Raw genomic sequence first — 59,840 nt, 5'->3', positions numbered from 1 at the left:
ACTGCAGTTTTTATGTACATGAAAAAGTACCCCATTGGCTCTGCTTTAAAATTTATCACTACATTTATGCCTACTTTCCAAAGGCTGTTTTTAGCCAATGACTGAAAGTTCCAGGGATACAAAAGCAGGCCCATTTTGGGAGACAGAGAACTCCTCTGACAGATGACTTTGGCTCAAGGGAGACTCCATGCTAGCCTTGATAAACTTGATAAACTTCCTTAGAAATACTGTGCGGTCTAAGATCTTCTTCCCTACTTCCTTCTCTCCCTCTGTATTAGTCCGTTTATGAAGAAAAAATGTTTAATTGGCTGACAGTTCAACATGGCTGGGGAGGCCTCAGGAAACTTAGAATTATGATGGAAGGTGAAGGGGAAGCAAGACACATCTTACATGGTGGCAGGAGAGAGAGACATTGAAGAAAGCCACACACTTTTAGCTATCAGTTCTCATGAGAATTCACTCACTGTCACGAGAATAGCATGGGGGAAACCACCCCTATGATCCAATCACTTCTCACCAAGTCCCTCCCTTGACATGTGGCATGAGGATTACAATTCCAGATGAGATTTGGGTGGGGACATACAGCCAGTCCCTCCCTCCCTCCCTCCCTCCCCCCTCCCTCCCTTCCTTCCTTCCTTCCTTCCTTCCTTCCTTCCTTCCTTCCTTCCTTCCTTTCCAGGGGTCAGCCCTGCATTGCAGTTTGATGTTTTTGGTGTTCTCCCTGCCTTCCCCTTTCTCAGTTTCCCTTTCTGACATTGCCCCAATAAATCTCTTTTATTTTCAATCTGTCTTGTGGCCTGCTTCTCAGAGGATCTGGAAAAATTCATGTAGCAAAGTTATAAGCTATCTACCAACACCAAATATAGATACATATGAAATAATGTGGAGAAGTGCAACACTTGATGAGTTTGCCATATGAAAAGCTATTCCTCAAGACAAAACTGGATCTTCTAGAGTGGAACTTTTCAAATTAACAATGGCAAAGGACACTTTCTTTTTAACTTTGCAATTCCTTGTAGACTCATACTTTTGTAAAATACGAGAAAAAAATGCATGACAAAAATGCCATAAAAGACATCAAATAAAGTCACGTTTTTTAGAATAAACAGACATAATGCTTACTATCTGTAGTTATCTCATGGTAGACTGGCAACAGTTCTCAGCCTGGCACTAGTCCACGGACCACACTTTGAGTTACCCAGTACTAAAGGATATGAAATGGAATTATGTCTAACTGGCACTGACTCAAATGGTAGAAAAGTTGAAAATTCAAACAATCAACTTTCTGCTTCTTGAGGCCCTGAAGTTTCTATATAATAGAGAGCTGGTTTGAGAAAGTCAGTGAATTTACTGGTTGCACTGGGGGAAACTGTGTCTACAATGCTGTGGACTTGAGTAAGGGGTTAGGCTTTGGTCACAAAGAAACAGCTGGCTTGTGGTTGACCACAAGTATATTTCTTAGTCTTTTAAGTTGCATTTGGGACAGAAACATCAGATTTCCCTCCACTTCTAGCAATTTCAGAACCTGGGGTGGAGAACCCTGACCCTGGATTCTCCCCTCTTTATTTCAGTTCTTCCTTACCCTGGTCCCTTCCTCGGAGTTGAAAACATTGTAAATTTTCTGTTGAGAGGATCCTAGAGTTGGGAGAACCCTAAGTGGCTATGTGGCAGCTTAGGAAAACACACTCTTGCCCTCCTTCTGCTTTCGCATTGGTTTTTGAATTTTAGTTAAGTGCTATATACAAGTTATACAAACATGCAATTTTGATTTTCTACCTTGTGGTTAACAAAGCTGTAAGCAGAGACATATGAAAGCTTATTCATAATTTTAAAGCATTAGAATGCTCTTGTTGGGGCCTTGTCCCTGCAATGACAGAAGCTTCTTTTGCTTCCTTTATGATTATATCATTATTTTGAGTGGACTCAGCATTTGGAACATGTTATATTTTTATAGTGCTTTGCAGTTACTTTTATTGGTGTTTATCCTTTGTCTAAGAGTAAACTGATGTGTCAACTGTCATCTCCTGCTGTATCAGTTGACTAGCCCAAGTACTCCAAACCCATCATATCTAAATAGGCAAAATAAACAAAATAAATAGAGGGATGGGGGAGGGAGTGGAAAAAGGGTGGGTTATGGTGGGGGAGTATTTGATTAGAAAGAAAGAAAAACTGGTATCAAATTGTTTCCCTGCTGTGGAAAGGGGCACAGACACAAGAGTAGTCAATGACTGCAATTTTCTTTTGACCTCTAATGTCTGTAGGAGTGCACTTCTTCCTCAGCACCCTGAAGAGTTCATGGCAGCCTGGAGCTTGTAACTTGCAGTGCAGGATCCTGGATTCAGAGAGCTGATCTCCATTAAAAAGCCATTTAGCCATGTGAGGTCAATAGGCAATTTACAACCTAGACAGTCAGTTTGTTTTGAAGCCCCTGAACTTTGGTAGATTTTGCCCTCTGTATGCTTCTTCCATAAAGATCACACAGCTGGATAATAATAACTTTTTCATCATATACAAATAGCCAATGCCATTAAGCTGCCTGTCTCTTTCTTTTATCATTTTGGTGGATAGCCCTATAAAAATAAATTAAACCAAATAAAAAGTAATGCATCTAGATCAGTAGTACATCCTGAACATCTGGGTGAATATATTTCATTTGTGGATTCTTTATCATCAGCAATGATAACAGGAGCCTGGTTATTACCCTTATAGTCCTTTCACTGAGGGTCTCAAGAAGAGTTATCTGAATTCAAAAAGAAACGGGAAGAGGAGACCTGAATAATTTCCTGGCTTGCTAGCTCAGAGCATCTGTTTCATATTTAACAGAAGTTAATCTGTACACTGTAGCAACCTGGAGATATCCATTTCCAAACAAAACTAGGGTTAATGCAATAACAGGTTATAAATAGGTCATAACCCAAAACAAATTTGATGTGAGTCATCCTTAGTGGAGTATAAGCCATTGTGTTTTACCTTCTTTAAAATTCAGTGTTTAAAAGACTACACTGTGTCTATTAAGTGTATATATTCTGCTTAAGCTTTGGTTTTCTCTATTGCCCTATAGGTAATGGGCTGGGTGGGTTGGATATAAAGACTGAACAGCATTTTTCAGTGACCTTATAGGAAACAATGGTAAGAACAATGCACAGAGACACTGCATTTAAGAGTTTTATTTCTAAACAGTCTCCTCAAATTTCTGGTATTGGGAGATCAGATGTACCAAAGGAATTGTAGTATGTTGCTGTAACCTGAGTATAAACTGCATATGGTCAAAGAGTCTGCTTTGAAATTATTGTTTTAAACCTTACAGAGGAACCACAGATGAAGTCTTTGAACAATGACAAAAAGCACCCTGCCCACAAATATCTACCTGCTTCCATGAAGGCTTCTGCTTGCTCCTCTTGACATCTCTGACCCCATGTTTTCATCCCACCAAAGTGACTTGGGGGTTCTTAGTTGCTTTGGTTTTCTGCCTTCAAGTCACTGCTTCATGCCAATGGGGTGTGATTTGAAAAACAATCAAAGCTTTGGGAACTGGTTAAGCACTCATGAAAATCTCAATACCAACTCAATGAATAGTAAAATTAAATAGGACAAGTGAGGCCGGGCGTGGTGGCTCACACCTGTAATACTAGCACTTTGGGAGGCCGAGGTGGGTGGATTACCTGAGGTTGGGACTTCAAGACCAGCCTGGCTAACATGATGAAACCCTGTCTCTACTAAAAATTACAAAAAATTAGCTAGGTGCAGTGGCACGTGATTGTAATTCCAGCTATTCAAGAGGCTGAGGCAGGAGAATCGCTTGAACCTGGGAGGTGGAGGTTGCAGTGAGCCAAGATCATGCCACTGCACTCTAGCCTGGGCTACACAACAAGACTTCATCGCAAACAAAACAAAACAAAACAAAACAAACAAACAAAAAAACACAGGACAAGTGACAAGTGAGCAGCTGGTAAATCAATAAAGACTAATGTGAAAAGTGATGTTTACATAAATAGCAGCCTAATTAATCCCTTGAAATAAGAATGTAAATACTTCAAGATATTTACAACCTTGGATGTGTCAAGTCCCAGGTATTTCAAGGGCTTCCAGCATCTTTTTCATGTTTTACCCCCAACATCTTTTAAAGCAGGAAATAAGAGAATAATTTTCTTTCTCAAGGTGAGATTTAAAACTGCGCTTAGCTCTTGCTTAGAATTGGAATACGTGTTCTTCTTGACCCAGCAAAACAACTATAACTCTCCAAAAATAACAAGTTGTTTTCTGGCAGCTCCTAGAACAAAACTCAATCACATCAGAAAGTCTCTGAAGAAAAGGCTTCAGAAGGCATTCTTGGAAATAAGCAGAAATGTACTTGATAATAAGAAAAGGAATGGATCTGGCTTAACGACATACAACGTGTGTGTGTATATGTGTATTCCCCTTCTTCTTACACCACACCTTCTTTTAAAATTCTCAGATTCATTACACATTAATTGCCAATCTTCTACTTGTGATGAGAATAAAGTTTGTGTGCTTTGATGTAAAAGTTTGATACTTGAACCCTAAAATTATTTAAAGAATAACATCAGCTTCAGCAGACAGATATCTTGGCACTGTCATAATTTTAAGTTCTGTGTTTGCAACTGAAAAATTCAGAAACTGACCCATTTTGAGGTGGGAGGATAGGGTTTGCATCAAAGAAAGGTAATTATCTGCCCTCTCTCAAGTTCAGGGAGCATGCTAGACCCTACCAGAAGCATAGGTAGATAGTCAGAGAGGGAACTTGACTTCACCAAGCATTTTTGTGTTCTTATTGGTACAACTGTGCATTTCCCAGACTTTCTTAGATTTGTGACAACCACTTGACAAGTTCTGGTCAATGGGGTGTGGGCGGGAGTCAGGAAGGTCACCTGCGGGCCTGGCACATAAGTTCCCTCAAAATCGTTCATGCTGTCTCTTCTCTCATCTGCCAGCAGAATACAAAAGATTAAATGGAAGGCTCTGGAGCCCTGAGGAATAGCAGTTACTAGACTGAAGGAACCTGAGTTTCTAGATTGTGATGTTGAGCAGAGTCCCTGCTAACCCAGGAAAACTCTGATGTGAGAAAGAAGAAAACCCGGATTGCACTAACTCACCGAGATTTCGAAGTTGTTCGGCAATGAACTTGTCCTGAACAACATAGAGGAACAGTGGGAAATATATGGAGTGTGCTTATGAGAAGCTATGGTAGGCAGGATTTCAAGATGTCCTTGTGATCTCTGCCTCCTTGTGTTTCTCCCATGACTATGTCATGTTCCACAGCAAAAGGGATTTTGCAATGTGTTAAGGGTACTGAACGGTTGACCTTAAGATCATGGGATTATCTGGGTGGGCCTAATTTCATCACATGAGTCCTGTAAAAGAAGTGAGTTTTCTCTATTTGGTAGCAGAAGAGGCAGTCAGAGACATCTGAAGTGTGAGAGGGATTCAGTGCTGAAATGGAGAAGGTCACATGGTAAGAACCTGAGAGTGACTTCTGGTAGCTGAGAGTGGTCCTTGGTAAGATAATGGAACCTTAGTCCTAGAGCCTCAAGGAAATTAATTCTGCTGACAATCTGAGGGAACTTTGAAGCAGATCTTTTCCTAGTTGAGCCTCCAAGTAAGGATTCAGCTAGCTAGCTGATACTTTAATTTGAGCCTTATGAGTCTCTGAGCAGAGGACCCAGGGAAATAAAGTCAGGCTCCTAATGCATGGTGATGATGACGTGATAAGTGTGTTTTGTTAAGCTACTAAGTTTGTGGTAATTTTTAATGTAGCAATAAAAAACTAATGCAGAGGTGAAAAGTGCTGTGTCTAAGATATGTGGCAAAATCAGGGTTAGTCCATGCTGGTGTCACCATCCAAGGAATTGGATCTGGTGAGCAGAATGTGGCAGCAGGAGGCAGTGTGATGGTGACAGTCACAAGGAGATGGGTTCTGGGGCTGCAGTTTGAGGGTTGAAGCAGCTGCTGTGGATTTAAGGATCTGAGAACTCAGGCACAGGAGAGGAGGTCTGGCAAAATCTGGGCAGAGGGGTCTGGCCCCAAGAAATGGCCTGGGGTCAGAGATTGAGTCTAAATCTCAGTGTCAAGAACTGAAGTTCACTTAATTTTTTTTTTTTAAAGAAACTTCTCGTTTAATGAACTAGGCTGCTGATTTTGAGATATTTACTTATTATTTTTTCATGGTTCTTCAGAATTATCTCAGAGGGGTCTGAGAGGCTGAGCAGACATAGCCTTGGTGTCCCATTTCTGTTTTAGCCAGGGCAGCCCTGCATGTAGGTATTATATTTAGGGTTCCATATGACACTGCTCTTGGAAAAAGACCTTCATTACTAAGACTGTTAGAAAATGCCTAATTTAGGGAAAAGCCAAGTATCTTTGGGAAAATGTGGGGGCTTCTCCTACATGAGCAAGCAAGGCTAACTCTAGACCCCAAAAGAGAGGGCTTGGTTCTCATTGGCTCAGGTTCTGGCTGGAATGAGACTGAAGGATGAAATACCCCAGGCAAGGCTGGGCAATCAAGGACTGGACAAGATCTTTATGTCAGGTATGGCTGGAGCCATCTGAAGGCTTGACTGGGCCAGATGTCCAGATGGTTTCTACATTCACAGGTCTGGTACTCGGGTGAGTATAACTGAACAATTGAGCTTAGCTGAAACTGTTGACTTGAGTGTCTACACATGCCCTTCTCAGCTTATGGTCTCAGTGTGCTCAGGCTTCTCACGCAGCAACTCAAGGCTCCAGGCAGGAGTTGCCAAGTCTCTTTTAATCAAATGTCAGAAGTCAGGCAGTGTTATTCCCTGCACATTCTATTAAGTGAGTCACAGAAGTAGCCCTGGTTCAGGAGGACAGAACTACAAAAGGGCATGAACGTGGGAGACATGATTCATTGAAAGGAGACACCTTTGCAAAGTAGCTATCATATTAGCATCTTTAGCATTTTATATGAACTCAGGTAAAAACCTGAGGGATTGTAAAATCCCCAAACCTTATTGCAACTAAGCTGATTATGAGGGTCATTTAGTATAAAGTGCCCATGCTAGCTGAAACCTCTCTTAATGAAACTGACTAAACTTTGTCTGTCAAGCTTATGAACTTTACTATTTCTGGTTGAGCCCCTACCTTCTAGGAAAGTAGACAATTTATTCTGAATTGGAAAAATTTTATCTGTATTTTACTTGAGCAACTTTTTCAACAATAAAATCCCAATGATAATTTTTAAAAATAAAGAGCCAAGAGAATCACAATTTCCTATGGCTACAGGAGTGACTTCAGATTTGACTTTGCCAGTTTGTCAAACTACGAATGTTAAGGAGGTCCTCGTGTATGGTAAGCAGCCCCTCTGTGAGGTGCTTGGGAGGAAGAAAGGACACTTAAGCATGGTTCCCGTCCTGGATGAGCAGGCAAGTCCTGAACCCAAAACTTAGGAGTAAGGATTTCTCTGGCAGCCTAAAATTTAGTTGAAAAAGCAAAACATTGCGTATACAGAAGAATAGAGTAAAAATTGCTACATAGTGGAGTACATGTAGATTTTATGGCTTCCCAATTATTTTTCAACTTTCAGTTTTATATGGGAAATAAGCTTATTGGATTTTTTTTCTAGTTGTTGCTGTTTCTGTCTCTCAAGATAACTTTTAGGATAAAACATTTGTCCTTGACATCTTCATTTATAATCCAGTTGAGTTCTGGTGTGTAGCCAAGTTTATATGTAAAATTGATACCTAGAAGAAAAATAACTATTTAATGTCAGAATGACTTGTTCTAGGCTGATGGTTGTTGACAGAACACAAAACATTCTCTGCCTACAATTTGGACAATGCCCAGAATTATTAGGCAATAACTGAATCAAAAAGAGAATTAAGCTCCTCCAAGTGATGAGTACTGTTAGCTCCTTGGGTCACAAAAATAAGTAAGAATCAGTTCCTGCCCTCAAGAGAGTCAGCATGGAGAAAAACACAGGTAACAGTACTAAAGTTCATGATATAAAGAGATATAAACAAAGTGCTGGAGGGAAGAATGACTTAACTAGAAGGGTCACTGATGACCTCGGAGCATAGTAACATTTAAGCAGTTTCTTAAAGGCTCAGTAGGATATTGTCAGGCAATAAAAGAAGATTATGCCAGGCAGAGTAGATAGCATGTTTAGGAAAGGGGTGATAAAAGGACCCAGAACGTGTAAAGAAGAGTTAGAATCATGGGAGCTAAGTGTGAGGTGCATTTAGAACTGATGATAGAAGAGGCCAGAGAATAGGCAGGAGTCAGATGGGATATATGGTGTGTTTGCTTGATAAAAGTAGGGTTTGGGTAGTTATGGATTGACTAGAACATAGAGGCCTGAAGAGGTAGAATAAGTCCAGCTGCCAGAAAATATAACTTAGGCCAAAATTCTTCAGCTGATCTCATATTGTTCCACATCTGACAGATCAGTCTAGGAGAACAAAGGACAAGCAGGATGCAAGCACCTCTAGACAAAGGTTGAAAATAAGCACAAGATCAGGGTAAAAAACAGAAGCTCAAGAGGCAGGAAAATAAGTCTCTCAGCTGCCTGCAGTCACATGGGACTAGACCTTAAGAGGGGGAATTGGCTCGGCGTGGTGGCTCATGCCTGTAATTCCAGCACTTTGGGAGGCTGAGGCAGGCGGATCACCTGAGGTCAAGAGTTCGAGACCAGTCTGGCCAACGTGGTGAAACCCCATCTCTACTAAAAATGCAAAAGTTAGCTGGGCATGGTGGTGGGCACCTGTAATCCCAGCTACTCCGGAGACTGAGGTAGAGAATTGCTTGAACCCAGGAGGTGGAGATTGCAATGAGCGGAGATCGTGCCACTGCACTCTACCCTGGGCGACAGAGCGAGACTCTGTCTCAAAAAAAAAAAAAAAAAAAGAAGAGGGGGAATTATGTCCCTCTAAGAGGGTGGGGCTACTTGGCAGGGACTTGATCAGCCAGGAACAATCCAAGAGTCTAGGACCTAGGCATCTGATTTGGTTTGGCTCTGTGTCCCCACCCACATCTTATCTTGAAATGTAATCCCCACCTGTCAAGGGAGAGACCTGGTGGGAGGTGATTGGATCATGGGGGCAATTTCTCCCATGCTGTTCTTGTGATAGTGAGGGATTTCTCATGAGATCTGATGGTTTTTAAAGTGTGGCACTTCCCTGTTTGCTGACTCTCTCTCTTGCCATCTTCCACGTAAGATGTGCCTTGCTTCCCTTTCACCTTCTGCCAGGATTGTACATTTCCTGAGGCCTCCCCAGCCATGTGGAACTGTGAGTCAATTAGATTTCCTTTATTTATAAATTACCCAATCTCAGGCAGTACCTTTACAGCAGCGTGAGAATGGACCGATACAGCATTCAAGAGCCAATCAAGTTGATTATGTGGTGATCCAGTGAGCCCTGATTTAAAGCTCATTCATAATCCCTACATTGAAAGACTGGCTCCGAGCTATGTTCAAAGGCTTAACCTAATAAGAAAAATTAAAAACCCCAAACTTCAATGGCTAGAAGTATAAAAAGACCTATAATAAAGCCTAGTTTTTCATAGGCAGCTATGGTTCTCCAAGGAAATAGAGCCAATAGGATGTGTGTATATATAGAAATTTTGTTTTAAAGAATTAGCTTATACTATTATGAAATTCAAAATCTTCAGGTAGGCTGTCAGGCTGGAGACCAGGGAACTGACCGACATCACAGTTCAAGTACAAAAACTGTCTGCTGGCAGAATTCCTTCTTACTTGGGAGAGATCTGTCTTTTGTTCTATTCAGGCCGTAAGTTGATTGGACAAGGCCCATCCACATTAGCTAGGCAATTTTGTTTACTTAAAGTCCACCAACATAAATGTTAATCTCACCCAAACACGTGCTTGTGGAAACATCCAGAATAGTGTTTGACCTAATATCTGGGGACTATGGTCCAGTCAAGTTGACAAGTAAAAGTAACCAATCATGACAGGTAGAGGCTGATGGATGTAAGTAAATACTAGAGAGTTAATATTTTATAAATAAAGTTTACACATGGGTAAAGAAACAGAATTTTAAAAATTTAAATTTATTTGCTGGACTGTTCTTCATTCATCCTAAGGTCATATTTAGTAGAATATGAATTTACGTCTGTATGTATGTGGTGTGTGTGTGTGTGTGTGCATGTGCATAGGGGTGTGTGTGTGTGAGAGAGAGAGGGAGAGAGAGTACATATTTTTGTGTGGTGTTCATAAAACTATCCTGGAGATTTATCTCTTTACTTAATTGTATCTGTTGAACCAAGATGATCAAAGTGTGGTCAGTTGATTTATTTTAGCTATCTTTAATGAGTAGTGCTAGATTTTTCTTCTGGTTGACTTGTTGAGCGATATTCTAGTGAGAATGTCAGTGCTATGTCAGCCAGTCTCATTGTGTGAAGGCATAGGCTAGAATTACACTAAGTATAATCCATGGATCAGTAGCTCAAATCACTTATAGACCTAATCACTTCAGCTAAATCACTTGTAAGTTCATAAGAAAACAGAATCTTATGTCCCTCCTGACCTGTGAATTAGAACCTGCACTTCAACAAAGCCACAGGTAATTCATATCTATGCTGAAATTTGAAAAACGTAGGTTCAGAATAGCAGCCATTGAGTATATTGCTCATGTGACTGGCTCTCCAAAGCATCTTCTTTACTCACAGAAAATGAGAGAAAATACTGTGTTGCAACACCATTTAAAAAATCAATGTAGAGCCCTACCAACCTGAGGCCTCTATTAACAAATCCATCCCATGGTGGAGAGGAGAGATCTTGAATCTGAATTGCTCTAGTATTTACATCATGTAATTCACCATTTTGCTATAAACTGTATTCTGTTCTTTAACTGCTTTATATAGATATTTTGAAACCACTGATTTACACGTTATATGCTAGTTCAAGCTGTTCTGTTGCTCTGATCTAGCCTACAATAAAGGTCTCAAATTTTTTAACCTGGTGTACAAGGCCTTGCATAACTTATGCTGCCTTCAGATTTTCTACCATATCTTTTTTACTATGCTTTTAAAGGTTCTTTCATTATTGTTCATCCTACACAAACACCCTGGTACCCTCTGCCCCACACCACTTACCCTTCTGTAGTTCACGTATCCTTCAGTTTTCTAGACATTCTTTCTCACTTCTCTGTCTAACTACTGTCTATTCTTATTGTGTCTGTTGTTTCTCTGACACTCAGGTAAAACTCCCTTTATTTTTATTTATTTTATTTTATTTTTTTTGAGACTGAGTCTTGCTCTGTCACCTAGGCTGGAGTGATGGCATAATCTCGGCTCACTGCAACCTCTGCCTCCCAGGTTCAAGCAATTCTCCTGACTCAGCTTCTGGAGTATCTGGGACTACAGGCGCATGCCACCACGCCTGGCTAATTTTTGTATTTTTAGTAGAGACACGGTTTCACCATGTTGGTCAGGCTGATCTCGAACTCCTGACCTTGTGATCCACCCACCTCAGCCTCCCGAAGTGCTGGGATTACAGGCGTGAGCCACCGCACCCGGCCTCTTTATTTTTATTTGTCCTTTGATGAATAGATGCTATCTCCTCCTATGGAATTTAAGACCTGTGAAAACAAGGGCCGAGTCTCACATTTCTCCATTCCCATCGCCTAGTACTCTGCCCACAACAGGGGCTTAATTACCTTTTGTTTATAGTGTAGTATGGCTGTGAAGAATAGATGATTGCTTCGCCAGATACAGGCATATTATAAGGAGACCCTGAATAAAATGTAATTGTTTTAGTTGAAAAACTTTGCATGGCATAAACATTATCCAACTCATTGCCAATGACCAACTAAACAAACTCTTCTTATTAAAATAAAAAACGTCATTCTGTATTTTCTGTTACACTTTAATTCACTTCTCATTTTTATTTTGTTGAAAGGAAAGACACATGTAGTTTAAAGACATACAGTAAAATATAAAACTCTTCTTTATAAAGTTTCCTCTCAAATATATACTTTACATTTTTCATTTGATGACTTCTAATTTCCCTTTTCCTTTTCAGTTCAATATCTCTGAGTATTTTACTTCTCAATGACACAAAACATTCACTTTCTATGAAGATCAAATTATTACATGTTTTTCTAATGGGTCAAAGCGTAAAGTTTTCAAAATATGATTCTGTGATAGTTTCTTAAGGGGAAATGCTCTCTATCTAAACAGACTTAATAAAAGAAATCCTGAGATCACTTACAGACACAATACCTTTAATTTCAATGACCAAAACCAGATTATATGATATATTGGAATTCCAGAAAACCCTCTAAAAATGTGAATTCCATTGTAATTATAAAATACTTGGAGATCACCACATGTACTGCAAACATATTCTTTTGCTTTCTCCTGTGCCAGTAGATTTAAGAAATTCATAAGGAATCTCTTCAAGGACATAATATCCTAGCATTAATTTATTGAGCACACCATATTGAAACCAAATGCTGGTGTAGTGCATGCCTTTAAACATGACCTTGAAATAACCTTGCCTGAAAATGTTCTTCTGGGTTGTACGTGTAATGTTGTCTTTACTACACCGCCAGCTTTCTATCTCTAAACCTTGATTCCCTTGCCCCCCTCTTACCAGAATTCACTCTGAATCTAAAAACAGAGGAATGCAAGTCTGATCATGCCCTTCCCTTAGGATACTGTCCACCTTTAGCAGAGTTTCTAGAAGCTAGACCATTTAAAGTCTATCTTTTTTCAGTCCTTTAGCTAGATCTCTCACCATTTCCTCTGTTATAATCAATGATCAGCCATAGTATGAGGAACATGTTGCTATTTTGTGGACATATCATGTCGTCTTTTTTCTCCATGCCTTGGCAAAGTCCATTCTCAAACACTCCGATTCTCTCTTTACCCAATCTTTATCAAACTTGATGGTTCTCAATCCTGACATTATCACTGGAGGTGCTCAAAAACAACAAAACAAAACAAAACAGAAACAGATGCCTGGGTCCCACCCTCACCAATTAAATGTTATTTCCTGGGCTCGAAGTTTATTGAAATATTCCCAGATCAGCTCATGTATAATCAGGGTTAAGAACTCCTGAAGCTAAGTTTTTATTTTCCTTTAGAACTTCTCCTGTCTGTCTTTTTTTCCAGATTGTTTTCCTGGTTCCCCAAGGCCGGGTTGGGTGCTATTTATTTATGTATTATATTACTTCATTTGTTTTATTTTTATTTTATTTTATTTTTGAGACGGAGTCTCGCTCTGTTGCCCAGGCTGGAGTGCAGTGGTGCCATCTTGGCTCACTTCAAGCTTCACCTCCTGGGTTCACACCATTCTCCTGCCTCAGCCTCCTGATTAGCTGGGACTAAAGGTGCCCACCACCACACCCGGCTAATTTTTTTGTATTTTTAGTAGAGATGGAGTTTCACCGTATTAGCCAGGATGGTCTCGATCTCCTGATCTCATGATCCACCTGCCTCGGTCTCCCAAAGTGCTGGGATTACAGGTGTGAGCCACCGTGCCAGGCCTTATTTTAATTTTTTATGGTTCTCTTAATGTTATCATTCAAAAAATATCTGTTGATGACAACTATGTGCAGACACAGCGCTAAGTGCTTGGGTAATTGTGATGAAAAAAATTTATCTGTTTTCATGAAGCTTAGTGTTTAGTGAGGTGGTAAAAATAATCAACTATTCACACAAATTGTACATTGTGACAAGGGCTGGGAAGCAAAAAGACAGGATGCTCTGTAGGAGCAGGTGGATGGAAGGTTAAGGAAGGCATCTCTGATATTTGTACTGATACATAAAGAATGAATGGGTATTACTACAGCCAGTCAGAGAGCAGTGGATAGGGAGAACATTCTAGACCTAAGAAAGAGTATGTATACAAAAGGGTTCTGGAATGGTGCACTAGAGGAACTAAATCAGAAGCCTGAAGCATGGGTATTGGATGAGAAATGGTATGAGATGGGGCTCTAAAGAAGGCAAATTCACATGGGACTTCTATTTTATCTTAAGTGCAATGTAAACGAGTACAAGATATTTTAAGGAAAAGAGAGAAATAAATTAACATAGATAAATTAAAAATAAAAAATTTATTAATGCACAAAAACACATAAAAATAGTTCTGACTTTATTGAAACTGGATTAGAGTGCTGAGATAATGCCTAGCACAATGCAAGTGCTTAATAAAGACTGCCCATTATTATTACTGTGATTAGTCATTAATTTATTCACCAACAAGGACATTACCTTTGATGCTGAGAATGTGTTGTCTGGGGAGGAGAGAACATGAGAAGATAGGTAAATAGGCAATTACTATTCAGAATAATAATTCCTCAGCAGATAGGAGGAATACCCAGTTAGAGGATTATGGCAGTAATCTCAGAGAAAGATACTGCTGACTCCTTGGTCAAGCAGTATCTTGACCCTGGTGGGCCAAGGATTCAGTAGTATAAATGGAAAGAAGTGGAAGCATTTGAGGCATATTTTGTAGAAAGACTAAGCAGAGCTTAGGATGGATCATGTGTTTGGGCTAAAGAGGAAGGAGTGGTCGTGGGGGGCTCTGAGGTTTCTTCTGGGTAAAGAACTGGGTGAGTAGAGATATGTTTCCTGAGAAATAGAGAAGGAGTAAATGCATTGAATAACTAAACGCAAGAATGCATTGTTGAACGTTTCACATCCGAGTTGCATATGAAAAATTCACTTGGACATTTCAAGTAGGTGGTTGTCTGTCTTAGAGCTGTCTGCATGTACTTTATTAGAAACTACAATGGACACTTCGTAGGTGCCAATTGAATGGAAATTGTTATAAAGTGCTGCTTTCTGAAATGCTCTTCTTTATAAGATTATTATTGGGGTTATTATTATTGGCCCCTGAAATCTTGACAAAGAGTTATTTGCAGGGCATATATTGCATTTTCTATTTTCCGGTCCTTCCTCCCTTCTGAGGTTTTCTTTGATCCCCCAGGTAGTGCCCTGCCTCTTCTAAATGACTGAAATGACTGCATAAAGAACATGGCTTCTATCTTTATTTGCTTGGTTTTTACTTGGGTATTTTTTCCACCACGTAGCAGTCAGCGGAAGAGAATACTTTTTTGTTTATAAATGTATTGTTTATAAGTATTTATTGTTTATAAATTTTGTTACTAAAAATTCTAATAATTTTATGATGGTAAATAATTGATACTTTAGGCTCAATTTTCGAGATTTAAACTAGGAAAAGTAAATCCATGTTGGGGTTATTTTTCACATATCTTTTTCCTCATCAGAAAAAATACAAGCAAGTTAACACAATTTTAATCCATCTGCTTGCTCAGTAGACAGTACTTGAAGAAAGCTTCTGTCGCAGGTAGCGGCTATCTGGAGCCAGTGGTGTCAGTGGTAAGTAGGATTTACTAAGACAGTTATAGGTAAAGAAAGGCAGGTTTATTAGGAAAAGTATGAAAATACATTACAAGGGTGCAATGGGCCAATCAGCAAGAGAAAAGCTGACTGCACGGAGACGAAGGCTTGCTGGGGATTTTATAAAATGGTGCTTATGCTGTGTGCTGAAGAGGGCTTTGTGCAGTACTGATAATGCCAAGGCTGCAGTGAGCAGACATACATATATATATATTTTTTTTATCAGCCTAAGGTATGGTGATAGCTCGGAGCAGGAAGATTGTGAGTTATTTGCATGGGAGGGCTATGTGTCCTGGACCATGGAGAAAGGCAGACTTGTAGCTTATCTACTTTCTCTCTGCTTTTTCCTGCTCCCACCCACTTGATTCCTTTTTCCTAATTAGGACTCCACATTTCCTATGTGTCTTAAGTTAAAGACAGCTGGGAAAGTAAAATTACTTTGCTCTTAAATGAATATAAATGTAATGGCCAACTTTTGACAACTGGATTTTCAGCTAAGAGTCTGAATGTGCTGAATATCTTAGCTTCTTCAGATCCACTCTCTTTTCTGTCCTGCTCTGTGTTCCAGGGGGCTGTAATCTGAAGGCTGGCCTCTTTGTCCCTGGCTTTCTTTTGTAATTGGCCAATGGGGAACTCCGGCAGGGAACTGGAGGGTGAGAAGAGAGAGTTGTGGTATTTGTTGCCTCCATTTCCTCCCTGCCTGGGCACTGGCTGGTAGTGGCTGTGCTCCTCCACCAAATATCGGCTGCAGTGGAGTGGCCCTCTTCCACCAACCACAGACATCATCACATTTCAGCTCCACCCCTCACCTCTTCAGGCTTCAAGGTGGCCATGGATCATTGCTGCTGACTCTGAGAAGCTGCCCCATCTTGCCTGTGAGGATGGTGTGGTGTGTCAGAACCCACTCCAGCACGGAGGCTCTTTCTTATTCCTCCAGCTGTGAAGAAAGTTGCCCTCAGTGAAGAGCCACTTCGGCCCATGTTTCCAGGGTCAGCAAGCATCCAGTGACTGGCCTATCTGGGGATGAATACAAAGGCTTGGCCTTTTGTCTAAAAAGGAATAATTTTCAAGGGCCATGCCAGCTTCACAGCTCCCTGTGGGATAGCCTCACATCTTTGTTGTGATTGCAACAAGGTTCAGCTTCTACTTCTGCTCAATTTTGTTTCCCCCACCTTCACAAGTGTTAATACCATGGGCACTCCCCAAGAGACTTTCTACAAGAAAATTTCATCTCAGACTCTCTTTCCCCCAAGACACTACCCACATCTTTAATACATCTTTTCACTAAAACCTCTTTAATCACCCTCTTTGAGTATGCTATTTGCTTCTTGATGAGACACTGACAGATATACTAATTGTTTTCAAATCAGGGCATCTGATAAAATCTTGCTTTGTTCCACCTAAACTTTCTTCCAACAATTTTTTTGGAAGCAGTGGGAGAGAATTGTTACTCAGGGTTAATGTAGACCATCGAGGAAGAACTACCTAGTAAAGTAGGAGAGACAGAAACCTGAAGATAATGACCTGACCACCTTAAAATTTATACCATCATATATCATCATGATTCAACTATTTGGGCTACATAACAATAAATATAATTATAACAATAACAATAATAAATTCTACATGTTTACTTAAAAGTAAGCAAAATTTATGCTTTGTCTTAATGGTCTTGACTGAGTCAATGTTGAATACATTATAAGCACAGTCTCAAATAAGAAAACAAATCAGGAAAAAAATTATTAAATAATTGTGTGGGATTACTGGATTCACAAAATAATAAGTTGATTGATCTTGTTTACACTTGAATTGGTTATGATACCAATTCAGCAATTATTTTTGTCCTATATAATAGCCAGCTATGTTCCATTATCTCCTGGGAAAACAGAAGAATGAGATTCAACTGCACTAGCCAACTCTCCAGCCAATACAGGCAACGTTCTGTGATCTAGAAACATTGCTAAGAGTGTCCGCAAACTCTTTCCCTGGAAACCTCAGAAAACAGACAAATGTCTGTCTGTCTTGGATGGCATAATTGCAGTGCTGTGCTGCTTGCAATGGATCTGCGCTCAGTGACCTCACAGTCCCCATAGCCAGGACATGGTAACTTCAGTATTTTGAAAGATTGAGAATCAGCATTCCTGTTTCTTAAGGGGAAAAAAGGGGCCAATCAGAGCCAAGGGTGGCTTGCTTAAACTGAATCTAGTGTGGAAATGAGTTTCTGACTTTCCCCAAATGGAATTGGTAGGATATTAAGCTTCCTTTTTAGAAATCTAATAATCAGCATGTGAGCTTAGTGTCTTCACTCCTCATCTATGTCTGTTACCAGACAGTTCATCTTTTAAGGTAAATGAAGTTGTTCTTTTTTTAATAAGTCATTAGAGTGACCTTAATCCTTCTAGACAGACATTCCCAGGATATTTTTAAGAGGTGGCCAGGGAAGGAGCGTGTGATTTTTGGCAGTCTGCTGACCTCAGCATGACCTACATTAGAACGCCCCATGGAAATGCTGTGGCCTCCCTGGACCTGGAGTTCAGCTGATGACTCACCAGGGGCCAGGCAAGCATGAGTCATTCCACATTGCAAATGGCACTGAATGAATGCCAGTCTCTGTTTTCTCTCTAGCCTTGTTCTAGTCAGTCTTTACAGAAACAGAACAGCAACCATTTGCTGGTCACACTTACATCTCAAATGAATCCCAGCAAATGATGTGTTATTGAGGATAATACATGTTGCAGCTACATATATACCCTGAAAAATAACATTTAACTAAGCAAGAAGGAAAATATTTAGAATGGAATTCAAATATACTAATTTGATTCTCTGTGTCCCATTTCTGATTTGAACAGAGCCGCCCATTGTTACCTGGTATGCAATTTTAGATCCCTGCATTCCTGTTGTTCCTAACAACGGCTTGAAATTCCTTGCACCTTAAATGGTTTTCCTCCCTCCTTATCAGCAGTGAGAGTTGATAGTCTTCTACTTGTGTTCTGAAACCTTCTCTGCAAATTGATTAGAAATAAGACATACCCAATTAACAAGATTATGTACATTGAAAGAAAAGCTATCCTTTTGATGATTTATGGGAAATGAGTGTGTGTGTGTGTATGGGGAGTACAACAAAAACAAGAAGAAACTAATCTCCGCATGAGATTTTGGATGTGCAGAAATCCATGTTGGAACTTGCTTGAGCCAGCCAAGTAAGGAACAAAGAGAAAAATATCTTATTTAATAGCTATCTTCCTGGTTTTCTCCCTTGCTTTTAACAAGGTATATCGTTATTTGAATTATAGGATAATACATGCTTATTGTAACAATTTCAGTCATGAGCAAGTAAAACTGGTCATTTCTTTTCCTCTGATGAATGTTCAGTTTGCTTTCGGTTTTCCCAATTACACACAGTGTTGCAATCAATATTCTTTCACATGTATCTCTGTGTATTGGTGCTTTTATTTCTCTTGGCTAGCATCAGGACAGAATTCAAAAGGTTGCATATTTCTGACAGACTAGGTTCTCAAAAGGTTGTGGAAATTTATAATCCCATCTACAGTATTTAAGAATCCCAAATTCCTAACCTCACCAACTTTGAAAGCTATTAACCTTTCAAAATTGTTGTCCATTTGAATGGAAAAAATGCTATTTTGGGGGTATTTAATTTGCAACTTCATTTATACTTACCATATCTACTGCTTTTTTTTTAATTTAAAAAAGGAATGTGACACACTGAAACAAACTCAAATATTATGGATGTCACAAGAATAAAGGAATGGCATTTTTCTATTCACAGATTAGATGTGAAGGAGAAAAACAGTAATATTAAACAAAGCAAAAGATAAGTAAAAACAGTATTTAGTTGGAGATAAATTAAGAAACTTCTTATCATATCACAGTTGACATTGTTGTTAATTATTCTATGTGAATTGTGAACTTAATTTGGAAAATATATACTGATATATTACATATTAAAAGCTTTGTTTTTGTTTAAAAATATGCTGAATTAATTTTGTTAGTGAAATATATTAAGATGAATACAGAAGAGCTTGTGCGTTCTTCCTTTTGTTTTAAAGTCGTATTTCTTGGGTTCAGAGTGACACACAAAACAGAGGATTTCAGGTGCCTGAGGCAGTGGTTCTCCATCTTGGCTACATGTTGGACTTGCCAGGAGTCACCTGGCAAGCTTTATTGGCTACTGATGCCTCCATCCCACACTCCAGAGCTTCGGATTTAATTAATCTGGGATGTAGCCTGATTCGGGGATTTTTAAAGCTTCCAGGTGATTCTGATGTGCAGCCAAGGTTGAGATCCACTGATCTACAGGATATCTTTATTTCACCCTATTTCTTATCCTGCAAGAAATTAAGAAAATTGAACGAAGGAGATTTGCATTATTAATGAAGCATAATAAAATACAGCTTATGACAGAAAAAGCTACACAGCTTTTGCTACTTTCAGGGGACCAGTTTACCGATGCAAAAAACAAAAATCCTTCTCCCATAATGATGTCAACTCTCTTTCGCTCTCTCTTACACACACACAAACACTGTTTTCATTCTGATAGATCATAATGGCTTGTTTGTCTTGCCTTTGAGTTGCATAAGTTGATCTATGTACCCAGGGAAAAGGTACTGACTTTCTATCTAAAGAGATACTGGGAAAATGTCTCAGCTAAAGGAAAAAAAAAAATAGCCACAGCAACACATCACTTTCTGCTATGGAACAATGTTACCCAGGCAGGCCAACCCTGATTTTCCTGCTTTCTGAAGTCCAGCCAACAGGGAAGTGCCCCACCTTCTTTTTGCCAGAAATCGTAGGGGCGATTTGATTCCAGTACGTGCTTTGAGCAGTGAAATGGGGTGCTGGGTGTCCTCTAGAGCGGCAGCCTTCCAGTGTTTCATAAGCCATGAAAGTGCCTCCCCAAACTCAGAAACCTGTGTAGTTCCTGGGTCCTGGCCTATAGTTTTGTCTGTGTCCTCATTATCACAATACCAGCCCCTGTAAATCCCAGGGTGAGGAATGGGGCAAGAATAGGCGGTCGGCGACTGTGTGCCAATGGCAAGAAGTCGGAGGAAGGGAGGCTCCATCTACCTGTCAAGACCACTACCCCTGGGGCCTGTCACAGCTAACACCCATTCCTATGTGTCTATTCAGTTAAAAGTAATAAATTTTATCTTGTTTAGGAGACAGGTGGTGGAGATTTTTACTTTTGTTTTTGGCAGTGAAGGCCCGTACTCTGGAGACTAGGGATTAGGTCATATACAAAATCTAGAACCAGATTGCTTTGGAGCCTTTCACTTCTCTGTCCTTCTGAGGGCCATGCATCTGATAGGTAGGATCTTCTGGACTCCTCATCAGACAGCCTTCCCACCTCCTTGTCCCTGGTATCTCAGCCAAAGGCACACTTTAAAGATGGACCATTCCCTCTGGAGTCCTAAGGTGAAATAAATATAAACCAGGAACCTTACTCTGCAGACTGCCCTCTGTCTTTGCTAATTGGGATAATATTACTCACAGTCCCTTTGTCTTGCACTCTCTGGAGAGGTAGGAGGTGAAAGCACTGTTATGTCTGTCACTACTGGGCAACTGAAAGTGAACCTCTTTAGCTACTCCAGTGCCTCAAACTGTTGGGAGAAAGATGATATAACAAATTTATTTGGAAAAACATATTCTTCCTATAATTTAGAAAGTCAAGTAAATGCATTTTCTTCATCATTTTGTTACAGAAAGCTGTAGGATAGTTTTAAAGGATATCATTTTCTCGAGCTGTAGTTTCTGTCTGTTCTGTTGTGTTTTTGTGAATAATGAGGCACAGCTGAGGAGCAGGCCCCTCACACAGGCAAGTTAAGGTCAGCACCCCAGCCTTTTGTTCACTTTCCCGGTTGCTTTGTCCCCGGAGCTTCCCCTTCTGGGTTGAGATTGGCTATTTTTCTTGTTTGTGCTGTTTTTTTGTATTCTTTTTATCAAATTAAAATTGTTTTCTTTTTTACTTAAAAATTATTGATCAACTTGGCTTGCATCCAAGGAAGATAAGCAAGCCAGGATGAGTGTATATTCAAGTTTGGGGCCTGTAATTTTGTCTTCTATGCACACTGGGCTGAAATTTCACAGGAGGGATGAGTCTTCCATATGCATGATTGTATAAATAGCATGGCTTTGTAATATGGGAGTGTAGTGGCCTTAAAATAGCTAAACTGGAATATGTAATGATAGTGCTAGTTTTTTAGCTTTATACATCTGTGTAGAGTGAACAACATCTTATTATGTGTACGTAACGTGTTAACAAAATGCCTAGCAGACAACGGTTGGCTTTGTTTGGAGGAGAACAAGCCTATATGACAGAGACTTGGCACATTGGTATACAGAGGAGCAGAAATTAGATAAGAAGTCATAGTGCTGGGGAGGCAAGATAACATCCTTAAAACAGTTCAGCCCGAAGCTGGCTGGACATGCCATAGAAAAGGGAGAAAATGAATCTGAAAGGCTACATGCCAGATGGCTAAAGTCTAAATAACAGTTTTCTACTGTCCAGGGCTATTCATTCGTTAGCCCTAGAAATTTGTCTCTTAAAAACTTTTTATCCAGTTAACTTTTACTTGAGTTTAGTTTGTTTTTTTTTTCTTTTTTTCTTTGGAGAGGATGGAGTCAAGTGACTTGCCAGCCATGAGACAGAGTGAGTGTGTTTGGATTGAATACAGAAGCCAGAGTCAACTTTTTTTTTCTGTCTTTTTTAAATAACAGGATGGAGTTCTACTCCTGCTTGGAGTAGAAGGCCAGGCCAGGGATCTTTATGTTAACATGATTTCCTTAACCCTTTAAAGCTTTGAAGATAAAACTGAATCCATTGTTTGTGCACTATTTACTGATAGAATATCATGCTAAACTCTGTATAATGAGTAAGGTATCCATTTCTCACTGTACTATTTTAATAAGTAATTCGTTCACTTTTATTGGTAAGAGAGAGTCTAACCAATATTAAGACTCATGCCATATTATCATTTTGACTGAAAGAGCCAAACTTTGTATCTTCCTTCCATATATACCATTGGCCACATCCTTTCCAAGATTCAAGGGCAACATCTCTAATTAAGATTTTAACCTTTAACCTAATCTTAACACAGAAAGGAAGCAGAGTACCATAAGGCAGACGCCCCCTTAGTGTGGCAAATAGGACTTCATTCCCTACAGTCACAAGGTCAAGGGATAGTGATGTTGGTCCCTGATGACCCATGAAACCTCAAATTCTCCACTATGCCCTCGTTTTCTCGTACTGAGTCATGCCAATGGGAACAAGTGTGTAGACATTAGTAAAACTCATAGACCCCCCCTCATGGTCTAGAGGACTTCTTAATTCAATGAATGGAAAATTAAGTTTAGATGAATAAAACCTAAGACTCACTGAATCTTAGAGATGTCATAAGAACAGGGGAAGAAGTAATTTCAGAGGGCCATGAATAATACTTGCATTTTGACAGGAAGTCCAATTCGATTCTGATATTTTCATGTAGAAATGTTTTTAAAGATCAGACTGTAAATAGAAAATACATCACCTTGTGAAAGAGAAACCCTGATTTTTGTTAAGAGAATGAACTAGGCCCTAGAAACTGTGACTTTAAGCTTTGGCAGGATAGAATGACCTATTTTTCATGGTTTTTATTAGGGAAAATTCCTCTGGAATTGTACAAGTATACTTTTGGGGAAAAATATTTTTATTTCTACGTATCAGCCTCAATCAGAGGCTCAATGCTAAGGCAGTCCTCATTTGTATACTAAATCAAGAAAAACATAAGCACTAAACCCAAATTATTGCATTAACTTTTGAAAGGGATATAAAATATCACAAAATTTGTCCCAGGTTCTAACTGTGTTCAAGCATTTCTAGTGTATTTTAAATTATACATATTAATTTTTAAAAAAATTAAAACGTTTAGCAAAAATGGCTATATTAACTTATTACAGGGAGAAATCGAGGTCTATTCCTCGTAACAGAGAAAACAAGCTAAAATTATAATTTTGAAATTCATACTTCCTATAATTTCAAATTGCTATTTTTACTTTCTGTTTATATTGTAGTGCTTGAATATTCGTACTTCATAGGTCCTTAGTGTATTTCTTTTTCAGCTTCCTAAGTAAAAGGCACTGAGTAAGCTAAGGGGAGATTTAAATCTAAGGGAATAAAAACAGGCCTGACCTTCCATGGATCTAAGGAAAATGGGTATACAAGTCACCAGCAGGGAAGGGTGAGTGATGCCCTTCACATTCCTGAGAATAATGACACATCTGAATGGAATGCAAATACTCCAGGTGAAGAGGCTGTTCAAGTAGTGACAGGATAATGCTCTCATCTGCACTTCCCATTTACCCTCATGATTACAATAACCCAATGGCAAAAGCCAGCTGGCTCATGTATCAGCCTAGATTTGTTCTTGACTCCTTTTTTTCCTTACTGTAATATATGAAAAATGGTATAAAAATAGAGAACAGAGACCACAGTGACATCCCACACAGAAGCTAATTTATAAATTATCATATAGTTATTATATAAATTGAAAGTGGCCAGTTCTACAAACAGATGCAATTAAAAGGTGCCTATATGATTTAAGACAACAAAGGCTTCCCCCTCTTTCAACAACACTGTACTCTAAATATCTATCTATTGTGTGGGCACATGATCCAGCTAGACAATTACGGAGCTCCTGCACATTTCCACGGTGGTGGGTCTAGGAGTTGGTTTGTGACCAAGCATAGCCAATAAAGTCTTCTTGATGTGTGGGCACTAGATGAGATCTTACTTCCGTTTGAATCGTGAGTCCGATGACAGATTTGTGCTGCGAGTAATTATCTTTCCTGCTATATAGGGAAAGGCTATATGAAAATGAAGCCAAGACATGGGGATAAGCATGAAATTGAGAGAAAGAAAGTCTTGAGGGCAGAGCTCCTACATCTACATGCACCTTTGGATTCCCCAGTGACAGAAATGTTTTACCATTTTTTCCAAAAGCCAGTTTGAGTTAGATTTATTTTGCTTGCGATTGAAAGGGTATTAAAAACTTTAAAAGAATTCAGTCGCTGATGCTCGGTAACTTCCCTTGACAAAGCTTTTCTTTATGTCTCTTGTACGCTTCCCAACCTGGGTACTCATGTAATATTGCAGATTTGGGATTGACAATAAAAAAAGATAAGATTAAAGATTTATATAAGTTATAGTTTTATTTATAATTCAGCCTGAAATTGGTTGCACAAAGAGTAAATGCTTTAGGATTTTAGAGAGGGGTAGATAACTGGGAGCAAATGTAATTCAAAGAAGGCTTCATGCAGGAAGGAAACAAGGACCTGTAATGAAGGGGAGGGGTTGAAGAATAGATGGTGAGGAAAGAGAAGAATATTGCAGGTGAGGAGAATAAGAGAAACAAAGGCACAGAGATGGGAGTGAGTCCAATGGAAAATGCCCTGGATAGAAGGATGAGGTTGTAATTGGGCTGGTAGGGAGGCGTCGTTATATGACAAACAGATTTGGAAACCAGGCAAAAGACTTGTGATGTGGTGTGGTAGGAAATAGCAGCCCTTGAAAGTTGTGACCTGATAAAAGGGGTGTTTCGCAAATATTAGTGCTGCTGTGATATGAGAGAATGGCATAAGAAAGTCTTGTTAGGAGGCTATTTTCAGCGGTGCTATTTGAGGGAACAATATGAAAACTTGGATTTAAATTGAGGCAGTGAGAATGAAGACAGAGGTGAGAGGGTATAAAGACATTTAAAATGAAAAATAAAAATCCATAGGATATGATTGGGAGGATGAAGTGTGCTTGGAGATGGTTGACTCAGAGTTTTACATTCTTGGTGTCAGGATATATTCCTACTAAATTGTAGGTAAAAGACTGGAATTGGATTCTAGGATGTAGTGAAAATGGGACTGGGCTTATCAATTGGGAGGAACTCCAAAGAGAAAATAGCAACCAGAGAAAGGATGATGAGAAGGAGAGAGGCCGAGAGAGGGAGAGAGACCCACATTCAAGCAACATAGAAGGGGGCAGAGAGAGAGGCACAGGGCAAGGCAATGGCCAGAATTATGGGGCAGAAGAAGCAAGAAAAGTCAGAAAAGCAATAAAGAAGGAATGTTTAAAGAAATAGGATAGAGATCTACATACAATACTGTCATCTTTAAAGAAGCGGTCCCCAAACTTTCATCATTAGTATTTCCTATAGTAGTAAAAATGTTTTGAGCCTGCACCAAAGGTATTTATTTATTTTAAATCACTTACATTTGTATTCTACTTATTCCTGATTAAATAACATACAAAAATTTGAGTTAAGGAAGAAATTAAAACATTAAATAATACTTTTACAATTCTAAAGCAAACATTTCCCTCCCACTAAAATAATAATAGTAAGAATAATATTAATATTTTTAGTAAAAGCATTGCAGTTTAAATTTTTATAATAGAATTTTCAAAGATAAAAATAAATAGAGGTAATACTATAATTACCCTCCATGGAATCATCATCCAACTTTAAAAATCTATAACATTTTGTCAATCTTGTTCATTTACCCATCCCTACTACTTGATTTTTTGTAGGGGGTCTAGAGTATTATAGAGCAAACTCTAGACATCATTTTACCTATAAATATTTCAAGATGTATCTTTAATTTGTAATAAATTTTAAAAATAAACACAATGTTATATCACACCTAAAATTAGCAATAATTTGTTAATATCGAATACCAGTCCATATTCAAATTTCCCTAATTGTCTCAAAACATTTTTTAGAGTTGGTATATGTCCAAACCAAGATCCAAGCAAGATCCACTTAGTGTTTAGTTGTTGTGTCTTGTCTCTTTTAATTTACAAAAGCTTTATCTTAAATATATATATATATTTCATTTGTTGTAGAAACCAGGTCATATTTTCTATAGAATATCTCATGTTTGGATATGAATTATTGCTTCTTTATGTTTTGCTTAATTTGTTTCTCTAGCTCCTTATTTGCTATAAACCAACAGTTAGATGTAGAAGTTGTGTCTTTTACTATTGGAATATACCAGAAGATACATATCTACTGACCCACTTTTAATGGTCATTTTAGATTTTAAGATTTATCAGTAGGCTTATGTATTTGAAGCCTTATTCTATTCATCTGTTATAAAGAACTATTTTACCTAATGATTTTAGTATCCATTGATGTCCATTGCTTAGATACATTATTTTGGGGGCGGGGGGATTGTAAATTGTAACTTAAAAAAATTCTATTCCTCCTTCTGAATTTACAAACTAGAAATCTTCTATAAAAGGAATCATTTGTCAACTACTGGTCATCCCAAAATACGGTTCATATAAGAAAGATAGAACATTGTTTGATAATTTCCCTTTGTCATTTTTTCAGAAAATTGAGGTTTTTAAAAAAATTATTTAATATCATAATGAAGTATAAATTCATGGATTTTTATATATTTTATGTTTTAATAAACTTTAGTTGTTATTATATTTGGTGCTCAAAATTATCACATTGCTGGTGAAGCAGCCTCTCCAATTTGGCTACTAAGTCTTTTTATTAAAACTCATTAGTCTTTACTACCTTTTTTACTGTTGTCTCCAAACATAGCACCCAACATCAACAAGGTGGCCAAGTTCATCTTGTATATATTCTGCTCCAGACCTACAAGCAGCATTTTTCCAAGGATCATTGATCCTTTTTAGTGGGCAACTGTATTTAGAAATCACAAGCTGTGCAGTAAGGGTGTTTACTGCTACTGGATTATTAATTCTTCTGGGAATTTTTTACTGGGAGAAGCTATAAGTGTGTGAGTGTATTTGTGTGTATGAAAGAAAAAAGTAACTTGTAAATACATGTTATTTCTAATTCTAATGTAAGAGTAGAGGGTTTTTATTTACATCTTTGGTTATATAATTTCTCTTGCTGAAAATCTTGATTATGAATGGAATTAACCTAATTAAAAGCTTTTAAATTTTGTTTACATTTATGAATCACATAGTAGTATCATAATTCCAAGGTCTGGCCGTGGGTTCCTTTAATTTAATACTTCGTTCTAGTGGTGTTCACATGAAAAATACATGAAGAACTAAGCAAAATCTTTAATGATACACTTAATAATCTATTGTTCAAATTTTTCAATCCTATCCACCAATTACAAAGTTATTTGTTAAAATTCAGTTTGTAAGTTTACTTTGTCCCCAATGTTAACAAAACTGTCAACCAATTGTGCACTCTATGTCATATTCCATATGTATACATATATTCTACATATATGTATTCACATAAAACATACAAACACATTTATTTCGAAGACTTTAAACACATTAAAATTATATTTTCAATTATTTTTAGAGTGCAGATGTAAAAGTGTGTGTAAGTGATATGCTTACAATATTTTGGGCACCAAACTCATATAGTGATTTCACATATAATTATATAATAATTTCTAAATTTCAGTTTCAATATGCTTTCACCATAGCATATATTTCCTTTGAAAACAGCTGATTCATTTTTCTTTTTCTTTTTCTTTCAACTTCTAGTTTAGATTTGGGGGTACATGTGCAGGTTTGCTACCTGAGTATATTGTATGATGCTGAGGTTTGAGGCACAAATGATCCTGTCAGCCAGGTACTGAGCATAGCACCAAACAGTTAGTTTTTCAGTGCTTGTCCCCCTTCCACCCTCCCTCTCTCCTCTAGTAGTTCCCAGTGTCTATTGTTCCCATGTTTATATCCATGAATACCTGATGTTTAGCTCCCACTTGTAAGTGAGAACATGTGGTATTTGGTTTTCTGTTCCTGTGTTATTCTGTTCCTGTGTTAATTTGCTTAGGATAACAGCCTCTGGTTGCATCCACGTTGCTGCAAAGGACATGATTTCATTCTTTTTTATGGCTGCATAGTATTCTATGTGGTATATTACCACATTTTCTTTATCCAATCCACTGTTCACGGGCACCTAGGTTGAGTCCATGACTTTGCCATTGTGAATAGTATTGTGGTGAACATAAGAGTGCATGTGTCTTTTAGGTAGCACTATTTGTTTTCTTTTGGATATATACCCAGGAATGGGATTGATGGGTTGAATTGTAGTTCGCTTTAAGTTATTTGAGAAATCTCCAAAGGGCTTTTCACAGCGGCAGAACTAATTTACATTCCTACCAATAGCATATAAGTATTCCCTTTTCTCCACAGTGTACCCAACATCTGTTGTTTTTTTGACTTTTTAATAGTAGTCATTCTGACTGGTGTGAGATGGTATCTCACTGTGGTTATGATTTGCATTTCTCTGATGATTTACTGATGATTAGCATTTTTTCATGTTTGTTGGCTGAGAAAGCAGCTAATTTCTTACTCATTATTTAGAAGCCACTTTTAACCACTTAAGTTTTTATTTCTTATCTCTGTAGTTATGTTATCATCAGCAAATTGTCATTACAAAAAAGATCAACTAATATGAAACACTTGCCTCTTTGTAAAATACAATCTCATTAACAATAATGGAAATAAGTCCATATTTCAAGTAGTCCTCTTCATGATATTTTAATCGCTCTCTTTGTTGGTTCTTATTAGGTTTATACATTAATTTTGTTATGTGGTACAAAAAATAGTTGAAACTAAAAGTAGAAATGTCTTCTTTGCCATTTCCTTATTTCCTATTTTATAAACATTGCTTTTTTTCAACCTGTGGTTTCTTATAAGAAATGTTTTTAAGGTACTTATATTTTTTGTGAGGGTTAGTTTATGTTAAAAACATGATACGATCTATAAATCTACCTTGATAGGCACACAAATTATAGTTTTTGTAATATGGTGGAAATGAGTAATTGCATGTGAGTAGCATGATAGCTTCATACTTGCTGTGTGTATAGACTTACACACATATGACATTTTTATATTAAATATCAATGCCTACTTCCTTTAATGTTATTATAGAATACAATATATTAATAGAAATTCTAATATTTTTCCCATGCTGCAACTGACTATTGCTTACTTCTTGGGTGCGTATACCTTGCTATGGAGATTCCTCCTTGAAGGATGAGACACCTTCAAAAAGAAGAGAAGTTTTAATAGCTGGTTGGTGATGAAAGTCAGAGTCCAGTGAGTTAATGAGAGAATGAGAAATGAGGCAGAAGATTTTAGATGACTTGTGGCAATGAAGAAGGAAGAGGAAAAATAAAACTCTATGGTACTCGGAGAAAATAGAATGTAGAAAATTCCTCCCACTGACAAGCTTAGGGAGATTTCTGCATTTGGAGATTGAAGGTAAAGAGAATATGTAGACTGTGGATTATCAAATAAAAGGTTAGTAGAGGAAAGAAGAGGGAGAAGAGGATTATGTTAAGATCTGTGGAGAAAAGAGTTTACCTTTCATGACTCAGAGAGGCATGTTGGAGAAGCAGACCAATAAGAAAGCAAGCTTGCAACTTAACAACAATAGCAGCAGCAACAACAACAACAATAATAAATTTCCTTTGGCTTTGCATTCTTCAGATAAAATCAGTGGTGAATAAAAATTTTATGGAGAATAGAAACACAATGAACATTTTGAGTAGGGAATGACATGAGTGAAGCAGGTGGAAAGAAGAATGAACTGGCCACAGACAATGTGTAGGATGATAGAATGAAAAGGGAGAAATGAGTTTGCACAAGCTCAGAAAAAAAAAAAACTTAAAAAAACCAAACAAACATGGTAACAGGAGAAGAAATGGTGAAGGTGGGAGATTTTGGCTGCAGCAAAGAGTGACGTTAGTGGCCGATAATGCTTGGAAGAGTGCAATCGAATATGATTCTTCCTTTATGTGTTGTATTTATCCTCATTGGTCTGGATATCTGCTTTTCTGAAGCACACCCATGAGGGTGTGACCTCAGGGATATTTATTCAGATTCCAGGCCTTCTCTAGCAGAACTACACAAAGGCTAAGAATATGTTGTAACCACAAATTCTCATTTGTATTCCTAATGAACATGTTTTGAAGGACACTTTTACCAGCTAATGTTTTTTCAATCTTATTCTAAACTCATCTATCCAACTTCCTCATGAAATGTTTATGCCATAGTATTTAAGTTCGTAGGTTGAATGAGACATAATCTGGATGACACAAAATCTAACCAGCTATTTACATGATCACAAACAAGCACTGGAATCAGGGAAGTTACCTTATGTTAACATTAAAGTAGCTTGCCAGCAGAGCCCAATATACAATAGCAGTGTATCTATTTTCTTTTCAGTAGTTGATGGATTTTGAAATTTGTCCCTGGCTTCAAGGATTATTGTCAGAGTCCAAAGGTGAACTTATCTATTATTTCCATTGGTGTTTGGGTGATACATGGCAGCAGGCATTGGGAGAAAGACAGAATGCCTATTGAACTCTCTGAGATGCTGCTGAGTCTAATGGCATAACCTATTTTTTTTTATTAGAATGTAAAAAACATACTCATATCTGAATACAACAGCTAAGAAACAGAACGCTTCTCACTGGTGCAGATTCTTACTGAAGGGAGTGAGAGGACAGTGCGCTTTTAAAAGTACATTGTTCTCTAAATTAATAATGACTTTATATTCAGCTTTAAATAAATTATATTTTCAGAATAGTCAAAACCTATGAAGTTAGTTTCATTTGCCCTTGAGGCTTTCCAATTTTTAATAATTGGAGTTGAATTCATTTTGGGATCTGTTAATTTAAGTTCTAATGGTCAAATAATTATTACTTTGGAAAATCAAGAGTCCTGCATCTTCGTTATATTTTCACCAGTGATTTACTCACTAACCTTGATAATTCACTTCAGCTCATTTGCCATATGTAATCTCTCTTTTCCTGTCAAATTTTTGTTAATGAGGATCATTTCCATAGAACTCCTAGAAGGTTTAGAAGATAAATGGAGTTTGGGTTGAAATGAGAAGCATATTTTTTGCTGATAAAGATTTCTGTAGTGGCTTTGAGTATGTACCAAATATCATTTGCATAGAATTGCAATGAGCTACGTAGCCATATTTGTTCTCATGGTTACTTTTCTTCAAAAAAAAAAAAAAGCTGAAGTGTTTCCTGTATATATTTCTAGCAGTCCTATAAAATGAGATGTGATTCTCTTTGAAATGAGGAAAAGGATAAACTTATAGATTACTTATGAGCTTTCAAAGAATCCTCATGCTCTATTCCTGACATGAGTTCTTGTGGTTTTATTCTTATTGGGTCCAGAAATAAAATGTTCAAATTTATTTTGTCAAAAGATTTCTTGGGCACTGAGATAAGAGCAAGGTTGAGTCTCTTATCAGTGGGTCTTGTCATATAGCTCTATGGTACACTTAAGTTAGCTGATGGCAGTCTGTTATTTATGATGATGGTTTGTCTTGTGTTTGTGCAGCATTTTATGAATTAGCCCAGTTTTTTTTTTGGCATTTTAAAAATGGGCTTTGAAATGGACTTAGATAAAAAATTGGTGAAAATAGTTCCTCAATGTGTGTTTTTTTTGCTTTCTTTTATTGAAAGGGTTTAGAAATGACTTCCCTCAATATCTGGTTGGGGAAATTTCAGACTATGCTTACAAGTCAAAGGAAATGTCTCTGAGCATAAATTGTGTCTACTAGGATTTAAAGGTCTATTTCTAATATATTATTTAGAGCACTTAAAAACTTTATCAAAGTCAAATCAAATCTAAGGGGGAAAATGCAAGAACTTACTTTGGTAATACTGAATCTAAGAGAAGAAGGCTTAGGGCAAATAGACAACAGGTTTAGTTTGGTGATTCAAAACATTTTTAATATCACAACTCTACATTTACACTCACACATGCCACATTAATCCTTCTTATACTGTGGTAGTTAGTCATGAGAATGCTTGGCCTTCAGCTTGATGTGCTATTTTCTTCAAAAACGCTCTTTCTTGGAGACCCTTTTTGATGTTACTGTCTTCAAATGTCCAGATGTCTTAGATTTTTCATTACATCTTGATTGTTCTCCTCTCAAGTGTAAGTTTGTTGGTCATTTACTGACTTCACAAGTCCTTTTATTTTCATGATCATTGCGTTGACAGGAAATAAGCCACTCATTAGAATTCTGAGACTTTTCTATAATTAAGCCCTTCTGATTAGATAGGCTGGACTTTTAATCTATACTCCCTTGTTATCTAGGCCTGCTACAGCTCTTTTAAAAGTTGGTCTTATATATAATAGCATATAAAACAACACTTCTATTCTGAAACTGATTCAATTTTTAACTTACAGTATTTCTAATGCGTAGTATTTCATACTTCCTCTTTTATCTTGTGAACAGACTCAGACTCTAACTTACACCTATTAATTGTCGTTTATGTGTCAGGCCCTGTATCTGACACTAGAAATAAAAAGAAATTAGAGCATCTAACCTCAAAGAGTTCATAGTCAAGTATACTCCACTTTGCTTTCTGTATCTCCAAGATGTGTAGGAAAACATCTAAGCAATTTTTACCTGCACAACAGCTCAACAGAAGACAATTGTGTAGGGGAATCCTCACATTCTAATTTTAGCTTACTTATGCTTTTCTGCTGAGATTTTATTTTGCAGGACATGGAGTAAATGAGCCTGTCTAATACTTCCTAAGGATTCTCTTTTTTGAAGGGAAATGCTTCACACAAACAATCAGCTACACACCTAAAAGCCATAGCCTTATGGGAAGGGATTAGTCATAATTGTCAAGTCTGTTCCTCTAATTTGGTGGCATATTCAGAGGCTCATGGGAGATTGTTCAGAAATCCTGGATGGGATCAGTTAGACCATTTTTTTTAGCAAAGGGAGTCTCTGCTGAGCACGCTGTAGATATCTCATGAAAATCAGAGGGGATAGAATTGTTCTTGGTTTTTTTAAGAATGAGAAAAGGGTACTGTTATAAGAAAAACATACAGACTCCAGGTAGACTAACGCCATATGCAAATAGTGAGCACCAGGAGGCAGCTAGAACATCACAAGGAGCCCCATAGCACTTCCTTTCCCCCACAACCCCATTGGTGGACTTTTCTAAGGAAGGCAAATCGATGAAGCATGGGGTGTAGAATGGGGAAGTTTACAGTGTAGTGGGGCTGGCTGTTGAATGTCAGCTGTGCCAACCTCTCTCAGGCAGTACCCCACCCAGAATCCCCACTATTTTTATAGAATAGAAACCCTATTCTCCACAAATGAAGGAAAAGTCTTACAAAACTCTCTTATATATACTTTTCTTATGAAAATAAAACAGTTTCTGGTACTTAAGTTACACCGGAGAATTCCCAAAGCGTCCAACACGCTCAGCTCAAAAGAGGCTTTCCCTTTCCCAGATGGATGCAGCCACATTTGTGTGACTTAACCAGGATGAGACAGAAATAATTACCCCTCTTATCTATCACTGTAGTGGCTTAAGGAGAGGGCCCATGGGTCCCCACCTCTGGTGCAGCTAGATAGTCATGAAGCCTCCAATCACCTCCACCATGAGATAGGTATCTTCCACATTTAGCAATTCAAGCTTCTGCAGCCACCCAATGGATTCATTTTGCTTGCCTTCCAGATAGAGCTGATTTACCAAGACAGGGGAATTGCAATAGAGAGAGTTTAATTCATGCAGAACCAGCTGAACAGGAGACTGGAGTTTTATTATTACTCAAATCAGCCTTTCTAAACATTTGGAGGCTAGAGTTTTTCAAGGATAGTTTGGTGGACAAGAGAATGGGTGTTGCTTATTGGTTGGAGATACAATATAGGGGTGTGGAGAATGGTCCTCTTATGAGCTGAGTCATGCTTCTGGATGGGGCCACAGAACAGTTGTTGGTGGGTCTGAGTGGAGCCATTTGTCAGCAGAAATGCAAAAACATGAAAAGACATCTCAAAAGGCCAATCTTATGTTCTACAATAGTGATGTTAACTGCAGGAGTAATTGGGGAAATTACAAATCTTGTGACCTACAGAATATACACTGGTAATCATTTCTGTCTACACCTTAGCAGGGTTCAGGCTCTTCTCATCCTCTTAACCAGATGGTCTTTCATTAGCTTTCCAAAGACAGTTAAGTTTTGGGGAAGAGCCATTGTCATTTAAACTAAATTTCTCCCAAAGTTAACCTGGCCAAGCCCAGAAATAACTAAGGGCAGTTTGGAGGTTAAAGGCAAGACAGAGTTTGATTAGATCAGATCTCTTTCACTGTCATAATTTTCTCATAGTTATAATTTTTGCAAAGGCAGTTTCACTTAAGTTTAAGATTGTGTTTTCCTCTTTCTTGTCTTTATCATTTACCCCCACTGTTCTAGGCAACTGCTCTTAGCTCTAGTGCCCCTTCCTCAGGGATGGGATTTTCTGAGTCCTTACCATGGTTTTTCTGTTTTCAGGGAAATCCAACCTGAGATGCTAGGTTGGCTCTGGGAGAAGTATCCAAGGCCAGGGACGGAGAGGCGGTAGGAAATGAGGACTTCATAGTGCAGTTTTCTTGTATATTTTTAGAAATCCCCTTGGCTTTTCAGGCCAAAGTGCTGCTGTACCATATCAGCCTTTACTCCTTCCTGTACTAATTAGTATTGAGTTCTCTCTATCAGAGAAATCTGTGGAGCTGACTGTGCAGTTCCTCCCATAGCATATCATCACTGTTGCTAGTTTTCACCAGATGATTTTTCTTCAGCTCAGTAATTAGTTCTCTGTGTTTGTAGAAAATGGTTTGGGGATGGTGGGATCAGAGAGATGACCTTTGTCTGTGTTGTGGAGAGACTGCCTTCCTGGTGGTTCAAAGACGAGGAGAAAAAATGTTCAGAAATTTTGGCCTTGGTTTCATGGAAGTCAGATTCATCATGGCTGTGTCACTTGTTTTTCTAAATAATAAAACCATTTAGACATACTTTTCATATATTTTTTTAACAAGTATCTTTCTTTGTTTATAAAATAAGAAGTCCTATAAATGTGCAAATGATATTATACTTGGAAAATAAATGGATGTGCTAGGTACACTCTACTGAGGCCCATTTATCATGCTGCTAACTTTTGGAGTAGGTTAAAAACACCCAAATGATTCTAGCTGAATTGTGTTATCAGTCTTTCACTTATTGAAAATAATGCATTTAAAATTATACATTTTTCAAACAGTTATTATTTGTTATGTCCTGTGCTACCCATGCGAGTCATTTAGCTTGGGCAAAACTTTTAACTTCTCTTTGCTACATTTTTTCCTTTCACAAACTAAACACAATTTTGTGATGATTAAATGAAGAAATGACACTCCAATATCTGGACATAAAATAGAATAATCAAAATTAGGGGCACAATGAAAAGAGCTAAGAGATTTCAGAAGCTGAAGATGTAGAGGGATGGGCATAGGGAAAGGTTTTGTAGAAGAACTGTTTTTGTGCTGGACCTTGGAAATAGTTTGGTCATGTCAAGATGGGGGAAGGGTACCAATGGAATATGAGTGCTGAGAAACAGGACTGGGGAGTGTAGTTAGTTGGGCTAAAGGATGGCAGGAAATAAGCACTGAAAAGGGAAGCTTAAACCAGATTATGGAGGGATTTGGATGCCAAACTAAGAAACATGGATTTTGATTCAGAGATGGTATTTGATAAAATTGCCTTCAAGAGCTAAGTTAGATTTTCCTCTCTATGAGCTGAACTAAAGCAACCTGTCACAGGGTGTGCAGGGGTTATCTGGCACAATTCTGATCCACAGCGATTCTTCTTATGACCTGTTTAGCTTGGGAGAGATGTGCCAGGAAGAGATACATTTCTTTCTCTCATTACCCAAGGATAAGTCCTCACTGTGGCAAGACCCCTGGGTTGGGAGATGATTCTATATCATGTTTATTAGGTCCCATTAACACTACACCATATTAGTTGTTATACAAAGCACTTCCAGCAAGGCTGGTTTACAGAAATGTCAAGTCCCTGCTATTATCCACATGAAGACCCTCCTTCCTGGCCCTGCACACAATCACTGCCTTTCTGTGAGTAAGCAGACGCTATAACTGGGCTTTGTGCTATGACTTTCCCTTGCTGGAGCACAACGGCAGATTAGGTTAGCAGTCTTATTGGCCCTGCAGAAGATAAGAATCCAGACACAGACTCATAGTAAAACGCCATAGCGCCCAATTGTCTTTGCCTTGGCTGATTTAAGGCTATTGACCCACTTCGTCCCCATTTTATAGGAACATGAATTTATCGTTGATCTTCCATGTGGACATATGCTTTTCTCTTATAATCAAGGTGACATAAATCCCAAAGAGAGTGAAATTTATTCTTTTAAGAGAAGTTATAGAAATTATAACTTTCCATGAACTAATCTACAATTCTAATTTGCAGACAGGAAATATTAGATGACATCGTCAGTCTTCCAGCCAAGGGACAATTATTCAATGTTTACTTCAAAGCTTGGTTGACTACAGGCTTTAAACAATTGCACAGCCATCAAACATTCCCCTGCTGAGGACTGTGTCCCTTTCTGTCACTATTGATGGATTTCTCTGTCAGCATCAAGATTTGCTTGTGCCAGACCCTAATGTAGAGGCTGGTAATTTCATGATGACTTCCAGGCCCTGTGTGATATAGTAAGCTTTCAGCAGAGGTAGCTCTTAGGCTGGAGAACTATAGAGTAATGAATATACTTGACATTCAACAAATATTTCTGGGTAACTACCATGAGCCAAACATTTAAGTGCTAAACCATATTGTAATGGCCTATGAAATTTGGATTCCTTTTTAAAGTCAAATATTCACATATAAATACCTTTTTAAACAGAATCATAGATTTAGAAGTGATTTTAATATTCATGAGACAGCATTCACCACGAGGCATTCCCTGCCTACCCACCTCTCTATCCAATATTGCAGTTCTAGCCTGAGAACTCTCTCTCCAGTCCATATACCTGGATTTTGTTCAATTCTTCATAGATACCAAGAAATGGCCTTCCTCAAATCTTGCACATTGTTTCTTTTCCTGGAGTGCTCTTGCCTATCTGCCTTCTACCAGCTACACCAGCTAACCCCTATTCTACATTTAGGCTGCAGCTTTACTGCAGCTCCCCTGAGGAAGCATTCCCTGATCTCCCAAGACTCATATCTCTTTAATGTATGTTCTTTGATCCCCTTGTTTTATATTCTTAAATATTTTTTCCTCTTTCAGAACTTTATACACCTATAACAATTTGTTTTAAATCTGCCATCTGCATTAGACTATTATCTCCATGAAAGCAGATGCTTTGCTTGCAGAACCATCTCAGTTCTAGCATATAGCAGATTTTCAAAAGCTATTTAATGTTTGGAGAGATCATCTTGCTTAAGCCTCCTTTCACATCAGAACACTGAAGCTCAGAGATGATACACAGCTTTTCCATGGAACATGGTTAGGAGCCAAGTTGATACTAAATTTCCTGACAGCTAGTCCTATGCCTACACTATTTCAATCATGGTGCCAGAGCGGGCACCTATGGGGCTGTGAAAAATGTTCCTCTGGGTAGGAGAGGTAGCACATGTAGTATTCTGCATATATGTTCTTGCCTTCCAGCCAACCCAAATTTAAAAATAAATATTTTGGCATATTTTCAGATTTACAAAAAGTTATCAGTATGATACAAAGAATGATCATATACTCTTTACCCAGATTCTCCAAGTGTTAACATTTATTTTTTATTTAAACATTTATTTTTTATGTCTATCTACTATCTATCTATCTATCTATCTATCTATCTATCTATCTATCTATCTATCTATCTATCTGCCTGCTATAGTCTGAATGTTTCTGTTCCCCACCCCCTCCAAATTCATATGTTGAATGCTATTCACCGAGGTGATGATGTAAGTAGATGGAGCCTTGGGAGATGATTAGGTCATGAGGGTGGTGCCCTCATGAGCGGTTTAGTGCCTAAAATGGTTTGGCTGTGTCACCACCCAAATCTCATCCTGAATTCCCACGTGTTGTGGGAGGGACCTAGTGGGAGGCAATTGAATCGTGGGGACAGGTCTTTCCCATGCTGTTCTTGTGATAGTGAATAAGTCTCATGAGGTCTGATGGTTTTAAAAAGGGGAGTTTTCCTGCTCAAGCTCTCTTTGCCTGCTGCCATCCATGTAAGACATGACTTGCTCCTCTTTGCCTTCCACTATGATTGTAAGGCCTCCTCAGCCATGTGGAACTGTAAGTCCACTAAACCTCTTTTTCTTCCTAGTCTTGGATATGTCTTTATCGGCAGTGTGAAGACAGACTAACACAGTGTACTTATGAAAGAGGCCCCAGAGAGCTGATATGCCCCTTCCACCATGTGAAGGCACAACAAGAAGACACAGTCTATGAGGAAGCAGGCCTTCACCAGACAATGCATCTGCTGGTGCCTTGATCATAGACTTCCCAGCCTTCAGAACTGTGGGAAATAAACTTTTTGTTCTTTATAAGTTACCCTGTTTGTGTATTTTTGTTATAGCAGATTTAATGAACTAAGACTCTATCTATCTATCATCTATCTATCTATCTATCTATCTATCTATCTATCTATCTATCTATCATCTATCTATTATCATCTATCTTTCTAGATGCTATCATCTATCTGTCTATCTAGATGCTATCATCTATCTATCTAAGACTATCTATCAATCATCTATTTATCTACCTATCTATCCCTTCCTCCTCCTTCTCGTCATCGTCATCAGTTATCTATCTATATATGCTTTTTCCCTGAACTGTTCACCAGTAACTTATAGATATGATTCTCCTTTATTCCTAAAGAGTTTAGCATGTATTTTATAAAAACAGGAGCAGTCTTTTCCATAACTACAATATAGTTATCAAAATCAGAACATTAAAAATTAACATATTATCATATAATCTCAGTCCTATTCAGATTTGTCAATTTTCCTAATAATGTTCCTTCCAGCAAAAGAAGATGAAAGTTTATGTGTTATATTCAGTTGTCATATGTCTTAGCTTTCTTTTAATCTGGAATAGGTTTATAGTTTTCTAGAAAGAATAGGCCAAGTATTTTGTAGATTGTCCCTTACTTTCGATTTGCTTATGTTTCCTCATGATTACATTGAGGTTACAATATACTTTTAGCAGGAACACTGTAGAAGTTCAAATGCATCACACCAAGAGGCATATGATAGCATTTTGTCCCAATATTGGCAATATTAACTTTGACTGCTTAAAGTATTGTCTGCCAGATTTTATCACTGTAAAGTTACCTCTTTGTCTTTTGTAATTGATAAATATCTGTGAGGAGATACTTGGAGATTATATAAATATATTATTAGTTCTTAAACTTCCCTCCAGTGGTTTTAGTACTCACTGGAGATTCTTGCTTGAGTCAATTGTTATTATGATTACTAAATGGTAGTTTTGTATTTTACAATTTCTTCTACATTTGTTAGCTGCCTTTCTACTACAACCCTTCTCCCATTATTTTGTTTGTTTATAACAATGTAGACTCATTGGGTTATTGTTTTATTCAGTGGATTTTAATACTTTTCTATTAGTTATTTTGATTCTAAATTATTTCAGTTTTGGTAAGTGGGAGTCTTTCAGATTGGCTCCTGGGTCCTTTTGGTACATTCTCATGTTTCTTGTAGCACTTCTTTACTTTCTGGTACAAGAAGATGTTGCGACCTCATTTTGTAATCTCCCTGCCTCAGCCCTGAAATCGGTCATTTATCTAAAAAGATGTGCTTGATTCTATCAAGAAATAATTACTTATAGACCCTTTCACACATTTATATATTTTTATATCTATTATCTCTCTTACTCACTTCTACTATTTTTATCTAAAAAACATGAGTCTACACTGATATCTCCATTTCCAATTCATACTACTGGGATCATTCTAGCTTTCTGCCTTCTCATGTTTGTTTATTTTTTTCATGCCTTCTCGTACTTGTAATCCCCTTTTCCAGTGGCGAGAAACCTGGCTACCATTATTCATAGCATAATGCCTTATTTGCTAATCATAGAATACAAAGAAAATGGTTTCAGATTGCTCATCCATGTCTATGTAAAAGAAGCCCACGAATAAGAACTCAATATTTGTTTAGAATTATTTTTGTTTTTAGCGTAAGTGTATATCATTTAAATCCTGTATGAAAAAGTTACCTGGGTTAATTCTCTCTCCAATTTATTCAGTGTAGGTAGGTTATTCTTTTGAAATATGGTTTGCTATATTTGTTTTGACTCAATTTTAGAGTTATTTCCGTATCCTTTCCAATTTTTTTTGTGTGTTTTTTCTTTCTTTTTCCTTTTTTTGAGTATGTAAAACATTGCCATGGTCCCAAAAGTCAGATCTGTACAAAAAGTATACACAGAGGAGGGTCACTGACCACCTTCTGTCATTCCTTTCATGCTTCCCACCTAGCCTCATCCGCCTTCTCTAGGTAACCAATCACATTAGTCTTCTACTTATCGTCCCTTTGTTGTTTTTGCCTAAATAATCAGATACTTTATTTCCTCTTCTTTCTGAAAAAAGGAGCTCTCTTCCACACTCTGCCTCAGTTCTTCCAGCTTTGCTTCATTCCTTTGCATAGTTGCTTAGTATTCCATTTCCTAGATACACCACAGTTTGGCTAATGAATCGTGTTTGTTTAGACATGTTGCTTCCAATGTTTTATAATAATAGACAATGCTGCAAGGAATATATTTGTTCACAAGTATTTTCAAATTGTTGGAGGTATAGTTGACCCTTGAAAAATGTGCAGGTTAGTGGTGCCAACTCCCATGCACTAAAAAGTCCATGTATAACTTTTGATTTCCCAGCAACTTAACTACTAATAGCCTATTGTTGACCAGAAGCCTTACCAATAACATAAGAAGTTGATTAACATATATTTTATATGTTATATGTACTATATACTATACTGCAATAAAGCAAGCTAGAGAAAAGAAAATTTTATTAAGAAAATCATAAGAAAGAGAAAATATATTTACTATTAATTAGGTGGAAGTGGAACATTGTAAAGGCCATCGTCCTTGTTGTCTTCTTGTTGAGTAGGCTGAAGAGGAGAAGCAGGAGGAAGGGTTGTTCTTGCTGTCTCAGAGTGGCAGGGGCAAAAGAAAATCCATGTATAAGTAGACTGGCAGTTCAAAGGATTCTGTTAAAGGATCAACGGTATATCTGCAGAGTAAATTACTTAAAAGTGGTAATTCTATATCCTAAGGGAATGTATATGTAGCTTTGTTAGATATTGCCAAATTCACCTACATAAGGATAGTATCAATTTGCATTCCAACCAGCATCATATGATCATGTACCTGGAAACCCCCTAGAGAATCTATGGTGACTCAGCAATAAAGAATTCATTAATGTGTCAAGATATAAAGCTAATGAATAATAATCAATTATATCATAAAATGGTAGGGGAAATTTCATTTACAATGGCGAAAAAGAAGACAAGATACTTAAATTTAATAAGAAATATGTAAATCCTATACATGGAAAACTTTAAAGCACTTCTGAGAGACATAAAAGTAGACTTGAACAAATAGATCCCTTGTTTTAGGTCTGATGACTCAACATTATAAAACTATCAGTTCTTTCTAAGTTAACTTATAAATTTAACATAAGTTCAATAAAACTACCAACAAGTGTGTTTTGTTTGTTTTGTGTGTGTGTGTAGCTAGAAAACAATAATCAGAAATACATAAAAGAGTTAAAAAGAGCAATTAGCCCAATTAGATATGAAGACATACAATAACATATAGTCTCTGTAATTAAAACTCTTTAGTACCAATGTTTGAATAGAATATTAGACAAGTGCAATATAAAAGGAAGTGCAGATATAGGTCCAAGTACATGTAACACTTAAATGTTTAAAAAGATGACATTTCAAAACACTGGGGCAAAAATAAGTTTTTCAGTAAATGAAGCATGGACAACTATTTATTCATTTGAAAAAATAAAACAAGCTCCATATCCCACATCATACATAAAAATAAATTAGAAGTGGACCAAGGATCTAAATATAAAATACGAAACCAAATACCAGAAGTAAACATAATAAACGATGGGTCTAATTTATCTAGTAGAGACCTTGGTCTTTGCCACATGCTCTGAAATGACCTTCAGGGATGGTGTAATCAGGGAACTCTACACTTTCCCTGCCTATTGGTGTCTTTTTAGTTTTATGATATACAACCCTGCATTAGTCAACTGCACCCACTAGCCATGAGGCTCCTGAAGTTGACACTTGTGCATGTCACTCTCTGGTGGGATGGTGAGAATGTGTCATCGTGTTGCACGATGTCATGCCATTCTCATGCAATTTCCCCGTCTTCATGTCCTTTTTTGTCCATGCCTTTTTTTCCTTATCCTTTTTATCCTTAAAAATAGCTTATTGTACCACATCCAGGAAAGATTTTTATAACTCTTATTCCTTATTTTGTTTGCCATACTCTCGGTTTCCTATGCATATATTTAATGTCACAAATACTTTATTGTAAAACAATTGCTGATTTGCATCTGAATTCCTCCCTAGGACATAATCTCTTAGAGAACAGGAACCTTATTTTATTTGATTTTTATTCCTAGTACCTACATAGAGGCTGGCATATGGTTGGTGCTTGCATTAATCCTTATAGGCTAGATTGTGTTGCAAGAATCATCAACTGTCCAATCTTAGGGGCTTGACACAACAAAGATTTAAATATCACTCATAAAATATATTGAAAATCTGGGTAACTCTCCAGGGTAGTTGTCCTTCTTGTGGCTGCTCACTGATCCAGGCTACTTTGATCTTGTGAATCAAAGTTCAACAAAATGTGGACGTGTCATTTTATTTACACTTCAGTGGCCAGAACTTACGAAATGGCCTCATCCAATTGCAAGAAGTTTGGGAAATGTAGCCTTCCATATTTACAAGAATAAATGAAGAACTGGATATTGCTTAATAACTGTTAATGAGTGAAGTACTATCAGGGCATTTCTGAAAATTCAGCAGAGATCAAGGAACTTGAGAGGAGTCTGTATTGCAAAGATCTCCAATCAAAAGAAACCAACTTAGATAAATTCTGTAATTTATTTTCAGGATTGATAATATAATAACTCCCTGAAGAAAACTTTAATCTGAAGTCTCCAGATCATTCTAGATGTTTCCATATTATTCTAGGAGGTATGGTCTTGTCTCACAGAGAGGTAGCGTACCCTAACCTGAGTTCACAAATATCTATAAATCAAAAGGTCCTAAGAGCAAGTGGGTCACAAATCATAGTCCTATAAAAGACTTCTGAGTTGGAGAATTTGCCCAGTCAAGGACAGGGACGAAGGTAAAAGGATTCAGCTATCTGAATAGTAAGAAGAGGGTTGGCAGAACAAAATATTGTCATGGTCCTAGATGGGGTTCTTGTCCCAGATGAAATTAGACGACAGCCAGGAAATGGGGCAGAAACTCACCCTGAAGTCTTAACTTAAGGAGTCATGGGAAGCCAAAAATGAGAGAGCATGTGGGTAGCTGAGGAGGCTCATTCAGGATATATGGAAACTTGACCTTGAGAAGAGGAATAATTCTAATCTCCATAAATTCTTAGAATTACCGGATGTTGTTCTCATGGGATTGATGGTAAGATTGAATCTGAGGATTGTATTATAAGCCCAAACCCTCTGTGATTAAAAAAAAAAAGATTTTCTTACCTTTACTCTTAGTTAGAAGCAACAAAAAGTAACCCTTGAATGAGCATGCAACAGGATGAGGAACTGGCATGGGAAAACATTAGGCCTATTCATTTGGGCCAGGGTTTGTTCTGTTTCCCCCGAACAGTCGCAAAAAGAATGCCTTCCTCATGTTCCACCCATCAAGTTTTCAGGATTAAGTAAATACTTTTGACAAAACCATGCTGTTTTAAATTTAAACTCCTTTTCCTGCATTTCTGACATTTTCTTCTGCTGAGTCCAACAAAATAACAGTTTTCTATTATGTAAAGAGGAAACATGGGGTTTAGGTATTGAATTCTGTTCTTATATCCATATAAATGACCTATTATGTTCCAGGGCTTATAATTAAACATCATTTTGGCTTTTCTTTGTGTATGGATGTGACCTTATATTTTGGCATTAGTTACATTTTGTGTAATTCTCTTTCTCTCTCTCTCTACACACACACACACACACACACAATTTATATTATTAATATAGTTTTACAAGAATAAGTGGAAGACATCATTGATTACCTCATACTCCTAAACGCTTAAGTTTGTAATTCTTAAGAGCAAAGCCTTTTTTTAAACATAACCACGATATCAGGAAATTTAACATTGGTATAATACTTTTATTTATTCTCTATAGTCAAATGTTATCAATTGGTCCAATATCATTATAGCTATTTTTTTTCCTGGTCCAATATCCAACATCATATACTACATTTGGTTTTTATGCCTCTTTAGTCTTCTTTTACCTGGAGCATTTCTGTCTGATGTTTTCTCATGAATAGACTCAAGCAATGCATTTTTGACAAGAATATTAATGAAAGAATTTTGTGTCTTTCTCAGTATATTGAGTCATGTGATGATCATGTGTCAATATGGGTGATGTTAGCTTTGATTTCTTGAGTAGGGTGAGATGTCATCCAAATTCTTCCACTGTCTAATTACTGCGTTTCCCTGTGTAATTAATACAGAATTTGTGGGAGATATTTGAGTCTATATAAATACCCTTTCTTACCAAACTTTCACCTGCTAATTTTACTATTCATTAATGTTTTTCAAATATCGTGTCTTGCATATTTATTAGTTAGCATTATACTGAAAAGAAGGATTTTTCCTTTTCCCTAATACAATTGTTTATTCATGTGCTTATTTGTGTCAGTATAGACTCAAAGATTTTTGTTTCACTGAAGTAGTTATAATTCATTATCAACAATATACAAATTGTTCCAGATCATTTGAGGCTAGTTCCTGCATAGTTTTGTCACATTCCCATCATTTTTTGAGCAGCTCCTCATTTTTTATTTTATTTTTAATTTTTTTAGAGATGGAATCTTACTCTGTCACCCAAGCTAGAATGCAGTGGTGTGATCATAGCTCACTGTAGCCTAAAATTCCTGAGCTCAAGGGATCCTCCCACCTCAACCTCCTCAGCAGCTGGGGCTGCTGTGCCGCCACACCAAGCTCGTTTTGGTAGAGATGGGGACCCACCATGCTGACCAGGCTGGTCGCAAACTCTTGACCTCAAGTGATCCTGTAGTCTCCACTTTGCAAAATGTTGAGATCACAGGCGTGAGCCACTGCACCCAGCAGCTCTCATTTTTAGTGCAACAAAGTGTTCCAGGCTCACACTGTACTTTCCCTGCCCCCGCCCTGGAGTCAGTCATTTCTCCTAGGAGCTTAGACTTCTGATTTAATTAGAGCAAGTCTATGTTGTAGTATGCTTTCCCAACCCTCTCCTCACTATCCCCCACACAACTCTATATTCCAGACTATCAGCCTCCTCACTGCTCTGCAAAAATATGGCACTAACTTCTTCCATGTCCACTCTTTCTCCTTTTTGCTGCTTACCAAGCTCAGTCCTCTCTGAGGGTCAGTTCCTTTCCCTTTACTTCCATGACGGATGCACGTGAAGAGGCGTTATGACAGCTGGAGCTCATTCATACCCAGGCTTGATTCCACTAAACTGGCTGGCTAGACAAGTGCCTTCATCTTTCAGGAATATTTGTATGTTTCCAGAAGCTGCAAAATTGGAAAAAGACTTTATGCTCCTGGGAAGAGGGGATTTGTGCTTTAGTGAAAGCTTATATGAGATCTTCAACCCTTTACAACAATGTTAAATGTATTTTTGAGCTCCGTTTCCCCCATAAGAGTTTCCTAAGAAACCCCAGCCCACACTCATTTTTCCCTTCTTTGAACTCCTACTACACTTGGAGGCTGAACCACACAATCTAGCTTTTGTCTATGTGCCTGTTATTTCTGTTATAGCTTCAAATTTTCCATAGTGGTTATTAACTACTTAAGGGAAAAGATGGTTTCATATTTATACATAAATATGATTTCTTCCATAGGATCTGGCCTCACTTCCTATACACAGACAAATATACAGTTCTTATCCTTATGCCTCACACAAATAAGTGCATTAAAAATGATTTTTTGAGGAAGTGAACACAGATCATAGAATTCCATGAGACTAGAACTCAGGTCCCATGACCTCCATGCTATGATTTCTTAACTCTTAATATATTATACCATTAAACCCCCAAACTTGGCCATATGTTTAGCATTATTCTATATATCTAGATATTATAGTCTTATAATATTAATCATCTTCCCTTCATGTTGGAATAAGAATTTTTTTTTTAATTTCATAGAAATGACAAGTGGAGGATAGCATGAATCTCTGACATCCATCGATCATCCCCAGGCTCCATTAAAGCACCTAAGTAAGAAGTAGACATTGTTCTTTGTTTCTCTTTCTCCAGGTCATTTCTGCCGAGCTTGTCATGTTGACAGCAAAAGAAAAGGGCATGGGATATCTGCATACCCACTGTTTAATTGATCCCTAGCCACATTTTCTAATTACTGTATATTTTTTCCATTAAATTAAGTCCATAGGTATACAAGTTAGTTTTCTAGATACATTTATATTTAAATGTCAAAATTTAAACACCGAAAAATTTCTTATTGTATGTTTATTCCAGAATGTTTGTGAAATTTACTATTTTTGATATTTTATTCATTAATTCAATAAACACTTACTGAAAGTCCACTACATGCATTGTGCTGGGTTCTTGTGTCAGGAATGATTTACTGAGGAAGTAATATTGAGGTGAGACATGAAGGAAGAGCAGAAGTTGCCAGGTAAGCTCTGCAAGGAAGAGGATTTTGGTAGAGGAGCAGCATAGGAAGTTGCTGGGTTGTGAAAGAGCTTAGAGAAACTGTCCAGAGGACAGTGGCAAGAAGAGATGTTTGGGAGGAGGCTGGAGTTGTAGGCAGGCACTCTATCTTAAAGGACTTGTAGGGCACGTAAGAGTTTCAGGTTTAATGGAAAATTTAAGGCATTAAGGTGAAATAGAAGTTGAATAGCTTGTAGCAAATAGCTTCGTACCGCTTAATACCCTTTTAACATAGTATAATAATTGATGTTAATGAAAATGATTCTTTTCATAAAGAAAAGTTTACATTCTGTTTCATGAAATCCTATTAGAAAGGTAGAAAAGTTGTATAATACTTTTAAAAAATTTTTTCATCATAGTTAAAAGTGTGTTGATAATTAAAGGGGTAACCCTTACTTATCCAGAAAATTTGTTTGTTTATAAAAGATGTGCTTATCCCAGTTGCATGTTGACTTGTAGCCTTTTAACTTAATACACCAATATTTGTCACAACATATACAAAAACTGTAAAATCTCTCTATAAATATTGTTATTCATCTCATTTATTGATATAAAGTAATAAAGTAAGTTTGATACTGCCTTGTCCCAATCTAAGACCTCCTCTTCATTCTGAAATTGTGTTTTACTTGTTTAATTTTTTTTTTTTTTTGAGACAGGGTCTTGCTCTGTCGCCCAGGCTGGAATGCAGTGGCACGATCTCGGCTCACTGTAAGCTCCGCCTCCCTGGTTCATGCCATTCTCCTGCCTCAGCCTCCCAAGTAGCTGGGACTACAGGTGGCCACCACCATGCCTGGGTAATTTTTTGTATTTTTAGTAGAGACGAGGTTTCACCGTGTTAGCCAGGATGGTCTCGATCTCCTGACCTCGCGATCTGCCGGCCTCAGCCTCCCAAAGTGGTGGGATTACAGGTGTGAGCCACCGCACCCCTCCTACTTGTTTAATTTCTTAAAGAGATGTTACTAATACATTTTCAGTAGCTGATGTATATTTCATAACATTCTGTAGGTTTCTGGAAAATGCATAGCTTGTTATGCAAAAGAATGTCCAATATCTGTCATAAACAAAGAAAACAAACTCAAAACTGGCAAGGCATGTTACTGTATGGCATGTTTCAATGTTATTATACCCTAAGAATCTTTTTCAATCAAAACATAATCATAGGTAAAGAATTACTGGGGAAAGGGGAGTGGGGAAGGAGAATGGCAGTTAGATCACTGATGATGTTAAAAGCCATTAGAAACAGAAAATAGATACCCATTCTCTAGGATGTAAGGCATGGAAGGACTTACCCAGCTTACCCAAGGCTATGAGCTCAAGGCTATGAGTCTCCTGCTGGGACTCAGGAGAACAACAACATAGAACCTTTGGTGTCTCAACAGAAAATGACTCTGGCTGATTTAAGCAGAAAATGAATTTACCAAAACATAATACAGTAGTTTACATAATCACAAAGAAGACTGGAGAACTGGGTGCTGAGACAGCCCAAAATGTACCCAAAACCATGTTACAAAACTGTTACCATCTCCACTGAGTGTCAAGTGCCGCAGCTTGTGCCTGTGATAGCCATCAGGCCTGGGCAGTACTCAGTTTTATTGCCATTGTCCCAGTCCTCTCTTCTATGTCCTTCTAACTCTTGAGTCCACAGTGAATTCTTCGAGCATACATAGTGGAAGGCAGATCCTGCATCTCCCAAAGACTTATAGTGGAGAAATTCCCAAACATAAGAAGTAGGATTGAATATGTAGTGGCCAAAAATAATGACGATTTTTACATAGCTCATCCCTTTGAATATCCTTCATACATGATTTCATTTACAACTCTTGGTTCCTATCATACTAAAAACAACCCTTGACAGCTTTGGCACACTTACCTTCTCCCCAAAATGAAGAAACCCAGAGCCTCATCAATTGATGCCTGCAGCTCCTGGCTCAGGATCTCAGGAAGATGCCCAGCTTTCCTCTGCTTCTCTCATGATCGTGTGTCCATACTCTGTAATCTATGGACTAAACCGAGAAGGTGTCACCCACACATGCTGTGTAGGTGTGAAAGAAAGAGGAAATTTGGTAAAAATAATTAAATGTAAGTCTGACATAGCAAGGAAAAGAACATAAGTATGCACTTATGACACTAGGTCATAGATATGATTTATTTGCTCTCCTATTAACTTAGTATTTCTTTGACTTTACCCAGGAACTTTCATTCCTGAAGGATCTAACTCCCAGTGGTAGCACCTATATGGGGTTGCCATGATTGGCTATTATTTTTTGCTCTTGTTGTTACACTATAGGTACTGAAAAGTCCCCTCTGGTTTCCATCCACATTATTCCCATATCTCTATATGTTAGTCACCTCACTTCTCATAGACAGTCAGGTTCCAGCAAAAATAAAACATTTTTTTCATTTTCACCATTCAATACAGGAGAAGCCCAAAGTATACGAGTAGTTTTCTTAATCTTCTAATTCATTAGAATCATACTTGTGTTCTCTAATGAAAGTATTTCTCCCATGGTTTCTAAAGTCTGTCTCTGTCAGCAGTGCCTAAAGTAACAGGAATGTGAATCACATATTGTAAGTATTTCTTCTGTATTTTACAAGATGAATCATGTCCCATCTTGAGGCTAGAGGCTGCATCTCGTATCACTTTGTTTCTGAAGGGCTGGAGGGTGAAGTATGATAGGATCTCAGAATTAGGCTGGATACTGCTGAGAAGGCTTAACACTCTTGAAAATGGGGGATTGGAGAACTGGGTCAGCTAGAAGCTGATTACTACGATGAGTATCCAGTGGTCTAGTATACTGTGTTCAAGCTTGTCTTTATCTATTTATTTTTTGAGACGGAGTCTCACTCTGTCACCCAGGCTGGAGTGCAGTGGTGCGATCTCTGCTTACTGTAACCTCCGCCTCTCGGGTTCAAGTGATTCTGCCTCAGCCTCCTGAGTAGCTGGGATTACAGATGACCGCTACGACACTTGGCTAATTTTTGTATTTTTTGTAGAGATGGCGTTTCATCATGTTGGCCAGGCTAGTCTCGAACTCCTGACCTCAAGTGATCTGCCTGCCTTGGTCTCCCAAAGTGCTGGGATTACAGGTGTGAGCCACCACGCCTGGCCAAAGCTGTCTTTAAATTGGGCTTGGTTGCAGCACTTTCCATGCCTAAGGTATAAAGATATTCAGTCTACTGGCTGGAATTTATGTCAGACAGACTATTGTGCCATGTTCCCACACAATCAGTCTATTTCTAGCTGAAGTCTGTGAAGTAGCTAGGCATAAAATAGACAGGGTCCAGCCCTCCAGAGGAAAGGATAGGCAAGAGCTAGGCTGGACATCAGAGTCTGTCAGGTAATCTGGAGTTTATGGCAAGGCCGCTGGGCTAGAAGGATATTGGATTGCTGTGCATAGAAACTGATGACTGCGTTAGTGTCACAGTGGTTTGGGACAGATGCCAAATAAGTGTCTCTGCAGGCAACCCACATGTGAAACACATAGCAGAGAGACACTAATTGTTGACCTCACTTGCTGGTGGGCTAAGATTGTTGGTCAACTTGCTACTGTGGCCCAGGCAGTTGGTGCAGCTGAGTTGTAGATGTAAAAATCAGCAGCCCCAATGAAAGGGGCAGGGAGAAGTAGGAGCTGAAAACAGGAACCAAATATGAAGCCAGATGGAATCCAATAGGATGGCCTAAGCTTGCTCGCTTTTCAAATATGATAGTCAAACTTCTGTACCATTTTCAGACCAAGACTCTTAACACCTGAATGAAAAGAAATACTATGGGTAAAACTTAACAATCAAATAAAAGGAAAGAATGACAAAGAACTAAAAAACAAAATTGGCCTAGTGATCTGACACCCCTTTCGGTTCTGAAAGTGGCAAAGACATCTGAGGAGACTGTCATAAGGTCATGGTTATATTTAAAGCCAGCATAATGTACAATTACCTAGGAATGACAGGAGAATCCAATGTATCTGAGATTCATCACATTAAATGTATTTGTTTTGAAGTTTTGGTCCTTTTGGAGGAATTTTTTATTAAAATTATAAGTACTGGGCATGTTACACAGCTACTGAATTGATTTGTTTTTGGCAGCACACTTTCCTGTGGGTTAGCAGAGGGAAGAATGTCAGCAATATTGTGAGTCTGGTGCTACATGTAATTTGGGAAACCACAAACTCCTTAAGTGTACTGACCACTCAGCACTAATTTATAGCCCCAGAAACTATAGAGACTTAATTTCTTTTAATTCTTACAATCTAGCTTTAGAAACCAATGCTTAAATACTACCAGTACCTTTTTTTGTTTGTTTTTTTTAGAGGTGGAATCCTGCCATTTTGCCCAGGGTGGATTTGAACACATGACCCTCCTGCCTCAGTTTTCCGAGTAGCTGGGACTGAAAAAGCAGCGTCTCTGTTTTTGTGTTCAGAGTGACATTAACCTACTTCTGTTTAAATGAATAAAATTGTCTTTCCATTAGATTCATTTGGTGGAGAATTTAACTTAAAATGTAAAAGTAAAGAGGAGTTAGAGGTGAGCTAGAATTGTATAGTTTAATACCATGTAAATATTGCCAACTTATTTTTTCTAATTTAATTAGAACTAATATAAAGTTAATAAGATGAAAATAAATTCATTGTCCAGAATTGTAAACATTGGAATGATAGTAAGGATCCAATGCTATTGACTTCCCTTTCTTTGAAGCAGAATAGCATTGCTAAAAAATGATATTAATATGTCAGGAATTTAAATTTAAGGAAAAAATGACCAATAGTTTATTTCAAGATTTGTCTCCCTGTCTCATCATGTAATCAAATATACCACACAATAATTTGAGTTGCCAACCATTAAGAAAATCATAATCACATTTAGTTAGGAGAGCATGTCATATTCTCTTAGTTCTCCCACATACTTAAGTCATAGACATGCTCAATGAATCCTTGTTGAATTTGATTTTTTTTCACACTGCAGTCAGATACAACTAAGTTTGAAGGATTTACTACACTGGAACCATTTCCAATCTAGACAGAGACCACAGGATGCCTTATATTTAAATTCCAAATAAAATGATATTCTGCATATTAAATGAGAAAGCAAATTTTCAGTTAGTTGATTAGGCAATTCTTCTAGATAGATACTTTTGAAGGCCCCACAATAGAAATATATGTATATATGAAATAGAAAAACAAACTCTATGAAAATAATGCAGTTGGATAAGTGTTTAGTTGTACTAAATATGAAATGCAAATAACTGTTGGAAACTAAATGTGTTTCTTATTTATAAATGTTACTCATGGACTCAGGAAAGAAAGTCATAAATCTCCGAACTTTGTGTTTCCAAGAAAGAGCAAGAGCAATGTTGAACTGCTGGAATATTTCTCTTTATTTCTTGATAGAATGTTCATAATTGGATCTCATGTCCCAGGAAACCCTAATCCTATAATACATAGGTGTGAATAGCAGATATGGGACTGTTTTAGTCATTTAACTGATTTTTTTAAAAAGTGAAAAAATAATTACTAAAGGGATTGGAATCTCTCTGGAAATAATCTTGGAAGCTGTGAACAATGTAGTTGAAGTCCTCCCCAACTTTTATTCAAAATCTTTGCAGACAAATGTATTATGTAATTTATAATTGTTTTGACCATCTGTTCTCTAGAGCACCCAAAATCAAACACATAAATATTCTGACAGAAAAGCATATAGATAGTCACACTAAGTGAAATAAATAAAAACCTTGAAGAGCCTTGAATCAGTTCTTACTGCCTTGATTTAAGTCAACTTTTGTCATCAAATGAGTTGAATAAAAACTTTCTGTAAGCCTGTGCTTTTAGTATCATATCAAAGAAATATTAGCAAAGACCAATATTATGAATCTTTTCCCTTATGTTTTCTTCTAGTAGTTTTATAGTTTTAAGTCTTACATTTAAGTCTTTAATCCATTTAGAGTTGATGTTTGCATATGGTAAGAATAAGGGACTAATTTCATTTCTTTTGCATGTGGATATCTAGTTTTCCCAGAATGATTTATTGAAGAGACTGTCCTTTCCCTACTGTGTGTTCTTGGCATCTTTGTCAAAAATCAATTGATTGTTAATGCATAGATTTATTTTTGCACTCCCTATTCTGTTCCATTGGTCTATATGTCTGTCTTTATGCCATTACCATACTATTTTGATTCCTGTAGCTTTGCAATATGCTTTGAAATCAGGAATTACGAAGCCTCCAGCTTTCTTCTTCTCTCTCAAGATTATTTTGTTTATTCAAGGTCCTTTGTTGTTCCATGTGAATTTTAGGATTGTTTTTATCTATTTCTGTGAAAAATACCATAGAGATTTTGATATGGATTGCAATGACTCTATAGATCACTTTGCATAGTATGCCATTTTAACAATATTAATTCTCCCAATCCATGACCATGAGATGCCTTTCTATATATTTGTTCTCTTTAACTTCTTTTAGCAATGTTTTGTAGTTATTATTGCACAAGTCTTTCACGTCTTTGTAGGACTACTAAAAACTAAAAAGCTTCTGTGCAGCAAAAGAAACAGTTAAGAGTGAAAAGGCAATCTGTACATAGAATTGTAGACGTATTTGCAAACCATATATTTGATAAAGGGTTAATATTCATTATATATAAGAAACTTCTATGACTCAAAAGTAAAAAAAAAAAATCTAAATTACTTAATTAAAATATGAGCAAAGAGCTTGAATTGCCATTTCTCCAAAGAATACATAAAAGTGATTAATAACTATATGAAAAGATGTTCAACATCACTAATCATCAGGGAAGCACAAACTAAAACCACAGTGAGATATCAACTCATACCTATAAAAATAAATACCATTATAAAAATAAATAAGTAAAAAAATAACAAGTATTCATGGGGATGTGGAGAAATTGGAATGCTTGTGCACTGTTGGTGGGAGTATGAAATGGTGATGGTGCTATGGAAAACAGTATGGAGATCCCTCAAAAAATTAAAAATAGAAGTAGCATATGATCCAGCAGTCCCACTTCTCACTATCCAAAAGAATTGAAAACAAGATCTTAAAAATATATCTGCTCTCCCATGTTCATTGCAGCATTACTAACAATAGCTAAGATGTGGAAACAAAACAACCTAAATGTTCACTGACAGATAAATGAATAAATAAAATGTGGTATATACATACAATGGAATATTCTTCAGACTTAAAAACGAAGAAAATCCTGTCACATATTACAACATGGACGTTATGCTATCTGAAATAAGCCAGTAACAGAAGAACAATACTGTATGATTCCATTTCCACGAGATATCTAAAATAGTCAAATTCATAGAATCAGAAAGCAGAATAGTGGTTTCTAGAGCTGGGGTAAAGGGACATGGGCAGTTGCTATTTAACAGGTATAGATTTTTAAACATGCAAAATGAAGAAGTTCTAGAGATCTACTGTGCAGCAACGTGCATCTAGTTAACAATACTGCACTGTACACCTAAAAGGTATTAAGGGGGTAGGTCTCATATGTTTTTACCACAATAATAAAAAATTCTAGTGTTTAAAGGTTTTTTAATTTTAAAATTGCAATTAAGAAATTATTGATCAATTTACCAAAGTATGTTCTATAGATATTGAGTAAAAAGGGAAAGCAGTGTTTATTGCTAAATAAGTTTTGAAAACCTAAGTTTAAATAAAATTAAACAGATTCATTACTGTAGAATTTCTCAGTGATTTTTATATGCTAATGTCTTGGGAATCCCAAGAAAGATGGTATACTATGCAACATTTCCTATGCGTATCAAATCACAGAAGCTTTTTTGAAACATCTTGAAGGCCTGGTGTTTTGTAGAATGGATTTTAGAAAGGTTCTTGGAATGATGTCCAGAAAATAAAGGGACTAGTGGCCTTTTCTGGAGAGATTGGGTTCCTTATTCAGTCCCAGGCACCTATTTATTCAGAAAATACTGAAGAACATGGCTCTGTACTTGAAAACTGGCTAGGGGTGCACAGATAGAAGCAAAAGCCCCTGTCCCCAACAAAGTCACAGTCTAGTGTCAAAAGAGCCAAGAAAACAACTGAAGTAAACTTAATAATTGATATAATGGTGATAAAAAGCAAATCTTAGGATTTGCTGTCTGATAATTAATTTTTAAAAAATCAACTCATAATGACTTAGTGTGTGATTATACTAAGTCATCTTATAGAAATGTGTATGAATCAAGCAGTTGATTGATTAGTCCCAGAAACACAGAAAAAAGTTCATCATGTGGGCAAAATGAGGCAGTGCCCATCCAAACACCAGGGCATAGAAATCTAGCTTCAAGTAGCTGGCCCCATTGGTGATGATATGCCTAATGAAGATAAAGACATAGGAGGTTGGGACAAATAATCTCTGTCAGGATGTTTTCTAATGTCTGATGGATGTGCATTAGTCTATTTTATCCCAGTGCCAATAAACATTTCTTTGACCAACACAACTCACCTTATTTTCAAACCATGCTCACAAAACATCATTCTGATGATGATCTGGCATGTCCTATGGTGTGCCTGTAGGAAAAGATTGTGCTGCCTAAAAAATTAGATTATTCTTATTTCTATGTAAACTATTCATCATTGTCAGTAGGTAAATTTGTGTTAAGGCTACCAACCATGCTGGTTTGCCTGGGACTGAGGGTTTTCTCCAGACATGGACTTTCAGGGCTAAAATCAAGACTGTCCTGGACAAAACTGGCTGAGTTGATCACTCTAATTGGTGTTCATGTTTAAAGATTGATCTCAAGATCATCTCAAGACCATGTCTGAGAGATGAACTCACCTTGTTGTGATGACCAATCCAGTTTCTGAACTGGTAATACTGAGGGCGGACCCTAGCCTAAGACCAATTCACCAAAGTAATGAAGGTCACACAGCAACAAGCCTTTTTGAGAGTTACCAGCTTTGGTAGAGGCAAAATAAACAGGGGGAACTTCATGCTTCCTGATTCAGGAATAGGAACCTTCAAGAAGGAGGTTGTTTTGATCTGATGGGACTGGAGGTATTAATACAGGGTTTTTTTCAAGCAGACATGCAAGGAGACAGCAATTCATTCATTAATTATCAATTCACTTATTTATTTAACAAATACAGTTAATTCAGTTTCTCAAGCATTTCTTTAAGCACATACTCTCAAACCACTTGATAAACAAAGATCAATTCCTTCTTTCATGAAGCTTATATTTTAGGGAAAGAGATAGAGAATAAAGAATAGGCAAGTACAGTAGAGTATATGTTAGATGATGGCAAGTGTTAAGAAGATAAGTGAGGCAGGAAATGAGGATGGAAGCACCTAGGAAGGTGCCATTTAAGCAAATACCTGAAGGATCTAATGAAACAAGCCATACCAATAAGACAAGAAAGAGAGTCTTGAAGAGGTCAAGGAGGGGTGAGGCCGCTGGCATGGCTGGAGATATTGAGAGAGCCGATGAAAACAAAGGCAGAGAGGAGGGGGCTTTTTTGTGGATTGAGTAGGGGCTTAAAGGTAATCAAAATAAATTAGGCTTTTAATCTTGGTGAGATGGAAAGTCAATGTGGGATTAGAACAGAGAAAACAGAATGTGCAAAGGCCCTGACTAGAGAGAACCAGATAGAGGGGAATTAGAAAGAATTCCACATTTGGCTGTAGTATTGAATATTTTGGAGAATCAAGCAAGACATGGACCAGAAATGGCCTACTGACTTTAGGAGATCCTAGGTACTTTGATCATTTCCTTGGTTTAGAGAGAAGGAAAGGCAGGTATCCATGGATGAAGCAGTTGGTGGGGCAGAGCTTCGGGTTTTGTTCAGAGGTTGCTGAGGGGCTGACGGGGCAGGCAGGAGTAAATGAAAGACTGAGAGGAGGGTTCTCTGGTCTCCATCCCGTCTCTCAACCAGTGAAGTTGTTTGTGTGTATGTGTGTGTTGATGTTTCAAAAAAGATTTAATTTGAAAAAGAGTGTTCTGCTGCTTGAAAAAAAAGGGGCATTAACAACCAAAAATAGGAAGTAAGAAAATTAATACATCTAGGTGGATGAACTTTCTAAGAAAGGACTGAAAAAGGAGAGACGTAAGCAGTATGGGGATTTGAGGACAAGGTAGAAATTTTTATTTTGTTAAGATAGAGCTAGGTTAAGCTTGTTTTAGGCTGAGAAGAAAGAGCTGTTAAAGTGTAAAAGTTTGATACAAAGAACAACAGGAGGTAATGGGAAAGTGACTAAGCTCTTACAGCAGGTAGGAGAGCGTCGGGTCCATAGCAGACATGAATATATTTGCATTATATTTGGTTTATACGCTATAATTCTTAAAGCTCAAGGATTTCCTTTGACTGTTTTTTTATGTCATTTAAGCTTCAAATAAACATTTAAATAACCACTTTTTTTTAAAGAAAGTTGATTTTCATATCTAGTTATTATCCTGCTACCTTTGCCAACATACCAGAATCTTTGATTATTTTTTCTCCTGTGGCGTCAACCTGGAGAGGAAGGATCTTGATTAAATATGCCAACTATCTTTACACTCGATTTGACCAACGGCCAACTCTTTTTATGTTTGTAATAGGAATGTACTGAACAAATTCTGAAATTCACTTTCATAAACTTTCTTTCTCTTAGACTTTCAGAGTAGGGTAAGTTTTTAAAAAGCCGAGTCACCATGTTCGTCTTTAGGGCAGACAAAAGTCTATGCACTTTTTTTTTTTTCTTAGACTCCCAGGTAAGGAAATTCTATAATCTACTTTAAAATCTACTCTAGCCCTTAGCAAGATTTCCAATCAAGAGGCTCCTTTTCATCACTAAACTGCTTTGCTGCTGCAGCTGATTTAGTAGATTTCCTAAGGCTTCAGAAGCAGTGGAGAGCAGCCTCCCTTGACTTGGTATACAGAGTCAGGCCACAGAGACCTCCACTCTTACTTCCCGGGTAGCACACACAGCACAGTCAAATAAATGCCCTCCTGGATTCCTATGCCATTAGGGTATGTTCTAAAAGAGCTCGCTGGAGAAAAAGCTGAAATCAATTGTGAGTTAGGGCTTGCTTCTCAACGTGTAGCCCAACAACGTAACATCAACACCACTGGGGATCTTGTCACCATCTTCTGAATAACAGTATCCCCTTTTAACAGGATCCACAAATGATTCTTATGGACATTAAAGTCGAGGAGCCACTGCTTTAGAGAATTCTTTTGAAATATTACATAATCAGCTTACTGGACTTCAGAATTCCTCCTTTCCCAATGGCTGGCTCTTCAGGGTGGCGTCTTTCTCTTACTCATCTTTGTATTTCTAGTGCCTAGCACAGGGCCTGGCATATGCCCCTTTGATTTCTTTTGGTGTCACAGCTTAATCCATGTTTACTGAATAAGTTGCAGAATCAGTCTAGTGTCACAGTATAATCCTACTGCCATCAGAAGAAATTCATGTAAACAATTTTTCTGAATATGGTTTTTACTATAATCATTATTTTAGGCCACATATCATGAAACCAAAAATCCTACTCTAAACTGATGACCTTTTGGTTTCATCTGGGCAGAGTCTCCCTTTTGTTTTAATTCAAAGCATCCCTCTATTTCCACATTCCCATTTTTCTGGGGTTCAGTTTATCTTGTGCTATTTAATCTGTTTTTTTTTTTCGGTCTCCCACTTTCTTTTCTTCCCAAATGACTGATGCAGGTGGAGGGTGGCAATTTTTGAGTTATTTTTGTATCTTGTTTTTCCCTTTAGCTTTCATCAAGGTGACACTTCAGAGTCTTAAGGTGGGTAAGCGGAAGGACATAGAGGACTTTCTGTTTTCATCAACACCTGCAAGAGATTTTTCCCTATTCCAACAATAGCATTGATTTTACATTTTACTTGCTCTGAGCAGGATGATACACAAAGGCTTAGCATGATAGATAGTGTTTACTTATTTTTAGACCATTTGTATTTTTCATTTCATGAGACCTCTGCCATTGCACATTTTTGATAGAAAAGTAGCAATCTTTCCTAAGAACATTTCTGCTTTGCTCTTTGACTTGTTTCCCTTCTGCTGGCAATATAGTCATACTGCAGGCTGTTCAAGGATAGAGTTCTTTGTGAAGTGATGAAGATGAATTATTCCTGCCAGACACAAAAACAGTTATTTTACTTGTTACTTAAATCGGAAAGAGACAAAGAATACTGTTCAATTTTTAACTTGCCAGCAGGCGTTCAGGGAAAAGGATTTTCCTAACAACTTGGAGAATGCACTTCTAAAACATCTGTCGACGTTAAAGTGAGGCTGAAGATTGGTACCAGTGTAAAACAGAGCTCAATTTTTGTCTCCAATTTCACCAAAATCAGTAGGGAAGGCAAGGGGTGGCAGCTTTCCTAATTTATTGGAGAAATGCTCGGGTGAAATGTTGGAAAGACTCTAATTGTTCATGGACTCCCATGTAAGTATAAATTCTCTGCATTATATTTCCTATGGAGGTTACAGTGAGTAGAGAGAAGTTTTTTTGTGGTTGCCAAAATTTAGATAATAAAAGTGGGACTTCAAGATTTAATTGAATAGCTATAGCCTTGAATCAAGAGCAAAATAGTAAAATGTCATTATAGATACGTATCAAGAAGAAAAACAATCCATGATTTCTGAAACTATAGCAGAGTTGCATTGTGCTACAAACACCCAGAGCAAACTCCCCTCAGAGACCGCCCTAAAGGACAAAACGGTTCTTAACTGGAAAAAAAACACCTTCTGGAATGTCGGCAAAGCATGTAAATTACAGA

At 37.6% G+C, this 59,840-nt stretch overlaps 1 long non-coding RNA gene across 2 annotated transcripts; it reads left to right on the top strand.

Annotated features, from left to right (window-relative positions):
* Positions 1-5,425: 5,425 nt before the first annotated feature.
* LOC129528124 (uncharacterized) lies at positions 5,426-51,573 on the top strand. Of its 2 annotated transcripts, none has more exons than XR_008673345.2 (3): positions 5,426-5,473; positions 47,773-47,910; positions 51,424-51,573. It is a non-coding gene; the product is annotated as an uncharacterized lncRNA (long non-coding RNA). The 2 variants fall into 2 exon arrangements; XR_008673346.2 differs by lacking the exon at positions 5,426-5,473 and adding an exon at positions 46,602-46,663.
* Positions 51,574-59,840: the final 8,267 nt, after the last annotated feature.

This window comes from Gorilla gorilla, chromosome 19, assembly GCF_029281585.2.
Source record: "Gorilla gorilla gorilla isolate KB3781 chromosome 19, NHGRI_mGorGor1-v2.1_pri, whole genome shotgun sequence".
NCBI classification, from domain to species: domain Eukaryota; kingdom Metazoa; phylum Chordata; class Mammalia; order Primates; family Hominidae; genus Gorilla; species Gorilla gorilla.
The sequence above is the reverse complement of the archived record's forward strand: the minus strand, read 5'-3'. Positions and strand labels throughout refer to the sequence as shown.